Source organism: Botryllus schlosseri, chromosome 7 (assembly GCF_051294905.1).
Source record: "Botryllus schlosseri isolate E-star chromosome 7, Bs_hap1, whole genome shotgun sequence".
NCBI lineage: Eukaryota > Metazoa > Chordata > Ascidiacea > Stolidobranchia > Styelidae > Botryllus > Botryllus schlosseri.
This window is the reverse complement of record NC_137242.1, coordinates 16050985-16119557: the sequence shown is the minus strand read 5'-3', so window position 1 is coordinate 16119557 and position 68573 is coordinate 16050985. Positions and strand designations below refer to the sequence as shown.

The following is a 68573-nucleotide window of genomic DNA, read 5'->3' as shown; positions in this document are numbered from 1 at the left end:
AGTCAACTCGAGTCATTTTCAATTCATCACCGAGTCGAGTCCGAGTCCAAGTCACCGTTTAAAGGGTAAAGTGCGAGTCATAGTGTTATGACTCGAGTCCGAGTGCAATGTTTTCAATCCTGAATTAGCTTATAGCAGGTGTGGGCAACATACGGCCCGCGGGCCGGATCCGCCCCGCGAAGGGAATTTATCCGGCCCGCGGACAGTTTTCCGTCTTACATGATAATGTGGTCCGCGCCCCCAGTCAGCCGAGATTCCGCACTACTTGCTTGCTATGTCAAACTTCAGTGACTGTATGTTTTAATATACGTGTATGCGCAGCGTGCGAGGGTGGAGCTTACGCGCAAGTTCGTCGAGGCTAGAAGACTTGCAATATCGGCATTTACGATGTACTCAACCCTAATGTTGTCAGAGGTAATCATGGTGTTTGTCGACTGCAATGGTCGTTTACACCAGACTGCTATTGCTTATTTTTGATTCCGTAACCGCCGACTTGTAGCATGGCACACTTACAGGCTTTTGTAAGGCACCGCTTATGCCAGGGGTCGCCAACTCAAAATGGATCGCGGGTCACTTTTCAAATTTCGTATAGAGTACGCGGGCCACATAAATTCAATATCGAGATTAATTATAGGCCACACAGTTCAACAAGGACGCTATCTCGTCACCTACTCAGCCATAATGAATTGATATGTTGGTAAATTTGGGCTACCGGGCTTATCGAATGCCTTGAAATCTTAATCAAGGAGTGCACCGTAGTGTCCTATATGGTGTGGGCACAAGCAAATCTCACGGCTCAGTGAAATTGGTGTACGTCACATTTTCAATTTGGCCAAAGGCAATTTCACGGTAACTTTTGACCGGCTTACCGAGCACGAAATTTGATAAAACGGGTATCAATCGAAAGCTACCGCGGTACTGATTGCGGAAATGTAAATTTTAATCTGATCGTGGTCCTGGAACCCCCCAAAATCAGCCTGGAATGTTAAATTTTACTGGAGTTTGGTATTGTGACGCCTAGATAAACCTCCAACACTCAAGTAGTATTTCTGAAGTCGACCTCGGCCGGACTCGAACCCACACCCATTGGTGTTGAAGCTATGGGTTATACCACTACGCTATCTCGCCACTATTGCACCGTCCGTTGCTTGATCAGAGAGCAGCACACATGGCGGCGCCTGTATGACAATGCTATTCTCAAATCCACATTGTATTCGTCATTATCGGCGAGAAATGGCTTTGAAGTGACAATGCTGTCGTTAAAATACATTCATTAAATACGATTTATTCGTTGTATATGTGGATAAAATGGGCCAGTAATCCATCGATTCAGCAATCCGGCCCGCCGAGTACTTAATTTTCCTATATCCGGCCCGCCGACTGGAGAAGTTGCCCGCCCCTGGCTTATAGCTTATAGAGAATCAACGAATTCACGTCTACATAACTATCTGATATAGAACCAACGAATTCACGTCTAGATACCAGCTGATAGAGAATCAACAGATGCATGTTTATGTAGAGGTACAGTTTATCTATCACATTATCAGGTGGTTGACTAAAAAAAGGTCACCTTTCCTGCTCAGCTCCCGAAATAGCCACCGGAGCGTTACTACTGTGAGAGAAAATTTTGGATTAATTACAAATAGAGATTTTCGAATTTTACCGGCTACCTCATGATATTGTTATATTGTGTAAAAATATGATTCAGAGCAAAATTGGATCAATTCAAATTAGAAAAAGCGAATTTATTAGAGTAAAATATTTTGGATATGAAAAAATAGTCGGCTTACTACTAGTATGTAAATATATTATATGAAAGAATTTCTCACTAAAACACTCTATATATTTTCAAAAATAATATTTTCTTCTCTCATATCATTGATCCAACTTTTAAAAATTAAGCCAGATTCGGTGTTCTTTTTATGCAACATGACAATTTTATCAAGTAGCCACCCAGTAAAATAAAAAAGAAGTTATTTTTGAACAGCCCTATTGTACAAACATCACAAAACATTAGCCATTCGTTATTACTCACGTGCACAATTCACATACCTAACAAAACGTCAAATGGACGGAGGATATTGTGTGTTTTCACAGACAGCAGATCAAATCATTGAGTTACACTTCAAAAATACTAAAGTGGAAAGGAGATCCTCATATATGTTATAGCGGCATGGCCTTGGAATAAATCCACATCTACTGAATTCACGTTCCACTGGTGCACTAGATACAGGAATTAACAAGCATTTTTGAACCACATTGAAGAGCATCAGATACTCAGTTTTTCTAGTCGCCCAAAAATACAAAGAATTATCTCCGTGAAATCTACACATGAGCTTATCAATCTCTTGCAAGTACTTGGCCATCTGATTCATTCCATTTGCTCTAATTGAACTTTGCTTCGATTGTTTGTAGATATAATTGAAAAGTCTTGAGTACTTTGATTGCGGAGGATCTAATACCTCCTCATCATGCACAGGATGATTTTTAACAATGCATTGCTACTATATGTACCATTGTCTGTTGTTTTTACGGCGGCATATCTGATATCAGACGAGTGCAACGAAAGCAGTGGCGACAAATAGCGATGTCGGCAGAATTCGTCAAATGCGGTGATCTAGCCATTACGATTCGCAAATTTCTTGATCTTCAAGTCATATAAAATAAGCCGAGTCAATGACTTGGGTCGAGTCATGCGTAATGGCTCGAGTACAAGTCGAGTCAATCCAAATATTGACTCGAGTCGAGTCGAGTCATTTTCCCATTTCAAGAAAATGATTCGAGTCAAGTCGAGTCACAAAAAATCGTGACTCGAGTCTGACTCGAGTCGAGTCATGACTCGAGTCATTACAACCCTGCTGCAACTAGGGTTGCATCTGAAACAAAACTCAATTTAAAACATGTTTCTGTTTGTTTTTAGCCATTGACAATTGAAAATATTGGGTGAATATGACTCTTTTGATGAAAAATGCTTTCAACATCTGTCATAAACAAACCATATATATATTTAATTAGGACTACATCGTTATACAGCATTTTACGATCGACGGTAATCAACATCAGAACACCTATTCCGCACCAATGATCCAGGGTTGTAACCAAGTCAAAAGGTTCCAAGTCACAAGGGTCCGAGTCATAAGTCAATCTCATTTTACAGTTTTGACTCGAGTCTAGTCGAGTCATTTTCATTTCACCACTGAGTTAAGTGGAAGTCCAAGTCAGCTAGTAGAGGTTCGAGCCCGGGTCATTGTGTTTTGACTCGATTCCGAGTACAAGCCAATATGTGAAGTCGAGTCCACAAAAAACCGCGACTCGAGTCAAGTCATGACTCGACTCATTACAACGCTGCCATGATCTATAGCAGGGGTGGGCAACATACGGCCTGCGGGTCGGATCCGGCCGCGACAGGATTTTAAGCGGTCCGCAGACACTTTAATGTCTTTCTTCATAATGTGGCTCGTGGGTCTATAGGGATGGTGTGAACCTCTGAAAGGTTCAGGTTCGTGTGAACGCGAACCTTTTTGAAAGGTTCTGTGTGAACACGAACGTGAACCTCATGACGTCACGTGACGTCATATTGCTAATTCCAACCCTATCTTTCAATAAAGTGATAGCCTATATTAACGTACACGATACCTAGCGACGACTCGGGCCACATCATGTCACAATGCAGAAGTACATGTTGGCGTTTTAAACGTCACTAAATGTTTCAACTGAGGCAATCAAAGGATATAATACTCCTATAAAATCAATATCTTCCGTCGCTTTGCCAACAATTTCGTCGAGGACTTACCAGGGAATATAAGCTTACGCCTTAACGGTCCAGGCCAGACCGGACAATGTATTCGGCGTCTGAGTAGCCTATCGCTACATTGATATTGAGCAGAGTGTAAAACTGGTTTCTATACTTGCTACCGATATTACCCCATTAACAAGTTTTACAGCAGTAGACAACACCTCAATCACAAGGATTTGGTTCTCGTGATGCAGTAAACATATGAAGTCAAGATTGCCCCGTACCCCTGCTAGCTTTTTGGCATCAGAAAACGATATCAATCTCACTGATTGGTTGAATATAGGCATCATTCGCTGACTACGTATTTCGCTCGTGATGTTGTGTGATCGCAAGTCAAACTCACAGCAGAGAGACACTAAATATTCACAAACGGAAAGCTGAATATTTCGAGCAAACATTTGTTACAAAGCAAGTAAAACTTTTGAGATTGTCAAGGTGCATGCTCGTTTATAGTATTAATTTTTAATGCTGCCAGCGCCATGCATAGAGTGGCCCGCAGTTGTAATGCAATTAATATGAACCAAAGATGTTATAATGAAGTGAAAATTGTAATATATGAAAAAGGTTCACAGTGCAGAACCTACCAAGGTTCTGTTGTGAACGCGAACCTCTAAATTTCCGAGGTTCACACACAGAACGCGAACGTGAACCTCACGTTCACACCATCCCTAGATATATTTGCGAGCAAACAACCACGACCGTGAACATTAACAAGACAAAGCTGAGTTCCTATCTAACTGAGGCTCACATATAGCGTTTACAAAGGATCTATACGTCCGACATGCAGTCAGAGTTCGAAGAACTTGTCAAGGATGTATTGACTCGAGTCATTACTCGACTCGATTCAGACTCGAGTCGCGATTTTCTGGTGACTCGACTTGATTCGAGTCATTTTCTCAAATATGGAAAATGATCCAACTCGACTCGAGTAAATTTGTGTATTGACTCGACTTGTACTCGAGTCATTGCGCATGACTCGGACCAAGTCATATGACTCAGGACTGGGTCTACCAAGACAGATTATTATTATTTTTATAGGTAAAAACATTGGCATGAGTAGCGCTTATCACAACTGAAGGCTTTTTGCGCCACGGACAGAAACAAGTTAAACGCTACAGAAAGTTCATAATATATAACTGAGATAGGTACACATGTGCACATAAAAAGGTTTTACAATATTCCTCGAGTCGATCTAACATATTCAACAACATATCGCAGTACTTGTGGATCAGTTAGTAGGGTTCGCATGTCAAAATTGACATTCTTCGACTCTGCATGGCGTCGAAGAATAGTGAAGTTATTACTCTATAATTATTTCGTCTATCAGTACTGTCACTTGAAAATAATACCAGAAACTGTTAAAAGTGAGGAAAACTAATGAATGTGGAGCATTGAATGACACCAAGCAGAGTTGTAAAAAGTGGGTGTCACATGACATCAACTTGAAACTGAACAGTGAACACAATGACTTGGACTTGGTCAAACGCTATGACTCGGACTCGACACTATATTCCGTGACTTGGACTCGGACTTGACTTGGTGGTGAATTGAAAATGGCTCGACTCTTGACTTGACTCTATAGTCAAAACGATAAAAGAGAGATTGACTTGTGACTCGGAACCTTATGACTTGGATCAATTGTAATTTGTAATTGTAATTGAATGTAATTAAATACATTTTTCAATGTAATTGTAATGTAATTGTAATTGGAGCATTTTTATTTTGTGTAATTGTAATTGTAATTGTAATTTGACAAAAATTTTGCTCAATTACAATTTCAATTACATTAAATTGCTATTGAGACCTGACAAGCACATATAAAATAATTGACTTATAATGCATTCTCTTAAAATGTCGACAAGGAGTTTGGTGGATCCATTCGCGGAAGCCCTTGACTGCGCCCTTGCGGGCGAAGTTTTTTTCTATTTTTACCGCTATGCTGGCCTAGGCTGCCATTGTATACAATTTTTAGATTACTAACCAACGGATGGATTCGCATCACGTGACTCACGATTGAATACGCCGAGAAGCGAACTGCTGAGCCGGCTAAAAGCAGCAGAATTGATATTCCCATAGCTGGCGATCCAAGCGTCGAAATTTGATATGTATGGTCCTAATCGAAAGCTAGTGTCGCACTGATTCCGCAATAAAAGTATATTTCCAGGCAATGGTACCATCCCAAAATAGTCGTGAAAGTCTGGGAATCGGCATTGTTCCGAACAATTGCTAGGCGTAATTGGTAATTGTTGTGGTCATGCTGCTGCAGCGCTCTCACTTTTCAGAACAGTCGGCCTTAAACGGCTATTTTGGAGCAGTTACATTGCCCTGACGAGATTTTATTTTGTATTTTCGGAATTAGTACATCAATAGCTTACGATAAAGAACAGATGCATCAAATTTGGACGCATGGATCGCCAGCTCTAGGACCACAAAGTTTGCTGCTTCTAGCCGGCTCTGCAGTACGTTTGTCGGTGCATTCATCCGTGAGTCACATCTTGAGCATCTATCCGTGGGTTGGCAATCTACAATACGATTTCAGATCACGATGCTGCATCGTTATTTCGTCTGGCTAACTAACCAGACCACTGGATATTATATAACGTCTTATCTGACAAAGCACGGTTTTGTTTTCACTCCTCATCCTAATTCCTACGTCCCTCGATAAAAATAATATTATTTCTTTAATTATATACTATATACGCAAATCCAACACGTGCATATGTTATAATACTTTTTCAACGACATACTGCACCCTATCCTTAATCCTAACCCATAGGAAATTAGGTAAATAACATTTTACATTTCCAATTACGTGAGCCATAATTACCAAGCATACAAAACACGCTTATATTACGTCACAATGACATCTCACATAGCATACTATGTACGCACATAAACGCATTTATTACCACACAATCTGAACTAGACTTGAATTGTTGTTAAATACGACGCTACGGTTGTCAAGGAGCACGGTTGAATTTATGATTATTCAATTACATGTTCAACAGCAGCAATTGTAATTGTAATTGTAATGTAATTGAAGCATGCAAGGAGTAATTGTAATTGTAATTGTAATTTGATATTTTTAGCATGAAGTAATTGTAATTGTAATGTAATTGAAACATTCATGAAAGTAATTGTAATTGTAATTGTAATTGAACTAAAATAATGTAATTGATCCAACTCTGGCTGCAACCCTGGAACTTGTTAAAAACTTTGATCGACCTAGAAAAGTCCACAACGACAACCGACGACAGAACGAGTTTTGTCCAACATGATAGTTTAACTCTGAACGTCTTGGACTGTGATGATGCTTATAATGCAAACAAGCGTGAAACGATACACGAATGCGATGAACATTCAACAAAGACCACCAACGCCAGTCAGCGTAACAAATGGGCGGATCAGATAAAAGCACTTTGGGCCCCGGAAGAGATTTCTATGATTTAAACATTAAGTTTGTTTTAAAACGATTTATTCCTTATATAGGTGAATAAATCCGCGATTATGTATCGATTGAGGAAGCTGACCCGCCAAGTACTTCATTTTTCCATATCTGGCCCGCAGACTGCAGAAGTTGCCCACCCCTCATCTATAGGAACATGCCACAACTGATGAACCGACGACGATTTTGAGGGTTGCAACCATACTCCACATCGTATACGTCGACTATATCGGGTGCAAATCGTCCGTAGGCTCATACTATTTGATCCAAAAGTATACATCCAAATATGGTATTATATAGCATATATACAATTTTTAAAAGCACGCAGAATTTTCTGTCTTCTCATAAGCGAATGTATATAGCTCAGTTCATTTAAACTCGAGGAAGCTGCTTATATTTCCGTTTCCATTCAATACTTCCTTTGCAATGCGATGTCACGTTTCAATGAGTTTTATGCATACATCTTCCTTCCGTTTTAATCAGACGTAAACGAGCAACAGTAACAAATTACTGAGTTCGGTGTCATACATAGGCTGTACAACTTGGAACAATGCTACAAATACTTTGATATTTAGCAAAGTGCAAGATACACAAAGCACATTCACCCGCAGAGGAATTGGCGAACTAGCATACTCACTGTGAATGAGAAAGGTGCGGATCCATACCTCCAAAATTTGTAAAAGAAATCATTCTCTCTACAGCAGTGGTTATCCAACTTTTTGCACACCTTTATCATAGTGAAAAATTTAACGCCGCCTTTATCGTCATATCACAAACTGCACCAGAATGCTAGCAATCCTAACGGATAGTTTGATGGCATGGAAGGTTATGAATGTCGACGAGAGAATTTTCAAATATGAAATTAGGACTATACACAGAGCAATATCTATGAACTGGAGGTAAATCGCGTGAAGCGCGAAAAGAAGTTTCAGTTGACCGCAGCTTCACGCCCCCCTCAAATGCTCTCACGCTCCCCAAGGGCAGGCTCCCCGGTTTGAGAACCACTGCTCTACAGTCTACACGTCATGGAGGAGTTTCACTATGATTCACCCCCGCACTGAGCGGACTGTGATACCTTTGTACCCCAAGAACATGTGTGTATTTTAATCTGTCCCACAATTTCAATTTCAAGTCATGGAGTAATTAGTGTCGAATAAATCGTTGTATCTTGCACAGGTTTGGATTGTTAGCGATACGCTAATATGAATGATTCTAAATTGTTATAGCACAGATAAATTGACCGTAAACGAAGTGATCCGGAGCTACAGCTTACGTTGTAGTAAACCTGCACCAAAAATCCAATAGCAATGACTCTCTGTTCCATAGACTGCCCACAGGACTCAGAGACAACCTTAACCAACCCTCCTCAATGATTTAAAACATACCAATATAGTTTATACCAGTGCTTTTCAACCTGTTGTATGGTACGCAATACGCACTCGTGCGGATGAAAACAACTGCAATCCCGTGAAACTAGTCGCATTTCGGATAGGAGTTCTGGATAATTATGATGAACCCCTTGTCATCCAAGCATTAGATCAGTGGTTCTCAACATTCTTGTCTTCGCGGACCCATTTTCGACCGTCACGGACCACAGCGGAACCCCAGAAGTTTTACTTCAAATTTAGCTTAATTATCGTGCAACAGTCATTTTTCTTGTGCAAATATTAACGGTAGGCTAGTGATAAACCGCAAAAAAGTATTTTCTTGAAAATAGCGTTATGCTATATGTCACAATTCGGTATACTTTTATTATTTTAAAGCGAATTCTGTAGCTGCATTTCTTGAAATACGTGGTCTTGTCTTGACAATCCGCGCCTTTGATTTGATATGAACGACTGAGCAGATATCTCGAAAGTCTTGTTGGAAAAATTGCTTTTTATAATCAGCCCAATTTAATTTCTTTCAAAAAATTATAAATTACCCGTTTCCTAGTCCGCTTATATATCGTTTGCGACTTGTAAAAAAGTGTCCTCTTTTACAGATCTCAAAATATAGTTGGTAACCCTGCGTTACGTGGTCGATTTTTTCTCAAGTCTCTGAACTGAGCGTGTCGCACAATTGACTATAGGGAGGGACCACAGTGAAAACGAAACACTGCCATCGGGCAGTTAGAGTAATGTGGCATCTGACCATAGGTTCGGCGTTCTCCAGAAACTGTGCAGTGTGTACGACATTTTTGTTTGTCATATCAAATCGTCATCTTAGAATACTGACATTTAGCATTTTTAGCATGTTAGAATCGGTGGTGATGAAATCTTTTATCGTGCATCTGACAATCCGTTTTGGTGTACGCTGTATAATATGCTAACATGTTTGCCAATTTACGTACGCGCGTCAAAACGGTCTCGATGACATACATGCGTTACTCAGCACGCCCGGTGAAAACGGACGCAGACTCATGCATTGAGCTCATCAAATCGTGAAAAGTAATTCAAACGAATAATATTGAGTAGAAACGGGATCTGAATTATACATCGCATCCTTTTGTTTCAATTTAAAAGTCGGATGTCGCAAACTCGGGATCTCAGTTGGGCTATCCATGCGTGGCTGCGATCGTATCTACGAATAAACGAATTGTGCTTCAGTGACTAATACGGCGTTTTGATTTCGCGTCACATTTTTCGATAGAAGCGTGGTGATAAGTTCAATGAGGTGCCGTGAGGGTGAGGCACCCCTCACTTTCCTCTCATAACGCTACGTTACTGTATATGTTCTACTGCTGCAACACCTATGGTAATCAGGGGCGAGTTCGGCTAAGGTGGACTCCAGAATCCATTATTAGTTTTTGGAGGTTCAGCTGGGCTCCTTATGACCTTATCGCTACTACGACCGTATAAATCGTCACAGTGGAATCAAAGTGACTTGTGTCCAGTTTTCAAATTTTGAAGGTCCATTTTTAAAACTTGAAATAAATCAAGTTTTTGAAACATTTTCTATTTTTTTTTCGGTCATATCTTGGCCATGGTTATATCTGTTTCATTAATTCAAAGGTAATCAGGGCCAAAGTGTGGCTGAAAGAAGATGAAAACTTAACGTAAAGTCAATTTTCTCAAAATGTGTAAAATGGACCTACGTCACTTTGATTCCACTGCGACTATGAGTTATAGTTCAGATATCAATGATTTTAACTATCCGGATAATGGATATATCCGTATATTTGGAATTTAGCTAACCGGTTAACTGGATAATAACTGCTAAATGAGACAATCGATTTCACGAGGTCTGCATGAAAAATGGATCGCAAAATCATTACACATTGTTATTGTAGAGCTATACTTACACACGCAGTACGAGCGAATACGAGAAAAATCACGCAAAATTAATGTTCAATGCTTCTGCAACGCCCTCCTTATAAAGCACACTGCATCAATTGTGGCATCCTGTAGCCGGGGCCGTAGTTTTGTAACAAAGAGTCCTCATGTATTGAATGCTCTTTCTGCTACCACAAAATGGGCTGAATAGCGCTTCCTTTTTGCCCATTCTTCTGTTTAGGTGTCCGGTACTGGAAGGACGATAATAGCTGATACTGGAATTGATGCCGACATGATAGCTCGCTCTAATTCCTCCTTGATAAATTCACGTGATCAGGCGCGTAGCCAGCCGAAAAATAAGGTGGGGATGGGGGGGGGAAATAAAATGAGGGGTTTTCGATTTCTTTTCGAATAAAGTCTCAGCGGATATCAATTACCCTTGCACGCACGAACATTCGATGTCACTCAGTTTCGCGATGTCACTCATTAATCACAATCGCTGATCAGAATACTCCAAGCGGCATATTGTCTCCTAGCCACCAAGAAATAGGAGCCAACGCATGCCAGGCCCGGGACGCGATTGTTACGCCCGTGATGATATCTTTCGTGCCATGCCTATTGCAGATGCGATTGTGTAGGTCAGCGATAATATCGTGAGCAGAAAGTCACTGCAGATGCGATTGTGCAGACCAGTGATGGTACAGTGTCCACAGGGCCTATTGCAGTTAGGATTCTGCCAGCGAAGCTATCAGGCCACTAACGATAGCCGAGCACCAAACTTGGCGATCTTCATAACAGGAGATTGCTTCGCGTTACATTGTCCACATTGTGCATAGACGTATCTCGCTAATTGACAACACGCTTCTCGCTAATAGGCCGCGCGCAACACTGATAATACGACTTATTAAAGCTTACTAAAACGTGTAAAACGCATTATCAACGATACTATTTTATCTGGTTAACTGGCATAATTATATCCGGATACCAGCCTATAAAAACACCTGCGGTTAACCGGTTAACCGTTATCCGGATAATCCAACCCTAACTGCGACGATATGTGCTTGATAGTTTCAATAAAGCATATTACGAAAGTGGGCCACACTATATGTGCGCAGATCCAGGAGTCATATTAAAGTGTATCGCCCTGGTCTAGAGTGTCCATAGATATGTGAATATTGTGTAATACCGGTAAAATGCGATCACTGATCGTGCGCAACTGCCAGTAGCCACTGATGGCCAGGACGGGCGTTTCTTAACAAATCATGCGCATGAGTTGAGTGTGCCTTTGGGATCCGCAAACCCCGGGAACCGCTGGTCCGTCGGGTGATTTCCGTCGCAAGTGGATTATGATTAGAGGTGGTCAAAGTAATCAAAAAAGCTGCTCAAGTTGAAGTAGAAGTAGCGACGCGAAAATCTACTCAAGTACGGGTAGAGGTAGCCGTCCCTTTAAAAGCAGCCGGAAACTACTTGAAGTAGAAGTACAATTGACTGACTTTAAATCTACTCAAGTAAGTACGTAGTCGCGAAAACGATCCTAATTTATTCGCACAGACTGTCAAATGCTGAAAATTGAATTATCCGAAAGATGCAAAGCTTGATTCACATTGATGAATCCCATGCAGGCATAAATCCTCGACACCCAGGCATTCGTCCGCATCATGAGATGAACATGATAGCATCGTTATGGGATGCCATACTAATCTATACTGTTTACTCGAACACACCGATTTAAAAATATCATAGTATGGCACCCTTCCCCATATTATTAGCTCCATAGTTTGGTCGAAGAGCAGCACAGATAAGTGGTGTCGGATACGGTGTTAATACTTTGCGCGATTACTGAACGTTAATAAAAGAATATGGCTGATCGTAAAAATGTTATATAGTCTAGGTTTATTTTTGGAAAATAGAGGCATACTACACTTGCTTTTATACTTCAATATGTATGTTCTCAAGATAAAAGAACTGAAACTGATTAGAACGCAAAGTATGATACTGGGAATTGAAAGAGAAATATATATGCTACATCTAAAAAGCGAAAAATATGTTTCATGTCATTTGACCAGAAAGTTTCAACAGTGGTCTGCTAAAACAAATGTAAAGTTAAGAAAAAGTCAGCGTCACTTTTTCTAGATTAGCACACGCCATGGGCTGCTGGATTACGATATGACAGGTGAATGCTAGATTGCGAAATAGTAGTTTCATATGCTACGATGGGCCATATTTTCTATGATGAAATATTTTATATGGCGGACATTGCGGTGTGAACGGAATCACGCAACCCCATACCTATATTATTTCATCGATACGTTCGTGAAATCATATCAGTCTACTGTGCGCGAAGAGCGACGAAAATTCTGGACTTTACCCAACTTTTATGAAAATTATATATTGATACTCCGTGAAAACAGCCCCGAAATTCTTCAGGTTATCTTTCTGATTGGAGGATTAAACTACTTCTACCTGACATTATGAAAATAGCGAAAAGTAAGTATGTATATCACAAAATATTATGTAGAAGTAGCGGGAAATTAGATGTACTGAGTAAGTAGGCTATCCAAGTAGCAGAGAAATACTTGAGGACTTCAAAAAAAAGTCGAAATACTTCGTTACTGACCACCTCTGAGAATAAGGAAAACAAGTAGAGTCAAAATGCATGAAGGAACCTCGTGAAGAAATCAATTCAATGATCGGTGCTACACCCGTATTCAAGGAAGCTTCTTAAACAAAAAAATCCAGTAGTGCTTAATGGAGTAACTGAGTTTTAATACAATCGAGAGGGAGCTTGGTTTTGGATCGATACTTACTAGATTTGTATCAATGTGGGCTGCCTAGAATCGTCCTCTATCTGGCCAACATCAACACCTTGCACATCCATGCTTTGCGCAAGATAAATGTGCGACGGAATGACAAAACGAGACGGTATACCAACCGTATTCAGTACCGGTACTATTTTCGGCTCGTATTCCCATATACTCATGCGATGGACGATCTGGTGACTTATAGCTAGGGTTGCATTCAACACAAATGATGTCTTAAAACACTTTGTTTAAAACAAGTTTTAAACAGTGTTTTTATCCAATGCCTTAAAAAAGAAATATGTGTTTTTTATCTAATTTTGCTAAAATCGTTAAAATACCTTCGAAAATAGATTTAGTATGAGCCTGCCCACGATTTGCACCCAATACAGTCGACGTATATGGTGTGGGGTGGCTTGAAGCCTCGGAATCGGCGTCGGTGCAACAGTTTTGCGTGTATATATATAGATCATTGGTGCAGAATGAGTGTTTTGATGATGAACACCACAGATCGCGAAAATGCTGCATAACGATGTGGTCCTGGTTAAAGATAATTTTAATGTGTTTATGACAGTAGTCGGAAGCTGTTTTCGTCCAATGAGCCATATTTACCCTATATTGCAATTGTCAATGTCTATCCACTGCGACTTCACAATTAATGATTCATGACGTCATCGCTAAGAAAACGCAAAAAAAAAACAATAAAAATTGGTTTTAAACAAAGGCCATGTTTTAAACATGTTTGTTTCGTATTGATTTTGTTTTAAATACAATCCACTTATAGCACTGTCTATTACTGAGGCTTTTCACATTAGAAAGACGCGCGCATACAATGACTATGAGGAGCCTAGATTTTTGTCTGTAGTACTCATGACGATGTTTAACTGCAATGATCATTTAAATTCTTATGTCGATATTCTTTATTATGATTCCCTAGCTGCCGACATATAGCACGGCCCACTTCTAGAATTTTTCAGTACAATGCTTACGTGGATCAGATGACGAGGATAGGCCGAGATAAACCTCTAACACTTGCAAAGGGATTGGAGCCAAGATTATTTATTGTCGATGTTTTCAGATTGAGCACTATCAATATCGCCGTCGAAAATGAATTCCATATTGAAACTAGGAATTTTATTGGCTATGGCAGTTGCAGACGTTGCGACCGAGTGTGAGTATATGTGTTTTTATCGGTGTGACTTTGAGAATCAAACCGTAAGATTATTTTTGAAAACTTCCATCGTCATGTCTATCGTCAGATTCATATCGAACGAGAAAGTGTATTTGAAAGTTTCTATTCAGGTGCATGGGCGGAGCGCGATAAACATCTCCCTGTAAATAAGTACATTTTTCCGGAAATACCCAGTTGTAATATGCACTGTGCGTATTGATGTTTACGTCATTGTGAGTCTTTCCCTCTTATCATAGCCCACTTGAGCATCGTCAATTTCATTATCTTTGCCTCCAATCGTTCCTAATTCCGGACCACTGTGATCATGATAAAATATTATCCCCTCTTGTTTGTTATTGTTAGGAAGAAGTTAATTTTGTTCAAGAGCCGGTTCACTGTGAGACTTTGCAAGCTCGCCCCCTTCAATCTAATCAACGACCAGGGCGGCAGAAACAGCACTTCGTATGCCCCTCAAACGTTGGTCTTGAGCCCCCATAGGATGTTCAACTATAGTCCTCGGGGAATTATACCCACAGACCCCCGTTTCACGAGTACTAGCATTCAAGACACTGTAAGTATAGGGTAGAACGGCGTGTCCTGGTCACGCGACGAAATTTTATCATATACACGATTGAAATTTTCTAATTCGTCATTGAATTTTGTCAATAATATCAGCAATTACATGTCTTTTGGATACTTTTTCAGCTATAGAGTCAGAAAATACTGGCTGAATATTGCCAATTGACCAATTAACTAAAAGAAAATTCTCTTATGTGAGACGCACAGGTTGAAATTTCTTGTATAATCATTTTCTCACATAGCTATTTAGGCACTTAAGTGAACAATTGTCAACTGACAATTGGACATATATATCTATACATATATCCAGGTCCCGGGCAACATGATGCAGTAATTTTCGACCGAGCCTTTCTCACCGCGAATGCGGTGTCTCATGTTGGCCGAAATATTTTATATGTCATGGAGTGTCGTAATGACCGGCCCGAAGTGACTATTAATATACATTAAATTCAATTTTCTTTGGGGTGCTGTGGGGTATTCATATCAAAATGAAGCCATGTATAGCGACATTAACTCACGCGAAACGCGAAGAAGATTTGAACGGTCTAATAAGTTCACCAAAATAGGCTCTATAATTTACGAAATGATTTTGGGGTGAATGAAAGTATCTGAAAGGGGACGCGAAGCTCCGGTAAACTGATAAAATTTTGCACGCTTTACCTCCGATCTTTTGCTTTTTCTCTGTGTATGGTCCGAATTTCATATTCGAGAATTCTCTGATCAACCGTCATAACCTTACATGTCATCAAACTATCCATTGGGATTGCTAGCATTCTGGGTGCATTTTAAGATATGACGATAAGGGGGCCCGAAAATTTTCATTATCATAAAGAGGGACGTGTCTAAAAAAGTCTGAGAACCACTGGCCTAGACCGTTGTTGGCGGGTGAAGGAGTTATAAAAATACAGCTCCTGTTGCTCTTACTCCTTATGATTATAAAGCATCCCACTGAAAAACAAAGCTATCGATTTCAGGGTACCATTCCGACATCATTTGGTTCGACCGGTCTACAACCGATCGAAAGGTTTAAATCCAAACAGCTCCTCAAATTGCGTTTGACACCCCTAATTCACTTAATACAACAATAGCCATACCAATCTGAAGAGTAAGGGGTTCACATATTTGTACTAATGCAATTGTTTTTTCTTGAGGGTACGCGAAGACTCTAAATTAAATTTAGGGGTCCGTGCTAAAAATAGGTCAATATCCAATAATTTTTAAGGGTTTTGTAAACCAAATTGAAATATCACGTCAAATCGCGTTTCCTAACACTCAATTACGACAGTTTTTATATGACAGGTAATAATTTTTCAGGCTGTCACGTCGATAACGATTGTGTCCCTTGGCAACGTTGCGAGATATCACTTAGCTGTGACTTCGTCAGACACTTTGGAACCTGCGTTTGAATATGTTGCTGCCGTAAGTCGCTGTACAATTTTGAATTAACGAATCCTGATGAACAAACGCACGGACACGCGATTGCAATTGTACGCAACATGTTTAAATTGGTTGTATCATGCTTCATATCAGTTTGTATCAACTTTCCTAGCGTATCCTTCATATTGACGGAGGCTGGGCTATATACACGGTTAGACTACCTACCATTGTTGGAATGAGTCGAGTCAACTTTTTCGCATGACTTCAATTGATTCGAGTCACTTTGCAAAAAAAAGACTTCAGTTGAATCTTCAGAAATTTGTATTGACTCGTGACTCGAAGCAAAATTTACGAGTCAAGTCATTAAGTAATGGATGTCGAATAAATCGATGTTTCTCGAATAAGTGTGGATTGTTAGCTATACGCTGGTGTAACCTGTGAGAGCATCCAATCACCAAATGATTGGACGTTTTACGGAGACTCCGGTGTTATACCACACATAAATTGATCGCAAGCGCAGTGATCGGAGGTTACAGCTACGTTAAGTTGCCGAAAACTGCTAGTAAAGTAATCTAATAGCAATGTACCGCTTTAGTATAAATGGTCACATTGCCCTGTGCTCATATAACCAGCCCATTGGTCAGTGGTTCTAAGCCTTTTTTCCGGCGCCCCCTTTCAAAAATTGCTTTAGTCTGGCGCTCCCTGTTTTAAGGACTGTAGTAAAACCAATGGGTAAGTGGTCGAAGTCCGCTTTCAGGTTGGGAATTCACTATTAGACCACTCGACTAATTAACGGTATAATTGTATGTGCTATTTTCGGGATCTAATCCAGGTTGTTATAAAAACCACCGAGTAAAGCCTACTAGCTCATATCATTTGGTTCGAGATCGATGTACAGTACACATCCCGAATTTTCCTCTGCGATTGGCAATACTGGGAAGTTACTTGTATTGGGTTTTGTTTTATTGCTTTGTGTTACTACTAAATCAACTGAGAATGTGGTAGAGATATGCTCACATTAAATTTAGTCCTGCACCAATCTCTTAACTTTAACGTGAATGGGGGTAACAACACTAAGCATTATCATCCTTTATGATACGGTGAAGTAATATTCTGACGATTTCATTTTGTAGCTCTCAAATACAAGTATATTTTGTTGGTTATTTAGGCCAAAAAGCTTCAACACGTCTTTAATGTAAAAAGGGCATCGCTCTCAAAAGTTATACAATAGCTTACAGTGCCTTTTCGATTTCGACACGGAGCACGCTGCAGCATAAAATACCTAGTTTAAAACATTTCGTGGAAAATAACCCGAGCTATCAGTATAAGTATTAGGTTATTAATACTTTCATCATGTCAAAACAGCACAAAACTGCGATACAAAGAAAAGATGAGAAGGTATCGAAACGACTAGCTAACGTTGTTGTTGTTGTTGTTGTTGTTGTTTTGGGTATTCATGGTGTTTATCGACTACTATGGTCATTTACACCAGGCCGATATTCTTTGTATTTTCCGTAACTGCCGACTTATAGCACGGCCCACCTCTAGGCTTTTTTTTATAAGACACCGCTTACGCGGATGAGGTGGCGAGGAGGAGCCTAGGTAAACCTCCAACACTTAGATGTCGACTAGCTAACGTGACGGGAGTGTTATAACGGGGAATTGGCAATGCAAAAGTACACCAAATTCATTTTACATGAATTAAAATAAATAACAATATGACATCACGTGACGCCATGAGGTTCACGTTCGTGTTCACGCAGAACCTTTCAAAAAGGTTTGTGTTCACACGAACCTGATCCTTCCAGAGGTTCACACCACCCCTAGTAAGTTTTTATTAATTACACCATGTTGTAAGTAGAATAACATTTTGTTTTTCCAGGTTCCCGGCCTGGATATGAACGCTAACTGGTATATCCGTTAACTTCGGCTGCTTTAGGGTTTAAAATACATATCAATTGCGACGAACAGTATATTATCCTTATGAGTTGTGCCATAGCCAGAGACATATAGAAGGACGGATTTTTGTTTGAAGAGACCTGGTGCACTGATGTTGACTTGTTGAGCATGGATGAAGTAACCATATCATGCCCATGTCGAAGTTACAGTTGGGCAACTGCCCTTTTCGTTACTCTGGGATACGTCACTGACGTAGGGTAACAGCTTTGCGATCGTCTGCCAAATGAATTCATCTTTTTGGAATTACACCGGTCCCACGGTCATATTGATATTCTAGAATCTAGATCAGTGGTTCCCAACCTTTTTGGATGTCGGAGCCACATCTCTAACTTCAGAGTCGGCTACTCATGGAACCGCATGGAACGCTCGAGTCTAGGCTACTTCTAACCAAAATTTAAAGGTAGCTAGCTGAAATGAGCTCTGGATTTCACCATTCAGATAATTCAAAAGCATGTACATAGACTTCTGTAGGTTATTTAGCATTGATAGACGCAAATTAGCGAGTGCTATACCACCATAGAGATTAATTGGAATTGCTTATTTGATTTGATTCAAGATAAATGGCCTAATAGTCTGTCTTTCACACAGGTAGCAAGATGTAATGACTTTGAACCGACACAGATACTTCGAAAATTCAATTTGGCTTGATTTGTGACTTGACTCGTGAGTCGTGACTCGACTTGACTTGACTGGACTTTGATTCAGGTCACCTCCAATAAACGAGTGACTTGACTTGACTCGAGTCACCTGCGAAAATCGATTGATTCGAGTCAAAATGTGCAATGGCTCGAGATGACTCGTGACTCGAAGTTAGTGACTTGATCCCAACACTGCTATTAGCTCATAGTCGGCTTCTCGTATCCTTGTAACTTGCAATCATTTTCTCATCTCTGTGCTCACCTGTGTATTGGTAGAATGACGACGATATGAAAAAGCACCCATTCGAAAACGATGCAATATGGGCTTTATTTGTGCATACGTTTGTGTAAAAACCAGGCCGTAACCAAGGAAGGACCACGGGACACTTCTTTGCCCGATGCCGCAATACCGCGATGATCCTCTGGCAACCAACCCACAATATGGCACCTCAACCCTCTACTTACTGACTTCGACTCAAGTCAAAACTATAAAAGCCTAGTTGACTTGCGAATAGGAACCTTGTGAATTGGTTACAGTCCTGCGTAGAAATACTTGGTCAGATCGGTATCTGCCAGGCAAATAGATGATATAATATGAAAGTTGAAACAAATTAATATGATGCAATACACATTCTAACAACACATTCATACTATACAATTTGAGCCTGTACCGATTGTGGACGAGTAATTTAAATATATAACCTAAAATATCAGTCCGATTTAAATAATGTAAGAGGTTCATTAAGGTTAGCACTGAGCAGAAAGACACTGTTATTGATAGAATAATACAAATCTACGACATCGTAAGCTATAATCAGTATTTATGTGGTCAAACTCAGGCGACGGAGGCTAAGAAAACCAGTTTGCGCAATCGTCGAATGACTGCATGGCTACTCAAATGCACAATGCTCACACAGATGAATATTAGCCTGTCGAAAACATGTACATACACATACAGCGACTTAGGTGACACAGACGAGATGATGACGTGAAATTGACTCCTAAAATTTATTTCGAATCACGTGTCAATCCACATTTTTTAGACGACGAGTCAAGTCAAGTCATGTCATCTTTGCAAAGTGACTCTCGATTTAAGTCAAGACATCTGGAGAAGTTGACCCGAGTCGTCCCTACAGTGATTCATACGTTGACACATCGACAAGAGGTGTTAATCCCAAATGATGTGATACATATAACTAGTGATTTTATTACAGGTAAGCGTCCGACCATGCCTTTTCACGTGACTCAATGACGTAGTTTTGATGAGATTTGTGCACGATTCTTCCACATGGTACTCGCAAGGAATTTTTCAATACATATAGTTGAGCTCATTTCAACTAGAGCAGGGCCGGCCAACCCGTGGCCCGCGGGCCACATGTGGCCCCCAAGAACGTTTTGAGTGGCCCGCGTGGTAATTTCTGGAATTTCAAATATTATCAGATTGTGAACTTGCAAGGCCAATCAAAAATTATGATTAGTCTGGCCGCAACACTTGAGATGTGATGACTAAAATATCAGTTCCGACGCATTGGCAGATCAATGAGCCAGTCACATATTGGTAGATCTTCGTACACTACAATAAAGTAGAATAATTTGCGATAGATTTATCAAAAGTAAAAATTTTCTACACGCTTCGCGCATCATGTTGTCACTCGAATCCTTGCATTTAATATTGTTGCTCCTTTGTGAAAATTAAAAAAACGCCTAATTTATCAGATTGAATCCAACTATATTCGCGATTACGAGACAGAGTGTCGTTCAACGTATGCGACCTTGCGTTTGCGCTCGCCGAAAGACCGTCGACTATAAAACCTATAGGCACAAAATGATTGACGCATGTCGGTCGACGCTTTCGATATCGATATGTCCAGGCCCCGAATAGTCCAGTCCTTGCAAACTGAGCCCAGCGATATACAGCAGGCCCGCAATATAGTCAAGTGATAATATTATTGACCTATGAACTTCAAAAAAATTTCGCGCTTCGCGCGGCTAGTGGCTCGCGCAATAGTTCGTCATTCGAATGTGGCCCTTTGGCTGAAAAGGTTGGCCACCCCTGAACTAGAGGAAGCCGCTTATGTCTCAGTTTCCGCTCAATACTTCCCGTGCGATGAAATGTCGCGTCTTGATGAGTGTCATGCAATAAATATGCATATATTTCCCCCATTTAATCCGAAATAACTAAACACCAAAGCACATCACTGAGTTCGGTCTGAAGCATAGGCTGTATAACTTGGCAAAACGAAGAGCTTACTTAGGTAACTTATAGCAAAGTACATGATGCGTAAAACACATCATGCATGCATATAGTTTCGGTCGCGGTACGCTAATATGACTGAGCCTAAATTGTTATGACACAGATAAATCGACCGTAAATGAAGTTATCCAGAACTACCGCTTACGTTGTGGTAAACCTGTACCAAAATAATCTAATACCTATGACTCTCTGTTCTAGAGACTACGCAGATACCTCAGAGCCAACCTTCCCATATTATTATTATATTCTTTATTCTCAGCAAAACTGGTAAATACACACATAATCCGGGAAGCAACCTGCCCCCAAAGGTAAATGGCGAGATTGGAGTAATTTTTTGAAATTTCAGTAATACAGTCAAATTGTTATTCCTATGCGATATATGAAGAGGTCAGATTACAGAATTGCGGTAGATGAAGAATTGGCAGAGGTAGAGAATCTAGAGATGATTGAAAATGAAGAATCAAAATTACAGAAATTATGCTGTGATTCACGTGCACAGTGTAATTTTAGTCCTATGGTGTATTCAGAGCCGTTCGAGGAATATGCACAGTGCCCAATAACGTGATCTTTTGGATCATATCGAATCATGTTTTAAACAGTGTTTTAATCAAATGATTTTTTGAATTTTTTTTTCTTCTTACAAGCGTTGTATCATTATGCCATAATTGTTTAAACACTATCGAAAAACATGAAGTATGAGCCTACGGACGATTTGCACCCAATATTGTCGACGTATACGATATGGAGTGGCTGGAATCCTCGGAATTGTCGTTGGCTCAACAGTTATAACAAGTAGATATATTAATTAGTACGGAATGGGTGTTCTGATGACGATGACCACAGACCGTAAAATGCTGCATCACGGTTTAGTCCTTGTTAAATATATATTTTTGGTCTGTTTGTGACGGTGGTCGGAAGCCATGTCAGTTATTATTCACACAAAACATCTGTTCAAATATTTAAACTTGAGCTCGGACATGGGCCACGAATCAATGTGTGTGCAGTACACAGACACGCAGGTAATGGATATTCCAGCCCCAATAATACCAGAGCAAAATAATCTCTTTCCACGAAATAAACCGTTCAGGACTTAATCACGTGACCGTAAATGATGCCTCGAGCAGTATCAACATGTTGTATCGCGTGACTCTCATTTATAACACGCCAATACAGCACGCCTTTGCAACATGACCTTGCGCCATACCCCGTGTCACACATGCCAAGTAAAATGAAAGAGACAGTCATATGCTCCTTATATGCATACCACACATGACCAAAAACGTGATTACAGTTTTCTAACAAGGATTCTGCATCTTTGCAAGCAATGTTCATGGTAATAGCGCAATTTGACTACAATCACTTTCAGTTTGAGTGGATGATATGGATATTGCATCGTGTATTGCTGTAAGGAGCGGGCCTATTATCATACAAAATAAGTGAGGTCAATTGTTCAAAGTACGTAAAATATTGGTGACACCAGCTATAATTTACTATATTCCGTTTCGAATATTATGGAAGGCATATATAAGGTTTCAACAAGTGCTGTATGACCGACCATAACGGCGTTCTTGATCTTGGGATGGTTTTCCTGTATTGTGAGTTGTGGAATTACTATTACATCCTATTACTCACGCGAACTTAACTTCTACCATATTCACACTGCAGTTACGAATGACGATACCCTTTTCAGATTATAATGTTTAGTATTTCTCACCATACCGCTATGATACACCCGAGCGTAATCCGACTAAATATGATAGCGATGAATTAGGCAATTTCCTCATAATGACGCAATAGAAGGCGGCGCGGAAGACTTTTAAACGGGCCACAGCCATCAGACTGATCACACCCAGCGTCAGATTTACAGTCTGAACATATCGACTCAATATTAATGATGAAAATATTCGTGATCGGCGCACTATTCATCGGACTGAATTTATTGACTTCAGAAGCAGACGGAATGCCGGGCCAGTTACCCAGAAGAAACCAAAGATCAATCTCATATCACGGAGGGTAGGTCAATTACATTCAGGTTTTATCACTCTGTTACAGCCATGAGGTACAACCACGGTAAAATGATCATTTGTAACTCCTTCTTTGCACTTCACTTCACTTCACTTTGCAGTATAAAATCTGCCATTATTATTTCAACAGTACACAGCAGTTGCGTTCTAGATTTACATCGCTTTAATTTTATCTCTGGGCCCCTACCACCAATGCCCCCAATCGTCCACTGCATTGCAAGCGCCCTCTTCAAACTCGTCAACGCCCCCAGGAGGCACGGTGGGTCGATCTAATAATAATAGAGAAAAGCTTGACATGCTGAGGCTAGTATGACGATGCAGATTTCGAATCCACACTGTCTTCCTGGTCATCGACGAGAAATTAACATCCTTGCAATTGACACTCCCAGTCACAAACTCATATTACAAACATAGCCGTCCACATTCCCGATCGCTATGTAACTTGCTAGCACAGCCATTAAAATAGGGTGACCATATTTTGAAATCAGGAAAGTAGGACACTTTCACTTCAAAAATTTCCAGACTTAGAATTGTGGCGTAAAATCTGGAAATAATGGTAAATTTTTCCGACTTTGTGGTTGGTTTGAGTAAAATAAATAAAAAAAGTCGTCACTTTCGTCCGAACCACAAATTTTACATGTAGCGTCAGTTATGCTCATATTCACTCGAATACATCCACTATCTTAGCTCTAAAAGCTGTAAAGGCGAATGAATTGATTAAAAGGACATTTAGGCGTCATCGGAGGACATTTTCAAAAACCTGAAAAAAGAGGACAAATCCACCTAAAGGAAGACGTATGGTAACCCTCCATTAAAATGTAGTCTTGTCGCGACCACCGACAAATTTGGGATTGACTAGTAAAGTCGACCAAATTATATCAGTTAGTTACCAATATTCTCCGTCGCTGATGGTAATATTATGGTTTGGAAGGGCTGGATAAAACATGCGTGGCTGCCAGTAGGTCTACCGCAATTGTCGTGCTTCAACACTCACTTCAATACAATTAAAAAGATGTAACTTGCAGAAGATCTATGTAACCCACGTTTTCGCATGCTCACATAAGGTAAAGAGTATGATTAGCACCAGTTTTTTACCGGGGAAACACGGCGCAAACGACGAATCGAATGTTATAGTGAGTTCGAAATAGTGCTGCCATGACGTCACGAATATTCAATTGTGACGTACAAATTGATTGACATATATGGCTCTTTGGTAGTTAAGATGGAAAATATAGGGCCAATATGGCTCTTAGGACGAAGAAGGTTCCCGACCCCTGCCCTATATAGCAACACAAATGGATCGCGGGTTCGCGTCAGTGGCGTAGCAGCCACTTGGCGGCTATGGCTCTGCGCCAGGGGCGGCAGGCTCCAAGGGGGCAGCAAATGAGGCTGCACACTGCACATTGCACAGTGTACACAGCCGGCTAAAGCAGCGTAATTGGTAGTCCCGAGAGCTAATTCAATCAAACTGGTCTCAATCGAAGGCTAGCGTCGCACTGATTCCGAAAACACAAATTAAAAGGAGAGTATGACAATGGAACGACTTCGAAAAACCGTCAATGCCGATTGTTCCGAACAATCGGAGCGCCGCAACACGATGATAAATTGACCATGGTAATGGAATTTGTATCGAGCGACTATTCGGAACAATGCCAATTTTCAGACTTTGACGGCTATTTCGGGGTGGTTCCGTTGCCCTGACCAGTTTTAAAATTGTATTTCCGGAATCATGGCAACAATAGCTTTCGATTATAATCAGTATTGTTAGCTGCGGAAATTGACAGATGTAGGTGGCTGGTGCGGAGCAGCGAAACCACGTTTGATTGTAATGCAACAGCGTTTGATGTTCTACAGGGGTTAGGTAAATCACACCTACTTGATTCGACACCATATCTATGTTCGTGTCTGAAACTTTGCCCGTCCATTGGTGTTTAAATTTGTTAGCTGTGAGAGGGGCTTCTCATACATTCGTTCACCATATCTTGTCTTCATTATTTTGGGCCTTCTAAACGCTGAGACGGTGAGGCTTCTTTTTTAAGCAATATAGAACTGCTAAGACGCGGCATGTTATTTGAAATTATCTTTTGTTGAGAAGATTGCTTGAACGAAAGCCATGGGCGGCAGCACATGCTGCTACGGCACTGGTTCGACTCCGACCGATGTCGACTCCAGAATCCTTTCCTAAGTTTCGGCGGTTTATTGTGGCTCCATCTCGCCATCTGATCTGTATAAGCGTCGTCTTAAAAAATTCTGGAGTGAAAAGTCGGCTGTGCTATAGGTTGACAATGTAGGAATTATAATAAGCAATATCAGCCTGGTGTAAAATGACCATAGATGTCGAAGATTTGGCAAGATGATGACTAGACAAAGCAATAGAAAAAGCTAACAAACTTGCGTCATCTCACTGTCAAGCCGGGAGGAGGGACTAAAAATGGTCAACACCTTCGGTCAAACCTCAATGTCATTGTCCAACTGCCCTTTTGTTAATAGGTATCACTTGGTCTTGGCACAATGATTCGAGTCGAGTAGAGTAGTAAAAGACGATTTTTTCGAGTACTCAAATTATACGTTCCTCGCAACTGAAAGTTAGTTTACTACCGAGAATTATAGTTTTGATAGTATTTTCCGCTAAGGAAGCCTTGAAACCTTGATTGGACGTGTCGCACCACACGAGGCATAGTACAAAGCTACGAACATTACTGGAAATAACACATCTCCGAAGTCATGATCATCCCACAACATTGTCAAGGAGTGCAATGAAATCGGTATGGTTGAGAAATACCGACGTATCTTAAATGTCACGGATAACAGGAACTATATTCTTTGTTGTGGCATAAAAGTTACATACATATTTGAAATTTGACAAAGAATGAGGGTAAACTACAGCGTCGTCTACTAGCTCTAAAGAATCAGAAGGTTATCCCTAAAGAAGTCTATGAATTCATCAGACCGTGTGGATCACAAAGACCGCGTATGTATGGCCTGCCGAAAATACACAAAGCTAATACGCCACTGAGTCCGATTCTTTCTATGTCTGGTTCGGCACAACATAGTTTAGCAAAATGGCTCAACGCAATAATCGAACCCGTCCGGTCTGTTTATTCCAATAATTGTTTGAGTGACTCATTCACATTTGTTGAGAAAATTCGAAATTTCGGCCTTGATCCCAATGATGTATATATGAGCTCATTCGATATTGTTAGTTTATTTACCAATGTGCCATTGACTGAAACTTTTAATATTTGCGCTGACACTCTTTACAATGGTGAGCTTGAACCTCCTCCAATTCCGCGGGAAATATTCTTGGAGTTGCTTGAAATATCAGCGTCGTCGGTTGAATTCAGTTTCAACGACATGATGTATAAGCAATCTGACGGCATTGCCATGGGTTCACCATTGGGACCCACCCTCGCGAATATTTTTGTCGGGTTCCATGAGAATAAGTTATTTTCGGACTCTGATAAACCTCTTATGTATTATCGATACGTTGATGATACGTTCGTGGTTTTTCAAAGTGAGCGACAGTGTGATGCCTTTTTCTATACGTTAAATTCAATGCATCAATCCCTCAAATTCATAGTAGATGAAGAACAAAATAGTTCCCTACCGTTTCTTGATGTTTTGGTAGAAGAAACGGGTCATCAATTCACCACATCAGTTTATCGGAAGCCAACATTCGCCGGTCATTATGTTAGGTGGAACTCCTTTTGTCCGAAAAAGCGTAAATTAAATTTGATCTCTACCCTTGTGCATCGAGCACTTATGATTTGCTCTAAAGACAAATTGTCCGCAGAATTAAATTGGATTAGATCCATTTTGTCCAAAAATGGATATCCCGATAGCATCACTGACTCTGCCATTGCGGAGAAAATGCGCAAATTCAGACAACCTACAGTTTTCGGCCCTAACAAATGCCCGGTGTACATACACCTTCCTTCGCTTGGCTCTGTTTCCAATAGATTCACCAAATCAATCAGATCATGCGTCGAATCATGTTGCAACACTGTTAATGCGAGGATTGTATATACAACGAAACAAATTTTGCCCAACACGCGAAAGGATGTGCTGCCTGCTTTTCATCAAAGTATGGTCATATATGAATACAAATGCCACTGTGACAGTCGGTACGTGGGACGCACATCCCAACGCTTGCTAGAGCGTATCAAACAGCATGTTCCTAAGGGGATAAGATCGGCATCGCAGTCTCCTGATTCTGAGAATATCACTCAGCAATGTAAACAGAAACACGCATCAAAATCCCAATCGTACAGCCAAGAGTTGGCATGCAGTTCTTCAATTGGCCAGCATTTGATCGACAACCCGTCTTGCGCCTCAAACTATTCAGACGACATGTTTTCAGTTTTATCCAAGGGTAGAACCATATTTCGTTTAACAGCTTTGGAATCCACTTTCCTCAAACTCAACAACCCGGTCCTTTGTCGACAGAAAGAATTTTTGTGTAATCTTAAAATCTCACACTAGTTGTTGTTGCTTAGCTATTCGTCCGTATTTCTGTACAATTTTTATTCTGTGTTGCTGCATTGTCTCATTGCATTTGTATGTTATTCCTCACGGGCAGTACTTCTTGAAGTTGCTTGTTGCTATATACGCCGCATTGTTGCTATGGTTGAATTTCCATTCATGTTATTTATAAATTTTCATTATTGCGTCACAATTCGCCATTTGGTTTTGAATCCATCTCTGTTCTGCATCCTTTATCGTGCCGGTTGCTCTTGATAAGAGGCACGCGAAAAGTTCTTCGAGTCAATAAATATGAATTTACTGTTAAAAGCCGTGTTCAAATTTTGTACCATCAATCAGCTATTAAAGAACATTCTGTTGTAACGTCATAATGAGTGATACTCGAGTACTCGACTCGACTCGAAGCGTCGAAGCAAAATCGAGTACCCGAGTGATTTGATTCTGAATCACGTAATATTCTTCGAGGTGAGTCGAGTAGGGCTGGGCAAAATGATTCGAGTACTCGAAACTGAATCGAGTATTAATTTTAATGATTCGAGTCGAGTAGTGAAATACGATTTTTTCGAGTACTGAAATTATACGCTCCTCGCCACTGGAAGTTAATTTATCAACGAGAATTATAGTTTAAATACTCATTTTCACTGTTGAAGCCTTGAAACCTTGATTGGCGGTATCGTAGCATACGAAACATATAGTACAAAGCTACGAAAGTTACTGGACGTAGCACATTTCCAAAATCATGATTATGCCACAGAATTGTCACCAAGTGGAATGAAATCGGATGGACAAAATAATACCAAAGTATCATTTATGAGATGTATAAGAGGCATTATATTCTTTATGGTGGCATAAACGGTACATATTTGAACTTTGACTTATTACATTCAGTTATGACGTCATAATGAGTGATACTCGATTACTCGACTCGACTCGAAGCATATTACGTGATTCAGAATCGAATCACTCAGCTACTCGATTTTGCCCAGCCCTAGAGTCGAGTAATTGAGTATTACTCATTATGATGACATAACAGAACGTAATATGTGAAGGTTGAAACACGTATCTTTTATGCCCCCACAAAGAATATAAGGCCTGTTATCCATCACATTAAAGATACTTTGGTATTTCCCGGCTATAACGATTTTATTGCTCTTTGTGACAATGTTGTGGGACCATCGTGACTTCGGAAATGTGCTTATAGTTCGAGTGAAGTTCGTAGCTTTGTATTATGTGCTTCGTATACAGCCAATCAAGGTTTCAAGGCTTCAACAGTAAAAATTACAGCCCAAACTATTATTCTCGTTGATAAGTTAACTTCCAGTGACGAGGAGCGTATAATTTCAGTACTCGAAAAAATCGTACTTTACTATACTCGACTCGAATCATCACAATTATTTCTCGATTCAGATTCGAGTACTCGAATAATTGTGCCCAGCCCTAAGCGTAATACGTCATTCCGAATCGAATTAGTCAAGTACTCGGTTTTACCCAGCCCTAGTTATCACCTTCACAAATTCTACTATATGGGGGCGTACCACCACTCTTGAGGGTGGTGGCTGCGGTTTGATTCTCGGCAGCAGCAAGCCAGTCCTCAAGCCGCAGAAAGCACGGTACGGATTCCGAATTCTATCAGTCTCATGGTCTTATGTAAGCATCTCAAACCACTGATACTAAAAGCAATATTCTGATTTCAGCAACTAAATTTCTTGTATTCGGTAGAACGCATGTCAGATAGCTTCACCACATAGCCTACTAGCACGTCGCCGTTACCATAGGTCAGTGGTTCCCAACCTTTTTCATCTCGTGCCTCCCTTGGCCGAAATTTTAGCCAAAATTCCCCCCTTAGGATAAATCTGCCCGATGAATAAAAATGGTCATTTTTACCGCGCAAACACCTGTTGACTGAGAGAATAAGACGGGCGGTATCGAGTGTTTGTTTCTAGCAGTGCCGTAATAACACTTTGTAGAACTCCAAAAACCATGGCCTTGGTCCCAATCACACAAATTCTGGAAGGCTTGACTCAACAGACCCCCACACTTCCATTTGTGTTTTCGGCTTACCGTGCACCAATCGCTAATATAACTGCTGTGAAAAATCAGTATCCATAAATTTACTGGTCTCGCGATTTTTTTCTCAAGTTTGCGTATGCATTTGGCCAACAATAGTGGTACTTTCATATATAGAAGGGTTTACCAGACTCGAGTTTGACTCGAGTCACCATTTTCTGATACCTAGACTTGACTCGAGTCATTTTCTCAAAATACGGAAACGACTCGACTCGAGACAATCTGGGTATTGACTCGACTTGGACTCGAGTCATTGTGCATGACTCGAACCAAGCCATATGACTCAAGACTATAAAACGGCCAAGACCGACATTTCATTGTAATTTCGAAGAACAGTAAAGTGACCACCCTGTTGGAATTTTGTCTATTGATCCTGGTACTTGACAATGTGACAAGAAACTGCTCAAAGTGAGGAAAATTAGTATGTCATAAATCCAAATCATTCAATATCACCAAACAGTGTTGACTTGAGTGGGACTTGGACTCGTACTCGAGTCATAATACCATGACTCGGACTCGACCGTCTGCTCGGTGACTTGGACTCGGACTTGACTCAATGGTGAATTGAAAATGACTTGACTTGACTCGAGTCAAAACTATGAAAGTGAGATTGACTTGTGACTCGGAGCCTCATGACTGGGTTACAGCCCTGATATATAACATACACGTGATCAGATTCCCTGCTGGAGCGCATTGAAATTTAGGACACCCATTACGTTTCGGCATCATTGCACCAAGTTTACCATGTCTTTTTGCGATCGGGTAGCTGTTCACTAAAAATAAAGCAAGGCTAGCGATCTCTTTGACTTGAATTGATGACGTTGGAATATTTAGTCACTGTCTGAAAATGTTGACTTGAAAATATAAGATAAATACTTACACTAGAGGCCTTGTTGTGATAGATTCGGCACGACATTTACTCGCTTTGGATATATTTGATTGAGAAGCCGTCGCTGGCCTACAAAATTGTCTTGCGAACTGCAGCACATCTGAACTAGTTGGAAAGAAAAAAAAAAGGGTTGGGGGGATTTGTATATGAAAAAGAGATTTTAGATAGCATTTAAACATACTTTCAGCAAACAAAAAGCAGCCATAAGGAGCATACGTTCGGATATAGCTGGTTGACTACATGACAGTTCGAACATGAACAATTTGGGAAATCCGTTACAATTCTAAAGTGGATTTCCTCCCTAAAAATTGCAAAATTCCCCCCAAGGGGGGAATTCCTCCCCGGTTGGGAACCACTGCCATAGGTGCAAGCGAATTTATTCTTTGCAGTATCAACAATCCGCGACGTCGCAACATTGTGTATGTTATGCTAACCCTTCCAAATATCATTGTGGCTACACCGATGGACGCATTGTTCTATGTTAGATATCATTTGATGTACTGTTGGACCACATATCTACTTAAATTTTGCAGCAACTGCGTCTCCCTGTGCAGTTTGCATAGATTTGTATCTAACCCGCCAATAGTTGATAGCGGATTTAAACCGGTGGTGCTAATGTACAAGTTCAGTAAAGAACTGGAACAAATTGAAAGACTGATTGCGAGTTTAAAGTAAAATGTACATATATATACTTTCAGGGTCGTTGCTTCCATCTTCAGGAGATGCGGGTATTTCTTGCAAAAGTTCTGTATTCAACAGCGGCTTCTAAGCCGGTGCCACAGAAGCGTTTGGCGAGGCAAACGAAGCACGGAATCGCAAGGGAGGAGTCGAGGTATCTTTCAACATATTTCCGCTGTCTCAGGAATCTACTGTAGTGTCAGCTACAGCAGTAGTTCCCAACATTTTACTCCGTGCCTTCGTTGGTTCACTTTGGATCTCTTGATCAATATGACCGAATGCATAAAGATCGACGAAATTTACGCTTAAGAAATACCAATTGATTTTTATAATTCCCTGGAATACGCTTGAATAGGCGATTTAAGAGTGTGGGCGACACCAACCATAGACATATGCTATGATAGGGTGGTTACCGTATGTTCTAGTTTAGGAGGATTTAACGTTCTTCTTCATGTCCTCCTTTCGCACAAATGCCCTACTTTTTGGCAATTTGTTCTCATTTTTAGCCTAAAATTCTCCTAAAGATCACGAATTACGGAAAATGTTGTCCCACGCGATGGACGAGGGGTATTTCGGTAGTCGAGTTGGAACAAAGGGCGTATTATTTTAGTCAACCCAACGAAATTAGATTTATAAATGTAAAGAGTTCCCATTTTCTCGTCCACTATTGTAACTTTTGCAGACTGTTAAAACTGTCCCCCTTTCTGGATCTTAAAATATGGTAACCATTTGCTATCATCGAATGGTTTGCGCACAGAAAATCTAAGCTGCGCACAAAAAATCTGAAGTGATGACTTTTTTTTTAGTCGTTGCGCACTGTTCTCCAAGGTACCACGCAAACGCGCATACTCGTGAAAAATTAGAGGTAACATTGCCAAGGGCAGATAGTGTTCTCGCTGAAGTCTGAAACCGAGGTACAATTGCGCACTGTGAAGAAATGATAAAGAGCAATGACGTGGGCCTCACGAAAGAGATTTTTCATTTAGTATGGTCTCGTACGCGTCAGCGATACTGATATCATTTCAATAGCGCAGTCTTTTTCTAGGAATGGCGAAATAACATGGTTTAACAAAGTGATAAATAACAATGGACTAACTCGAAGTTAATCTACGAGAGACTAACGAATAGTATTCTGCGCGTGGTATGAACATTACATTAGATTTACTGTACAATTACATGCCGCGAATTGTCGAAGTCATCACTTCCATCATGCAGGCAAATCAGATCACGTGTGATGAGATAGAATAATATGCAGAATATGCAAGTGCAAGCACCAATATTGCTGAAAAAATCGATCCCCTTGCAAACGTTTATCGGGATATGCTTCAACTGCGCATTGTGGGGCGTTGAGTTAAATCAGCTTCTCAGAAGCACAAATTTAGATTTCATTCGATTCGTTTGAACGGGGATGTTCTGTCGATAAGGTCATACGCTGATAGTGTTCTTGCTTCAGTCAGACATGATAGTAATGAGTGCATTGCCGGTATTAATAAGACGTCACATCAGTGTGTATGTCTACTAGTAATCTGTATGTCACCATGTACGTACACGGATTTATTGTGACGTCACCTATGGTTGCACAAAATAACGTTTCGCCGTCTGTAGTAGCCTATTTGCGGTTACAAGCGTCCACCGTCCATTTGTGTCGCCACAAGTGTTTTGGCTAGCTGCTTGCCTGTGTGGCCAACGTTGAGTGAATACTCGCTAATTCTGCTTGTCACTGTTTATACTGATCGCTTTTAATGACTGACAAAACGAATGGGTGGGTACTTTCACATGCTCATCCCTTCACCAAGCCAAATTAACAATGAAGTGCGAGCCGTTTGACATGGAATGGTTGTCGGAGCATGTGAAAACGGAAGACATAAGTAGGTATACGCCCGAAGACCTTTAATTACTATTTAGAGGTCCTATACCTTTTCCAACACACCTGACTCAATCAAGTCAACAGGTAAATCTGATTACGCGAGCAGAGAGAGCATAAAAATTGATAGCAATATACCGACTCAATCATGAATGACATAATTTTTTCGCGCTTCGCGCGTTACGGCGTCACAACCACCAAACGGACTGCCAATCTAGTTTATAAGCAGCGGAAATAGACGGACAGCCTAAGGGGGGTCTGAGGGGCGAAGCCCCCAGAAGTGTTATGTATCACTCTATGGGGAGCCTGGTTGCGTACTGTTGTCTAAGGGCCTGCGCAGTGAGTTGGCGTGTTTGCGCAGACTCGTTAAAATTAGAGGGAACATTGACCACGAGTCGCCAACTCAAAACGGGCAGAAGCCGCTGATCGCATGACTTCAATAGCAATATGAAAATAGGCAACGCAGTTTAACAGCCACGTCAGACTCTATACGTCAGACTCCGTACAACGGTGTGCTCTCTAACATGGGTGACGGGCATAGTTTTCACAAAAGAAATACTATTTTATTGAAGAAATACAAATGCAACAAAATATATCATGATAGGCACTTTCAATATATTTTGTATTATGAACGGCGCACGATACCTGACAACTCTACTCATATCTGCTTACTATGTGCACAGAAATTGTGAGCAATAGTCATGCTATGAATATAGCCACAGGTTTCCGTTTACTAGTCGGGCCAAGCGCGGAAGATTTTTCAAATTCAAGAATGTATTTCGTTATTAATATTAATATAGTTTCACATATTATAAAATTGAACAGTATATTCATATTGAAATGAAACCGAATATTTTCGGCTGACACTCGTCAGGGGTAATCGTCAGCAACTAGTAGAAAATTGGTAAGAACATTGTATATCAACAATCGTATCACAAAATATGACGTCACCAGCATGAAATTTCAAATGAGAGAGCGTTCAATGTATTTTTTTTAGGTGGTACACGAACACCTTTTGTTGACAGAGTTTTGGTTGGTGTATTTCAGTGGTTCTTAACCTTTTTTCCTCCAGCGCCCCCTTACAAAAATTATCGTGCTCCAGCGCCCCCCAACCGCATATTGTGAGGAATGTAATAAAGACAACGAGTAAGAGGGAGGGCCGTAACAGCACTTCATCATCCCCCCGAAAAATGATTGCCTTGCGCACCCATAGCGTGATAAACCAAACTTCTGACGGTTTCGCCACCAAGAACCGCGTAGCGTGATTTCGATGGTCAGCAAAGTTTGTGTGGCATGGTCGCCCTAGGTAACAAAATTTTCTATAATGCATAAATGAATAGGTGGTAATTACATATATAAGTCGCTATAAACTTTTTATGCTCTCAGCCCACGTAATCAGATTTACCAGTAGCGCTGATTGAGCTGCTGTATGGGGAGATGGAGGGCACGTAATTAATAATTAAACATAATCGGGCGTGCCCGTAGGTACAATTAATTCGTTACCAGGGCCGTAACAGCACTTCGTCAGCCCCCCCAAAAACGTTGGTCTTAGCCCTCATCGGGTGATAAACCAAACTTCCGGGGGCTTCGCCCCCAGACCCCCTTTCGGCTATCCACTATTTGCTAATACTAGTCATCTACATTGGGTGTCCATTTACTGAACCAGGTATTCCCGCCTAGACGCGCGAAGCGCGAAAAATTTCAATAATTAATGATTGAATTGGTAAATATGATCGGGAATTGCATGTATATTGATATCAAATTTTATCCTCTCTCTGCTCACGTAAACAAATTTACCGGTAGAGCTGAGTGATGTGTGATTGAAAAGGTAGGACCCTTCAATAATAATTATACATCTTCGGGCGTATACCCGTTGGCAGGAACGAAACGGCACTTCGTCAGGCCCCCCGAAAGAACTTGGGTCTTGGGCTCCCATAGGGTGATAAACCGACCGCCCCCACCACGTTGTTCGTTTTGCCACGAAATCAGCTGTACTGTTTAGCGAGCCAGTGCGAAGTGCGAAAACTTTCGATAATTCATGATAAAATCGGTCAGTGAGATCGGGAATTGCATATATATTGCATTTAATTTCTTGTCCTCTCTGCTCAGGGTACCAGATTTACCGGTAGAGCTGAGTGAGGTGCAATGTTCCGTCTAAGCTGCTCACGTGCGCAGTGCTGACATGGTATCTGTGCACAGAAAATCTACGTTGCGCACAACTAATCCGAAGTTTTGACCCTTTTTTAGTCGTTACGCACTGTTGTCCAAGGGTCTGCGCAGTGAGTTTATTGAGTGTGCGCAGACTCATCAAAACGTGGAGCGAACAATGTGAGGTGTCTTGGAAACTGTAGGGCCCGTAACTAATAATTAAACATATTCGGGCGGGTGAACCCGTTTATATGACTTGGTTGCATGATGTTATTTCGTGACCTCCTGTCTGCTATATCAAAAATATAGAATCGCCCAACAGGGATATCGCCCAACAAGAATATCTAGTCTTAGATATCCCTGTCGCCCAATCGTACTAAACTAAAAGACGAACACGATTTCAAATTGGTATTTCTTCACTGGCATATAATTTTTCCCTGCCGGATGGAATTCGTCTTCTGGGGTTCAGATTGCCAACACAGGAATATTCGGTGCCAGTCATTTAGGCGCCCGTGGACGATTAAACCTATATGTACTTTGTAGGCTATATATAACGAAGTTTTCGGTGTTCATTTTCTCTGAATATTCATTAAGGATATGTCCTACCACCACATCATCTACTGCGAAGCCATTTTTCTCCAGCGCCCCCCATACCGCCCCCCTGAGCCCAGCGCCTCCCATATCGCCCCCTGAGCGTTTCCGCCCCCTTTCAAAATCGCCAGCGCCCCCCAGGGGCAAGGTTAAGAACCACTGGTGTATTTTGATATACTGTTCAATTGTGTATTGAAGTTCTGTACCTCCAAGAATCCCTTTCACATATTGCTATTAAATATTTATCCTTTCTCATCCCATGGGATCAGATTAACCGGTTGAGTACATGCAGGGGGTGTCTTCGAAAATTAAGGGAAGTTGTTCCTGCTGTTCTGCATCTTTGGGTGTGCCAATTGTTATTAGTCCCCTTTGTTGCATGCTGTTATGTTTTGACCTCACATCAGGATTGTGAGTATATAGTGGAAAGATACCGGATTCGTCCAAACGTAGGCATACCTACCGAAAACAAATTTCCTTCGTGATGAGGAGAACACGATTACAAATTGGTATTTCTTCATGGGGCCCATCATTTTCCAATGTGAAACATTAGTTCTTGTCAAGTCAAGGGTGACTTTCCGATCTAAAGTTCCACTAGGTTTATTCAAGATGTCATGTAGCGTCTCATTTCTTAGCTTGTGCATTTTGCACATGAAGTCTACTTAATTAAAAAATTGATATTGCTTACCACGAACAACATGTGTCTTTTCAGTGAGCCGCTGGAATTCCAATCGCCGGAGAAAACGAACTCGCATCCGCATCAGCTGTCAAATGTGTATGAACTGCTTCATATGAATGTTATTATATAATTTCAAAATAAATAAATTCAAGTATAGCACTTGTTTTAATCGTCGCTTTTTGTCTGTTATTAACATGCTAAAAATACTGCAAGCACCAGCGTTGGAGTGATTGAAATTTGTAATTGGCTGAATGTACTCTATTACATTTTTCGTGTATGCCTAATTGTAATTGTAATTGAGGCATTTTTATTTTGTTTAATTGTAATTGGAATTTGATAAAATCTTTGCCTAATTACAATTTCAATCACAGTACATTGTTATTGAGACCTGGCAAGCACATCATAAAATAATTGGCGCTTCTTCGTTTTACGATCAACAACCAACTAGTGTTCACCGTGACACCAATAACTGTTTCTCATTATCATGCAAAATTTTATATGCGTTAAAATAAATTGTTTTTCGCGTTGGGATTGGTTTTGTTGGTGCGGAATATTAGGGTTACGGTTGGGGGATATTAAGGCAGGGTTGGAATGACTCGAGTCATGACTCGACTCGAGTCGAACTCGAGTCACGATTTTTTTGTGACTCGACTTGACTCGAGTCATTTTCTTGAAATGGGAAAATGACTCGACTCAAGTCAATATTTGGATTGACTCGACTTGTACTCGAGTCATTACGCATGACTCGGCCCAAGTCATTGACTCGGATTATTTTTATATGACTTGAACAAGAAGAAATTTGCGAATCGTAATGGCTAGATCAACGCATCTGACGAATTCTGCTTCTATTTGTCACCACTGCTTTCGTTGCACTCGTCTGATATCAGATAAGCCGCCGCAAAAACAACAGGCAATAGTAATGTATGTAGTATGTATACATAGTAGCTAGCAATGCATCGTACAAAATTATCCAGTGATGAAGAAGTAATAAATCCTCCACAATCCAAGTATTCAAGACTTTTCAATTATACAAGCAAATCATCGAAGCAAAGTTAAATTAGAGCCAATGCAATGACTCAGATGGTCAAGTACTTGGAAGAGACTGATAAGCTCATGTGTAGATTTGAAGGCGATGATTCTCTGCATTTTAGGGCGACTAGAAAGAATGAGTATCCAGTGCTCTTCACTGAGGTTCAAAAATGCTTGTCAATTCCTACATCTATAGTGCACCAGTGCAACGTGTATTCAGTAGATGTGTATTTATTCTAAGGCAGTGGTTTCCAACCTGTGGTACGAGAAGGTCTTCCAGGTGGTATACGCGAGTAGATTCTGCTTTTTTCGACCGCAGGGAGTAATTAGTTCAGATGAGGCTGATTTTGAGTTTTTTGAAGCCGTCGTCTCACGCTATTCCCCAGCTACTAATTTTCCCTTATACGTGGGAATGCGAGCAAGGATTTTCATCCCTGATGACTATCAAGTCGAAGAAACGAAACCGACTTGCTGCGCCCATGCATGACTTTCGATGCGCTGTAAGCAAACGTATGCCACGCATCGACAAACTAGTGCAAAATGAACAAATGCAGCCATCGCATTAAATAAATTGACTTTTGTTGTGTGTTTTTATTTCGATATGTTGTTCTTCTTGTGACTGGTGGTGAAAAAAACAATTCCATATGCATCCCATCAACTCTGGCTGATAGTTCAGAGGTGGCAAACTCGTATTGCATCGCGGGTCGGATCGAAGTCATGAAATCGCTCGCTGGCCGGACCAGTCAACGGAATCCAAAATGTTGCCTCGTGCCATTGCTTCTCGCTGGAATACTTTATTAACAAGCATATATAGATAGTACACGGACCATAGGGGTTTCATTCTAGCGATTCGCAACACCATTATTTGCGAGCAATGAAATTGTCGAAAATACGATGTTTGTCCGGTTGAATACAATTAAGAACCGCTAAAACAATGGCATTACCGGCGAAACAAGTAGTCATATTTCTGTGTTCCCTTTGCTTTAGTCCAGGGGTGGCCAACCTGCGCCCGTCGACATGCAATTCGAATTCACGAATTGAATCCCGAATTCTTGAAAGATTTTAATTAATCTTGAAATTTTCTTCGCGCTGCGCGCGATTCAATTTCACTACGTTTTTCGATTTTAATATAGTAGCACCCTTTGCAATCAGAGCCCCACAATACACATGCAAACATCAGTGAAAATGATGCGCCTCACATGGAAATATCAGCTCGGAATCGAGTGCTCCTCACTATACTAACAATCCTGATGGGACGTCAAGAAATAACAGCATGCTACAAAGTGACTAATACCAATTGGCCCACCCGAAGATGCATCATAATTTATTGATTAACTTGCTTTAAATTTTCGGAAACACCTCTACATCAACTCTATACCAGTGAATCTGATCACACGGGATGAGAAAGGATAAATGTTTCATGGTAATATGTAAAACTACTAATATCAATGACGAAATTCATTGGGGATCTGAATTTTTTCCGCGCTTCGCGCGACTATGAACACTTCCTTTCTTAACATTACCAGTCACCACTCGCGGTTTTGGTGCGTATAGTAAGCCTATCAATAAATAGATTAATCCGGAGTTCACCAAAAATGGACATAGACACTTTAACCTGGTTATTTGGCGTCCGGCTCGTTCATTACGACTATGCCCTGGAATACGGCCGTAGGCCACACGAGTGGTCGAAGTGCGGCCGTGAATGGCAAAAAGGTTGGCCACCCCTGCGTTAGTAATAATCTGGCGTTATCCCTGTGTATGCGTTGTGATGTATACAAGATATTTAACCGTCAACACGGAATTTGTAATTTGGTTTATTAATGTGGATGTGATGGATAATATAATCTTTTGTCAATGTACTCAGAATTGCTATGCGGGCCGGATAAAATCGTCTGGCGGGCCGCATCCGGCCCGCGGGCCGTATGTTTGACATACCTGGCCTAGTTTAATAGAATTTGTTAATACACCTCGCATTGGCCAAATACGTGAGTATGACGTCATAAATGGTGGAAACGCGATTAACTTATATAGGTGGTACGCGAGCACTTCATAAAACCTCAAAATGGTAAGTGGATGGAAAAAGGTTGGGAACCACTGTTCTAAGGCTATGCCGATTTAATATATCTGAGGATCTTCTTTGCACTTCGGTATTTTTGAAGTGTAACTCATCATTGATTCGATCTGCCGTCTGTGAAAACACACAACACCTTCCGTCCATTTGACGTTTTCTTAGGTATGTGCATTGGGCACGTGAATAATAATGAATGGCTAATGTTGTGTGATGTTTCTACAATAGGGCTGTGGGGCTGCTCAAAAATAACTTCTGTTTCATTTTACTGGATGGCTACTTGATATCTGGTTAAATTTTAAAAAGTAGAATCAATGATATGCGAGGAGAAAATTTTGAATTTGAAAATTAATGGAGTATTTTAGTTAGAAATTCTTTCATTTAATATAATAACATACTAGTAGTAAGCCGACTATTTTTTCATATCCAAAATATCCTACTCTAATAACTTCGCTTCTTCCAATTGGAATCAAGCCAAATTTGCTATGAATCATATTTCTCACAATCTAACAATATCATGAGGTAGCCGGTAAAATTCGAAAATTTTTATTCGTAATTAATCCAAAATTTTCTCCCATAGCATTGCTTTCTGCCGGTTAGATTGTGCCAAATTTGAGTTTTTCAGGCAATCCAACAATTTTAAGAAGTAGCCGGAAAATTTGAAAAAATGTTCTTTAACAGCCCCGTTGTACAATTATTTCTCCAGTGCTGTAATTGCGATGTAGTCTGTAATGCAATTGGGAAAACATTTAGTAGTATCAAAAGGCATCTGTTCTTTTGTCACAGCACAGCGCACATAGCTGCATGCATGCTTTTACAGCATGCTGGCCCGGTCAAAATACCTCTACATGAACATACATCTGTTGATTCTCTTTCACCAGATATGTAGACGTGATTTCGTAGGTTCTGTATCTGATAGTATGTAGACTTGAATTCGTTGGTTCTCAATCAGCTATTTGTGAGCTGTCGTCGATGTGCTCGTAATAAAAACTGAATGCTTGTATTGGTGATGCATCGGATTGACAAGGCAGATATTTGATTTTAAGTTCTAAGATTAGTTAAGTTATGATATTGTCGGCCTGTCTCGTCTGTCTGTAGCATCGGCAGATGAGGCCAGGAACTGTCCGTAATCTGCCTAAATATCAGTGGCGGCTCGTCCTATAGGGCAACTGGGGCATTGCCCCACCTAAAATTCTGTTCAATAACAATTCTTTACCATTTATAGACGCACACCTATCTATATAAACCGAAATCACAGCGAAAATCGTATACTTCTTGTCCTTTCGCTTGTAAATGCCCATATATAGCGAAGTCTATGCGAAAATCGAATTCTCTTCTGTGTTTTCGCTTTGCGAATGCCTAGCCGGGGCTTGCCCCGGTAGCGCTCATAACAAGCTTTCACTGTCTATTCTCTCAAAACCGCGCACAATAAAGAAACGGTGATTTACTCTCTCCTATTCATAAAATTACCGAGCAACCGGGGCACGATAGCTCTGTGCCCTTAAGGTGTGATGTAACAATCGTATCTTTAGCTGAACTCTGTTACCGTCATATGCGTTTAGTCGACCTTTGCTGGTATAGGTCGATTTTAATGGGGTTTCACACCATGAAAACTCTTGAAACTTGTTATGTCATGTCGTGATGGTGGTATTTAACACTGCCCCAAGTTTCAGGGTTTCTACTTAAAGTTTAGGGTAGTAATTCCGTTTCCGAAGTTGAGTGTGTGCTGATCCGTCATGTATCGCAAACAGATTTTACTCAAAAGCCGGTATTGGTATCCATTGGTTTTGACGGTGTTCAATACTGAGATCGGTTATGACATTTGGCACGGTAAGTCTTGATGTTAGTATCGAACGCTGTACCAAGTTTTAAGTTTGTCACTGAACTGTGTTAGTGGTAATTTCGTTTCCTAATTCGAGTGAGAGCTGACTCGTCATTTATCGCTAACAGATTATACGCAAAGCCGGTATTGGTCTCTATTGATTTTAACGATGCTCCTTACCTAGATCCGTCATAAGCTTTTGCACGGTATGTCTTGATTTTAGTATCGAACGCTGTGCCAAGTCTCAAGGTTGACACTCAATGATTAGGGCAGTAATTTCGTTATCAAGGTCGAGTATGGTAAAGATGTGCTCCGATCTGACACTTTAGCCTACAACACATTGCGGATTTCACGCAAAAGCCGGTGTATCTGCGGTAACGTTAAGTGAGATGATGATATCATTCTCAGTTTGCATTCAAATATTTACTTTGATCGTATATTCTCCAATGTCAATTTCACCGTGAAATTGTGGCCTTCAAGCCATTTGCGTACAACCCCCCCGTCACTTGATCAGCCTATTCCTCAGTAAATTTTACGCAAAATTCGGTGTTGGTCTGTTCGCATTAATTTTGACAGTGTACCATACCGAAAAGGGCCATGAGGCCACTTCCCGATAATGTCATGTAACAGTGTACCAAGTTTAGGGCTTTCATCCACGTATTTATTCGGTAATATATTTTTCAAAGGCGATTTCGCAGCAGACCTATAAGACAGTAATAAAAACGTATGTGTCGTGTTACAGTCTCCAGTTTCAAGGCCAAAATCTCTTATGCTGTACCGAGACCAAATTTCCGAGGCTGCTATTCTTAGTCCTTTACAATGATGTTTTGGATTCAATAGGACAGGCCCAATCTATGAGATAACAATTGCGTATCTGTCCGAATTCGTTGACCTTTCCAATTAGGCTTACGCTATCTCTCGAGTTATAGTCATTTCCATTTCTGCAGATAATTAGTCAGGTCTAATGCGAACATGAACCGTGTTGAATCTTTGTTCCGTACGCCGTTTACGCAGTTACCACACTTCAAGTCACAGCTCACCAGCGGACCTCTCGTGGCACATACGTTAAAATCACTGTTGCCGGGAAATTCATGTTACCGTACCATCATTAAGTTACTTGTTTACGTTGGAAAACGCCATTGTGACGTCATCTTGATAAAAAGTCGCTTGTAGCCCTTGCCCCACCACCCGATATTGTCACGAGCCGCCACTGCTAAATATACATGTGCCAAGACTCTGATAGGGACAAAATAAGCATGGAAGTCGAGCAAGGGATTCGATATCACCCAAGCAGGATTGAAAACATGGGTTGAACATGACTTCAATGCTGTGACTTGGACGCGGACTCGAGTCATAACACTATGACTCGGACTTGACCCTTTAAACAGTGACTTGGACTCGGACTCGACTCGGTGATGAAGTGAGAATGACTCGACTTGAGTCAAAACCACAAAAGTAAGATTGACTCGTGACTCGGAACCATGTGACTTGGTTACAACCCTGTATTAAGGTTACGGTAAGGGGATATTAGGTTAACGTTTACAAACGAATCTTGATTTCATATGTTCATTGCATCATAAAAACCAAATCCGTTCGATTGCGGCGTTGGCTACTGCTGTATAACTTGTTAATGAGGTAATATCGGTAGCAAGTATTGAAACCCGCAATACGCTCTGATCAATATCAACGTAGCAACATTCGGACGCCGATGACATTGTCCGGTCTGACCAAGAGCGTAAGGCGTAAGCTTATGTTCCCTTGCAAGTTCTCGTCCCACAAGGCTCAGTCCTTGGGCCGACTTTTTTCCTCATTTACATTAACGACATTGTTAATGCATCTTTATTCCGCACAACCCTATTTGCTGATGATACTCACCTCTTCATAACCTCCAACACTGTCAATGATTTGCATGCATCCGTGAATAGGGAACTCCCAAAAGTGTCGAGATGGCTGCAAGCAAACAAACTAAGCTTGAATGCTGATAAGACCGAGATACTCCTTTTAAATAATGTCAATCATAGTTTCACTGTGAACTTCAATCATAAAGAAATCTCCATAGGTGACTCAGAAAAATATCTCGGTGTCACCATTGATGCTAAAATGTCTTGGAAGCAGCATATTGAATGCACAATATCAAAACTAGCTCGGTGTGTGGGAATAATGACCCGTCTGCAATCTTTGGTTTCCAGATCAATACTGCGAGTAGTTAGTATGATCGCTGATGACCTGGCAGGGGCTCTTATGGACCCTCTGGTGATGTGCCTGGAAACTCGTCTTGGTGATGGTACCCTTTAGAACAGAGGTGTCAAACATACGGCCCGCGGGCCGCATCCGGCCCGCCAGATCATTTCATCCGGCCCGCGAAGCTATTTTGAAAAATAGCTGTATTATCCAGCACATTTCTTACAAATGTTGAGATTGTTTGTACTAAATATTATCATCAAATTACCCCTCAAGATAGCAAAATGCCGAGTATGTTCAATTGTTCACAGGCCACATTATATCCATCCGACAGTGGTGTTGTGGTTTCACTCAAGTCACCATCAGCAAGGAAGAGCCGTCATTTACGCCTAATTCCAAGAAGGCAAAAAATGCATACTCAATTCCGAGTTTTACGGAAAATGGATAAAAAGTAGTTATTCACAGAAGTGAAACCGCCATAGTGAGAAACCGGTATATGCAAGTTACATGGAGAATATTATTGTTACACAAAAATATAATTTAAATATCAGTGGACGCACTCCCAATTTCGCTTATGACTTAACAGCACCTCTGCATATGGAAAAACCCGATCGCGATATAATAGTAATGAACCAGCATTAATATATCTCTCGTATTACTCATAACGCGTACACATGAGGTATATCGTCCTTGAAGCTACTATTTAACAGTTTGTATTACCGTGTTTAGCGAGCCATAATCTTAATTTTGCAAATTCCTTTGTTCGCTAATAAAGGTGTTGATAGAGTAGAACCCTGTGATCCGTTATAATGTAATGTATTATTGTATAGGCTTAATAATTGAGTATTCAAGCAATAAGCAGGGGTATGGAATCTCACTCATTTGAATGGTCCGGCCCGCGAGCGATCAGATGGTTTGAATCCGGCCCGCGACGTAATTTGAGTTTGACACCCCTGCTTTAGAACCCCCTTCCGCTCGTGATGTGCCATTGTTTCTTATGGGATCTCTGGTGATGGTACCCTTTCAGGTATAGGCTGTGGCGATGATGTGCCCGCGGATTCTACCGTTATAGGTATAGTGATCTCTGATGAAGTGGTGTTGAATATCAAGTATAGTAAACAGTGACGCCATTACCTAAATTTTATATCGCACATTATTATATATGACCGATTCAAGGTAATCCTAACGTTTACGGTGAGTGCGACAATGATATATCGTTATTCTTAAGGACGCGGCGGTGATTCGTACTTTAAGGTATAGGCTGCGACGACATGTCGTACTTTCAGCAAAAAAGGTGTGAAATAGTTTGATAAATCTAGGAATCACATGCAAGGTAATATTTTGGTAATTAGTTAACCACAGACCCGGCGTAGACGGCGATTCGAATATCAACAATAACCACGCTCACAAACTAACACTTCAAATAGGTGTGAAATATATTATAAACCTCGGGATTGCTGACATGATAATGTCTCGGACGTAACCATCTTTCGCGACTTGGTGTTACAGGCATGCCGATCGCTCACGCGGTGAAATTTTGGTAATCAGTTTGTCACAGAACTTGATTTCGCTGGTAAGATTTAATAAGTAACGAATAGCAAAACCGTCGCAGACGGTGATTCGAATACCGACAAATTCTCACTTATTTCTGCTCTAACCCTAATCCTTTGCGAAGTTAACTCTTATTCAAAAAGGTGTGAAATAATTTTAAAATCCTACGACCACTCACAGGGTAATGCTGCAGACATAGCTATCCCTCATGATTTGGTGTTACAGACATACCGATCGCTCACAACGTAATATTTCGGTAATTAGTAGGGATGGTGTGAACCTCTGAAAGGTTCAGGTTCGTGTGAACGCGAACCTTTTGGAAAGGTTCTGTGTGAACACGAACGTGAACCTCATGACGTCACGTGACGTCATATTGGTAATTCCAACCCTACATTTCAGTGAAGTGATATATTAATGTACAATATGATATCTAGTGACGACTCGGGCCTCATTATGCTACAATGGTGAAGTAGCCAACATACTGACTTTTCAAAGGTCGCCAAATATATCAACTGGAGCAATCAAATGATATAATTATCCCATAAAATCAACATCTTCCGACGAAGAGTTGCAATAGAATATAAGCTTACGCCTTAAACGGTCTATATAGGCCAGACCGGAATATATATTCGTCGTCTTAGTACTGCTACATTGATATTGAATAGTATGTAAAAAGGGTGTCGATACTTGCTACCTATATCATCCCATTAAGAAGTTATACAGGAGTGTCCAAGACCCCAATCACACCGATTTGTTTTTATGATACAATACACATATCAAATCAAGATGGTCTCCGTATACGCCTGCTAGATTTTTACATTTGACAACGATGTATTCTGATATGAATTTCATTGATTGGTTGAATAAGCATCATTCGCTGACTATACCTACACGTAGCGTATTTCGCTCTTGATATTGTGTGATTGCGGGTCAAGCTCAAAGCAGAGAGTCACTAAATATTTAAAAAACGGAAAACTGGATGTTTCGAGCAAACTTTTGTAACAAATCAACTCAAATTTTTGAGATGGTCAATGTTGCATGCTCGTTTAGTGTTGATTTTTATGCTGTCAGTGCCATGCATAGAGTGGCCCGCAGTTGAAATGCAATGAATTTTAACCAAAAATTTTAACCAATAACGTGGAAAATTGCAATATATGAAAAAGGTTCACAGTGCAGAACCTACCAAGGTTCGTTTGTGAACGCGAACCTCTAAATTTCTGAGGTTCACACACAGAACGCGAACGTGAACCTCGCGTTCACACCATCCCTAGTAATTAGTCTGTCCCAGAGCGGTCGCAGTCGGTGATTCGAAAACCAACAATTTGACACTTCCTGGTGGTCGCTATATGTTTTGACACTTCGGAACAATGGTTGACTTTAGTTGCATGATAAGAATCACGAGAATATTCAAGCAATTTGTCAGTTTGTCAACTTGAAATGAAACTTACTACACAGCTCAAGTTGATTCGTATCTGAATGTGTTAATTCGGTACAACTCTATATCTTTTGAGAAATCTTTTTTAACGTGATCTGTTGAATCGAGCGTAACCTGAATATTACTGACGCCAACATTCGGCCGCATCGGATTATTCACACATTCCGCGCCGCTGTTTTCACACCTATAGAATCAATACCAACTAGCTCAATGAGAATCAAGAATCACAAGTATACACATACAATAATTATATTTAATACTGAGAAATCAAACGCTTAACAAAAACACGCAACTAATCATTTGCCAACTCTATCATTACCAAAAAATTCAGGCATTGCTGATTGAAAATCCTTGAGTCCTTACTATCAAAAATGTTATAGTGCGGTGTCGGAATCCATTCGCGGGATGTACTAAAAGTAAATTCAGATAATCCTAAATGAAACATTTGGACTTTGACTTAGTCTGAATTGAAATAGATTGACAAACATGACTACCAACTTTCAACCCAGTCATATTTAGAGATTATACGAATATTGATTTGCAACAAGTAATGAAACCTTACAACTCTATTCACGACTGAGTTTTCCGTTTGTCAAATAGAGTTGCAGTAATTAATTTCACTATGCTATCGCGATGTTTTAATGTATTACTATTCACAATCAAGTCAATCAATGACATAGCACCTGTTGTAAATATTTCTAACTTGACGAGCACTTGTGCATACCGCGATCGAGTTGCGACACGATGAGTTAAATCGGAATATTTCAATCTATTTGTCGAAACCTTGAACAAATTATCTGGTTATTTTTTGTTGCAATTGAGTTAACGGAAATAGTACTACGTCTCGACATCTTACCATCTTACCATACTCCAAAGAGTCAACAAGGAAAAACCTTGTCAAGTAAATCCGTTTGTAACTCACCCAATCAACTCAAACAGTATCAATATGAAAAACAGCCGAGCATACACGAGTCCATACAATCTCTAAAACCTAAAATCCATAACAGTTCGGTTGTATTCATATCCCTACGACGCGTCTTTTTTATTCAACTTTAAAAGTCGTTACTATTCTATAAGATAGAGGAATTACTACGCGGTATATTCTGCAAGACAAAGTAATTATTACTCGATATATTTTGTAGGAAAAAAGTAATTACTCTTCGGTACAGGCGACTTGAGATTAACATGATATGTTTGAGTATACGATGTTTGAAAGTCTGACCAACGTAGTTGAGAATTCATTTCTTACAATCGAACGCTGGTGTTATATCGAAAGTTATCATACTGTAAACATAAGAATTGATACATTGATTTGACATATGTAATAGTTGATCACGACATGATTATTAAATTATTCGCGTTAATTAGACCCGACGTTGTGGTAAAGGTTATTATGATAGCAACAAACTTTTCAGTACCATGGTTATTAACATATTGAGTTGCAAAACTGTGCGTGTCTGAAATGTTCTTGATTGGAAAATTATTCCGCGTTGGTACAAATCACTCTGCGTATCGCAGATATCAGAAAATATTTTGCAAATGTAACTGTTTCCGGTAACCAAGACTAAAGATGAAACAACAATCTCATTTGTTGAATAACAACCGGCGCACGACTTTATTGTCAGTATCTGTGACAGTGAATTGAAACATACGAACCTTACACAGTACGAAAAAATCACTTTGGACTCCGGGTGGCGTCATTTAAACTCTTTTCACACTATCTGTCGAATGCGTGAAATGTAAAACATTACGAGGTCACACTCTAAGACTTTGATCAGCAGACAAGTAAATAGAGGTATGCTTGTTGGATACATCCTATTCAACAGACTTGGTTAATACTAAACTCATATCAATAATAAAATCAGTAAAATCACAGTATGTGCTACACTGAAATCTACAAAAATGTGTTTGTATTGCTGTTCATAATAGTTATATCGATTTGAACCTCCAGAATAATTGTCATCATCTAACCCAAACTACTGAAAGTCGTCGTCAATTTATATGATGTTCAGTGATTGCATACTAGAACTATTTGTGCAACGCGCACGATCAGAGAAATTGGAAATTTTCCCATTGTCATTCGCTAAAGTAAATGTCGTCACAATACTCAGTCACTAAAAGACCATATACTTGTATGTGATTGAATCACCGTCAATTAACTAGCTAAATCAAACCCCCTAAGAAATTTCACTCCATCATTGGATATTAAACAGCGTCGCCTAATCGGTGTGGGTCGTTTTTTCTAAATACAAATCATATCTGTCCAGCAGAAAACAATTTTCACTCACTTTGGTATTGAAACCAGTGTGCAATATCAATACAATATATTTTCGTCTCACAAAAAATAATCAACTTCACTCGATATTCTCGTAAAACGAAACTGTACAATGGTTTCATGTTTTTTGTATGACATGGAATTAATACCGATCGAAGTAACCGTATTGGAAATGACTTTCAAACAAACACACTCTACGTGGTTAACATTCTCATCGATTCTATTGTGATCAATGTATACTTCATGTGTTCTGGATTCCTTTCGATATGGTTAAACATTCAACCTCGACAAATACGAATTGTCACATACTCAACTAATATCATACCAAATAGTTATTTACAACAACCAAGAAAAAGCAAATTTGTTTTGGACGTTTCGATTTTATTACTGGAGGTACTCATCACTTCGCTTAATACAATCTAGATTTAAAATCCATCGAACCTTTGGTGTCTATCGTTTTGCTGGATACGAATTATGTTAGTCTAACAGTAAACAATTTTCACTATCTTGGGTTATGAACTCAGTGTGTTAGCGGTCATTCAATATTTCGTAGTATCAACTAGTTACTTTGCAGGATACGAATGATCATCCTCACAACTCTTACAAAAGTACGAAGGATATTTAAATCACACAAAGTAATCGACTTTACTCGATATCCTCACACTACGAAACTAAATGGATGGTTAGACTCTACAAACTGTTTTTGATGTCACAAGAACTTTTATTACACGAATGGTCACGCATCTAAATATTCAAATATTCCAACACACAGCTATAGTACTTACAGAAATATCATAGTTCTTGTAACAAAGTTGTATAAGTATAATGTTTATCGTAAGTCCTACACAGTCATGATATCCGTCCGAGTTTGACTTTTAGAAAACATTATACCGACATCGCGACATCTTTCAAAATTAAAACCACGGTGACTGCTTGAGAGACCTACCAATGATATCACAGTAATACAGTTACTTCCACAAAAGAGTATGTATTCGACTTACTTTCCACAAATCTAACGCGCAAAACAATTTACTTTGCTAACGAAAAGTGCTGAGTCATCATATGATTGTCCTCACAACAATACAACTAAAACATACTATCATACAAAATGGTCGTTATAGTTTGCACACCAACGGTTAATCGTACAAGTAACAAGTCTCAAGGATCGAGTTATTGAAAAAACGTTAAAGTGTTTCGTCTGCGCCAAGTCGTTATGTTGACGAAAGCGTATATTGTAATATCATGATCAATTTGCATTCGTTGGTCACAAACTGTCACTACTCTAAATAATTATTTTTCACTCAAACACAAAAGCATACTTGTCACCATTCGTTTTCATCAAGCACGAGGTCAAGAAACTTACGACATGAATTGTTATTTTTTATGTTGTGTAAATAGGTAATAATTAATTTTAGTAACACTATATCAACGTCATCGAGTTGTGCGAATAGATTTACATGTGGTCTTGTGGTTTTAATCGAAGCACACAGCGTGGTCTAATGTAGAGTCATCTCTATTTTACAGCAACTCGGTAATCGAAATGCATGCATTAACATTTAAACAACGATCTTGGTTCGTCACGCGAAAAACATCTTTACTGTCGCGACACTCTGATACTCTGCACAAGATGTAAAAATCATTTTCACACTCATAATAATACACTAACGCAGTGATTCCCAACCTTTTTCCACCCACGTACCACTTCGAGGCTTTATGCAGTGCTTGCGTACCACCTATATGTTACGCGCGCCGTAAAAGATGGTCAGTTTCCATCATTTATGGCGTCATAATCACGTATTTGACTTGCGTGGGGTGTAATAACTATATGGCGTTTTATTTGCGTAAAAACGGAAAGATTTTGACCTGAAAAATCAAAATTTTGACATTTTTTGACCTAAAAACCTAATTTTGATCAAACTTTGACCTCACGTATGCAAATTAGGTGTATTCGCCCATAATGTTAAAATTGTGCTACTTATATTCATTTCTGGTTGGGGGTCTTTAAGAAGTAGTTTGACCTGAAAAAGCGTTTTTGACTTAAAAACTTGACTTACTTGAAAAAAAAACTATATTTCAACGATATCTGGCCCTATGAAAAATTACAGGAGTTACACCACGTATTATGGTAGAATTAATTAAAATTTGTTGTACTACAACAACGAAAGATACTGTCCTTACTAAGTAGCCTGCCAAGAATCGAGAAAGAACGTTCAACAGCACCAGTTGTTCGCTGAAAACAATGGAGTTGTGCGTACAGTGCAGGTGACACACCGTATTCCTTCATTCGGACAATGTTGTCTACATCATAACCTTTTATCATGCGCTTCTTGATATAAAACCACGCAATGCCGAAGCAGTCTTGCTTTAGTTAGGATATTGTGGTACGTTGGCCATAACACCATGTCCATTGTCAACCTATTTGTTTCCTTTGGCCGTTTATAATTCACGATGAGCAGGCAATGGGCCGTCTACAACGGCAGGCCTATAAAGCAGGCTACAAGCTGTAAAATATCCAATGATAAGTTCACCGACAGTGCAAAATCTACGATAGAAACGAGGGGGGGAAATGTTTGATTTTGTAAACAATTTTGACAATTTTTTGACTCATTTTGACATGTCAAAAAAAATCACCCTAATGATAACAAATTCTATCGAACTAGGCGTTATCAGCCAGGGTTGATGGGATGCATGGAATTCTTGTCACCACTAGTCACAATATTGCAAAAACTTCAAAATCAACCTCACCCGAACTAATAACTCACTTCGGTCAACAACAAAAAGTATCTTCTCGCGTACCACCTGGAAGACCTTCGCGTACCACTAGTGGTACGCGTACCACAGGTTGGGAACCACTGCTCTAACGGGATACCAACGTCAAAGCGACAACGTTTAACAACATCACTGACACTGAACATACGATACCTACCCAAGTAAAATTACCATTTTCACTTGGAGGTCAGCCGTTACCTGAGTAAAAATACCATTGTCCTTTGGAGATTTATCGTTTACTCAGAGTAACAATACATTTTCACTTTGGGTTCTATCCTTTCCTAGAGTAACAAAACCTTTTCGTTTGCAAATCTATATTTTTCGTACAGCAAAAAACCATTTTCACTTGGAAAAATACTTTTACCTAGAGCAGAGGTCTCAAACACGCGGCCCGCAAGAGCATTTTGTGCGGCCCGCGACGACATTTTGAAATTTCAAGTATTATATTCAAGTGCCATATATCTTTTTTAGATATAAAAACTTAAAGTTCACGCTAAAGATATGCTATATAAATCACTGAAATCTCAACAAACTTCACCATCACAACACTTTAAAAAGCTACCAGGCGGTAGATCAGGGATTAAGTCACACTTATAGTTTATGATGATAAAACAGGACCCGTTGATGATTCGTTACTGAAAATTGTGATTTAGTTTGGTGTGATCTTCTCGTAAAATTACTCGATTTCAGATTGACTGGGTGATTAAATAAAAATGACTCGAGTTGAGTCGGGTCAAACGTTAAAATCAGAGAAGGACTTGCGAATCGGAACGGTGACTTGGTAATCCTACGGACGCAACAAGCTATGAAACTGTCATGAGGAATAGTAATATATCAAAAGATAGTAGATTGCGTTGCGTAATGTATATAGTTATCTAATCAGGTCAGTGTGACAACCATTGGTATTCTGTGATCCCCGTGACGTATAGGCCTAGTTGGTTACATGCAGGGTGTTGTTTGTTCTCTTTATCCATGTTTTTAGCTGTGGCGAGTAAGGTATAGTAGTACACTCTACAGCTGTGACACCTATGAATTCTTCGTCAATTGGACATTTCTATTACAACGATTCTTAATCATGGTCCGTAGACCCCACCGGGGTACGAAAGCACCACATCAGAGTTTACGATATGCATTGCGGAAGTGGAATTGTATACAGCCTATAGGCTGTGGAATATTTTCTTGACCAATTTATTCAACTGGGAAACAGTCTTCGCGCTACGCGCGATTTTATGTGAACGGGCTTTCTGATTTAATATAGGTACCATCAGAAATTGTGTTGAAAATGGACATGGGCTCCGAGAAAGCTTATTGGAAGCACAAAGGGTGCGATCGCTAAACAGATAAAGAAGCAATGTTATTACTATGGCTCAATAATGATTATATTTAAGTTGTTATTGGTATGTTCCAATATTGGAAGGGAAGGACATTAACAAAAGCCGATACTTCAGGAGGCTACACCGCTCAAATGCTCTGATAACAGCTCAATCTTCAGTAGATTGTAAAATAATCTACATAACATTGTGGCACGTCAAAGGTCCACTAGATGCAATATTATAACTCGGCAGTTTTGCGATTTCATGATGCATCCTCTCGCATGATGTTTATAACTCATTAATTAAAAAAATTAAGGCCGGCACAAAATCAATTTTATTCAGATGTTTGAAAATGTGATTTGTTTCCGTATCAAGCGGAAATAGTACAATAGTGAATTACATTTCCACGATGTTTATGGAATGCCTGTCCGCAAGATCCCGTCAAATAAGGCCTACTTAGGGTTTATACATTGAATATCCCTATTATTGATGCTGCGGCCCGCGACGTCATCAAAACTAGGAAATTGGCCCGCGAGCACATTTGAGTTTGAGACCTCTGACCTAGAGTAACTAATCATTTTCTTTTGAAAATATATTTTCTCCCTGGGTAACAAACCCTTTTCGTTTGGAAGACTATCATTTACCTGAGTACCAATACCGTTTTCACTAGGAAATCTATCTTTTCCCCTGGTAACAATACCATTTTCGTTTTGAAAACTGACAACCACACTTGACAATTTGATATTTTTGTATATTGTTACAACGGGCAGTGACAAAATATACACCAACAACGACTCCGATACATTTGTGTAATCGCATATTCACTTGTGCTGGTGCATCCCATCAAAATCATCGGTTACCCACATGCAATTTGCTCTTGTATATCGAAATGCATGTTTTGGAAATTGGACAATAGGTTTCGATAGGTCTGTGATGTCCGGGTTCGTGCTTTGGATTGTCCAGTGTCAAAATGTCTGAATAAAACACCTCCTCGACTTTGGTAACTGGTTGGTACGTCGATAACGGTGTTCGGAAAACGGTTGGATTTATGTCACCCATCACGATAACAATTCCGGGTCGAGTTTTCTCCCGCACGTTTACTATATTGTGTCTTTATTGGTCAATGTATGTCTCAACATTCAGAGTTTGAAATCGGAAACCCTGATAAAGTATGTAACCGGATCCGGATATCAACTCTGAATCGATAAACCAATGAACAATATTCAAGTAAACATGTTATACTCTGTGTTTCCACGAAAAAATACCATCCACACCTACGTCGCGATTGTTTGCCCACACAAGTATACGCGTAAATGGAGGTGTGTGACATTGCATGCAATGCGTTGGTATACAGACATCGGGGAGTAAGCATTCGATCCACAGACATTATCATAGCCGGTAATTTTGATGCGGATCGAATGTCATCAAGCACACCCGGTAACAATGTCATACCAATAAGACGCATTGCAATGACTCTGAGTCTGCGCTATTACATCGATATTTCGGCACCGTTCACTGATTTACTCGATGGTGTTATCGTGTTGTAACATTACAAGATAGTCATAACCCTATCTGCAGACAGACCACCCAGACCACTGGTGACTGGATACATCGGTCGATATCCATCGTCTTGTCGACACCCTGCGAAGTTCTCTGCTGAGACTACAGCGTTTGACCAAGGTGAACTATCGAATCACGGGTGCTCGAAATTATTGCGAAAACTATCAGTCTTTCACTAAATCACGATGAATGGATGTCGCTACTCCCACATAACGACCACGGATAAATATCGTGAACAGTGATTCTGCAAATCTCGGACTGATACTGTGCTCCAATAAGGTGTGTTTCTGTGGAATGAAGACTGCAATCGTACACCACAATAGAACACTACCTCGTGATTTCACACGCAATCATAAAACACACCTTCGTATGGGTTTGTCCAGTCTCGAAACGGTCATCGCCACAAGAGATCGGGGTTGCTCTCGTCACATCGAAGAAAATTTTGAAACGACATCGCCACAAGGTTATTGACGTCGGTTTCAGTTGGTCATATCAATGATATATATACAATGATTGGAAACTCCAGTGAGCACTGCGTTTGAGCCACTGAGCTATATAAACACTGGAGTGCGCTACTCGCGATATTTACGTTGTCACTAGAAACAGTTGCATTGTGGGGAATAGGCTGGACGATTTAGTACAGGAGCTTATGGAAAAACGTCCAGTTTTAAAATATATTTGATTCGTATTGGGTTTGTAGTATTTTATACGAATGAGCTTTGAATGAATAATCATCGTAACATTCAGGATTTGTTTCAGCCCAATATCTCGTGTTTATATCTGTGTTATCTGTGTATTTCGACTTGTCGAAGATATAAGTGGTTTCGATTGTTCGTGGTAAAATAAGGTTGTCTATGTGTCATCGTATGTATTTTTTTTGTGGTTCTATTCCTGATGTAGATTGCTTTACTCGTTGTATCCAGCATATTTTACGTGTGCAGAAATAACCAAGCTGTCAAAAGATGTATAATGCCAGTTCAGTTATCTTTCAGATATATGTATCTATAGGAAGTAAAAGCATCTACGATTGCCAGCTTGAAGTTATTATCGGAGCGTGCCTCAGAATTACCTATCCTGGATTCAAAATCTTCATACTGCAATGGAGCTGATGTGAATGCTGTAACTGCCAGCTACGTGGTGGCTTTAAATATTGCTGATGAAGAAAATTCAGCATCATGGGACATATCAAAAGGCACTGCTGAAATCAATTGAATGCCATTGTGGTTATTCTACGTATTTATTGGTTCAGCGTATTTAAATAAATCCAAAAAAGAGAAAGTAAAGATATGTCTGCTATGTGTAGCGATGGGGTAATAATTTCTGTAGAAATGACTGAATGAGTTCATTGAATGAGAGAAACAAGAAATGCATGGGTCCTTATTCAGATGTAGCTAGAATTGCCCAATTCACAGTGAAATTGAGGCTATGTTGGTTACAGCAATCTGTGCACTGTGGGAGTTCATAATAAATATTAATTTTATCGAATCAATACGGCACAAGATACAATCTAAATGGCGTGCATGTATTTGATCATAATCACACCTATAGCTACCCATATACGTGTGTACATGAAGCTTGGCTCGTTTTGCACTTTCATGAAACCAGAAATTAGATTAGATTCAAAACTACCTGGAGATGTGAACATATCAACTCAGTTTTTCTGCCCACGATACTTGCCTACCCTACTAGATGAAGCACTCGAACCTGGCTTTAGATCAACCATTTCTGTGGTCACACGCGCTGTACTGCCTCGTCACACGAAATACCGCGCTGTACTGTCTCGTACCAAAATGCTGAACTTTCGTTTTCAGAAACACCAGCTTCGGTTATGAGAAACGAATTTTTCTATTAAAATAACAACATAAAAAAATAAAAACAGAAATAAATTAATTAATTGTGATCGACTTTACGTCGCCTTTGGCGTAATTAACGGTGATCTGAAAGTCAAATGTGGGATAAGTTAGGGCTTAATATCTGCGAACGAGGTATAATAAACGAACCGATTCTAATCTTAGTTCCGATTTAATGGAATTTCTTTTCTTCTTACGCAGCACAGGCACAGTCACATTGAAGGCCACCCCACTGCGGGGCCTACGACGACGACGTCGTTTTGGGGCACTGTTCAAGATAAATGAACTAACATATGAGAAATTGTTCACTTGAAGACACATTGATCGACATACCTTGATGTCACGACAACGTTTTTATACCAAAATGCGTATAAAATAGTAAAGAACGTGTGTTAGCCGGTGTCTTCTACGGGTTTGAAGTATGTGTTGGCTAGACTTGCTCGTCCTTGCTCCCTTCTTTGTTTTCTTATTATCTGTAAAGATACCAAAAACGGTTAGTACAGAATTACAATAATGAAAATTCTACGGCATACGAAGAAAGTGACCTCACCTCATTCAGTGGGTTAGCCGGTGTCTTCCGTGGGTTTGAAGTAAGAGTTGGGTATGTAAATATTCTCTCTGGCGACGCAGGGTTGGCTTTACAGCTCAACGATGGTCGATTCCAGAACCTTTGAATGGAAAAGAAAACAGCCACGAGCAAGTATGGAATAAAGCGATAGTTACATCTGTGTACAAGAGCACATATCATATAAATTATATATTCACAGTTTACCGCTAAAGGTATTGGACACTGAATGCAGCCTAATGATAAAAGGATGACAGATGTAACAAAATTGTTATCCATCTTCTCAACGACAACATCGGAAAGCGGTAACGAATTGTCATTTTCTTTTTCAACGGAAGGGTGAAGGTAATTCAACAAATGAATCACCTTGAGCCTCAGTGTGCCTTAGTGGAATAATACTGAAGCGTCATTGCAAATGATTGCAGTTCCTTAGAGTATTTGACTTCTCTTCCACCAGCTTGTAGCTTCATACGTTGCAAGAGCTCACTTGGTAGACCACTGAATTTTTGTGACATTACCTTTACACACGAATCGCTTATCAAATTGTTCTTCTTAAGAGATGCAATGACCTCATCCAGAGTTTTCACTTTTTTTGCAGATGGTATGTTCTCATTCTGGCTGCAACCAACCTCTTTTTAATTTCTGCCACCCTACGGCGTTGCTGTTGAACGACTTTTCGAGGAGACGTGTGCGCACAGTAGCTGTGGTCGTAAAGAACTACTCAGTGTTCAGCGGTTTGTGCTTCATAATGCCGTTTCTTATCTGGAACTGCAGAATGTCTCACTCGTCGGTTGTTCGAAGCCTGAAATTTGTGAATTTTACGTTAACTAGGGCTAAAATAAAGGTATAGTAATTGGAACTCAAACTTCATAAATTTATAGTCACTGTCTAGTGTCTACCGTACCTTTGGCCTCATATATTTTGGAAAATTCAGAAATCTTGTCGGCACCACATTCGTCCTTAAACGAATTCTCCCGCCAACACGGTAAATATCACTTTCTGAAAAATGATCAGAGCAGATGACCGACGATCTTGCTGGCTCCCAGTCTTTTCTTCTAATACATTCTATCCATCTTTCTTTCAGGGAATCATTGGTAGGAAAGCTGCGTTGTAGAGAACATTGTATCAGTTCACAAGTAATACGATGATAAAAGTAGCAGGAACATATGTGAAATTATCTTGTTTGATTTAGATATATCTGTTACTTTCTACCCCAGAAGGATAAACTATTAGGTAACCTTTTAAATCTAAAGACAAAGGTAAACCTAAAAAAAACGTCTTACGAGACAAATCGAACGTCTCGCACGCACAAAGCTATAATGAACTCGACCACGGAATTAGCAATTTGAACTTTAGTGTGAGCATCTGGCACCAGAAATATAGAATTATTACTCAACTATGGTGGACAAAACCGTGTGGCCCTCAATTATAATTTTCCTTCTGGTCCTACCTCCAACCTTCACGACAATTTTAAGCAAGGATTGAGTACTAAGCTAGTTATTGGCTGAACTGCCCATACAGAATACAAACAGTGACCTGGCTGGTCATGCTATTACAGGTATACTGGTGAACTGACATGGTGCTGAGACTGCTGATATAGTCTGCTCTGATCATACCAACATCCATATACTTGTGACAAAATGTTCTGGTATAATGACACTTTAACATGGCCTATTCATTAATGCTGTGGCTTATCTGGACATTGATTGACTGTGATGGTCAGGAGATATTAAAAATAGAAACTGATTCTTCAAAGATAGTCTTGCTGCCCTGCATATTCTGCCATTCACTCACCGGTGAAATGTTCTTGGATGCCGACGCTTTACCAAAGACTCTTCATCGCTACTACCATCGCTATTACTTCTCATATATGACTCCGTGGATATCTTTTTCTGCCTTTTACTGCACCCATAGGCGCTACAAACACTACCACCAAAACGAGATGTCTTCGGCATGTCGAAATACACAGATAACACAGATATAAACACGAGATATTGGGCTGAAACAAATCCTGAATGTTACGATGATTATGCATTCAAAGCTCCATTCGTATAAAATACTACAAACCCAATACGAATCAAATATATTTTAAAACTGGACGTTTTTCCATAAGCGCCTGTACTAAGTCGTCCAGCCTATTCCCCACAATGCAACTGTAACATGGTGACAACGCAAATTTGCTCAGCCGAAGATGGCAGTAGTTCGGGGCTTGGTTTGAGCGCGTCGCGAGTCATGCTTCACTACAGGTATGAAATCGATGTAAACAAACGGTTCGCCAGCAATCTTTCTTCAGGAACTGGCGTTAACGTAGTGAAATGTTTTTTATCGAGACCTCTTTTGCACGTGAAACGTGTGCATACTGTACAGGTTTTGGCCAATACCAGTAGCATGGCTTAATATTCAGACGAAACTGATGTACCAGTGTGCCTACGTGATGAACATTGTGATCGGAGGTGATCTCGCAGTATCAAATAAAGGTGGATACTTCATAGTACGAGCTAGAGTTGGGATCAGGTCACTATCTTCAAGTCATTGCAAATTGTTAATCAAGTCACGAAGTCATTTCTAAATTTTTCAAGTCAATTCAGGCAGGTTCTAAAACTGACTCTGAAGTCAGGCCTTCTAAAGTTGTGAAAGTATAGGCAAAACCTACTTGAGGATATCGCAAAAAGGATCACGTTTTTGAAGTGATAATAGTCATTATTCCTTTGTTACGGAGATTGATCTTGTGATCCCAATGCTCATATATACAATTGAATAAAAATAAAAATATTTTTGTTTGATACATATCAGGAGTAATCGTCAGCAGCTTGTAGATACAGTATACAATTGACTAACAGATGTATACAAAGTAAAGTCTAACTCATTTCTTCATACTACTCGAGTACTTTTCAGACCGTTCATTTTCTGCTTCAACAAGTAGATTTCAATATCCAATTGACTAAGAAACGTCTGCAAAACCTGGTCTTAACCTACTTTTTCAAACTACGGTACTTCATGAGTACAATTTACCATGATATGATGGCATGTCTTGTAAGTGTATGTGTGCGCAAGAGCGACCCACAATAGGCAAAACGTTCCTGCCACTGTCCATGTCAGGTTTGATAGACTTGTGCACAGCCAACGATCTATAAATGATTGTTCACGGCATATACTTTGTATGGTCATTAAATTGTAATGTTGTCCATGTCCAGTCCAGTTTGTCAACTCTTACAATCATAGTTGACTTGCAAGATGGTGACTTCGAAGAATGGGACGGAATAGAGACTATCCAACAATCCCCTTCACTCAACAAATCTCCGAACTTACACATCACCATCTATTCCCTCAACGGTCGAGGTGATCATGGAAGAAGTTGATCGAATCCGAGCATCATAACAATGTGTCATCGCATGGGTATTACAGAAGCAGGATTTTGAACAGCTTAAATACCTCACCTCTTCATGGACTCCTAAATGCTCTGGTACTAGTCGTGTCTAAATTTCAATGAGGATACCAACACCATAATATCATTGAGAATTTTATACAGGGTATGGATATTTCATTTACTATAACACTTGAAAACTGCATAAACAACTTTTGTTGTCATGTCAGACTTGTTGTCATCTAAATTCAGAATAACAAGAACCAAAATCCTAGTCAACGGAAAGCATTTAAGTCAAGTGAATATGTAGCAAAAGGGGATTTTCATGTTCATGCAAATTACAATATCAGATATACATATGTTTAAGCCATTCGATAAATGTACTGTCTGCATCTATTTTTGTTGTAATTTATGAAATTGTGCTGTGCTATTATGAACAATCGAATAACTGTGCCTAGTAGTTGATAACGTCAATGTTTCTTGTCACTTAACAAAAGTATAAATTCTCAAATGTTATTTTTTCGAGCTTTCTTATCCTCTCTTAATGACAATAACAGGACAGCAGTTGGATGGTAGAGCAGCGATCTCACATGACGTTGAACATCGGAGAGCATTCAAGCATCAAGTACCATGGCATTTGAACACTAGTATGTTTCAAGCCTCTTTAGAAATCAATTATTCTTTGAAAATTACCATATCGCAGGTGCGGCCAGATTTCCTGATCAGGATAAAAATGACTCCAATAACGGATCAAGACTCAATCTCTTGGTGATAATGAGGTAGTCTGCTCGATGGATTGGCAAAAATGTCCGTATCAAATTTATCATTGATGTTGTTTTCTTGTCTCTTTGATAAGCTTCCCTGCTCACGAATTTCGTTGCTGTATCTGCGGCATAAGAATATCTCCAGTTTTGCAGTAGCGGCATATCTTTTTCCAGCTAGTACAAGTGAAGCTATATTATCTGGAATGCAATATGGCTTTGAATAGCAGTTGTAGCTGAACTTGGTTGTCATATTCACAAGGCACACGAAATTATCCACAGGTTGCATTGTAGTGTCCATCTCTTCACCTCTCGTACTCGAATAATATGCATAGTCTTTCAGCAAGACTATTTTTCTCTGCATCAATCGATCCAATGCATATCAATCCAATCCGGCACCATTCGTCAAAGTATTATTCATTTTGACTCTAATCTTTGGAAATATCTCAATGTCTGAAGCAAAGTGGAACATGACATGGTTGCTTCTCATGGACGGCCTGGCGTGCCGAAATCCCATAAGATAATGATTTGCACTTTTATTAAGATCCCCGAATCCTTTTCAATTTCCTCGCGGCTGTGGGTTGCTTTGCGGCTGTTTCAATACACGAACAATCTTTTCTTGAAAGTTAGAATGGACTATAATTCATAAAAAATGTTAACGATCCTGTAAAAAATTTATGCATTAGACATTTACAGAATGAGAATTTGTTATGTCACAGTTTTGCCAGTCAACTACAACTGAAATCAAGTTATTTATTCAATCCGTCAAGTATTTTCCGTACTGCCGCATATGCAGTGGTGGCCTTACGATTGGGTGGGCCCTAGGCGAAACTTCCGGGGGGGCCCTCCTTATCTATATTATCGCAACTTCTGGGGGGCTGCGCCCCCCAGACCCCCCCTTACTAACGCTTAACGATACTTTTATTGTTCTACTAAACGTATACACTGTTCCGGTAGTGCTTTGTCTGTACATCATGATAAAACTTTCAGCATATAAAATAATTACAATGTCATGCCACAGTACAATAAACGACTTGGCATATTCGAAAACAAGTGACTCAAGTGAGCTATAGCGCGTGTCGAGACCCACCTATTTAGAAGAATTATGGGATGTAGCATGACATCATAGTATAACAAGGCAACTGCACGCCAAATATACCACATAAATCCAGAAAGCTATAGGCTGACATTAGTAATAAGCCAGCACACCACGTCAAGGTTTCAGCCTGGTGCTGGATTGGGCCTAACTTTTTGCTACAAAGAAGATTTTGTTGCATGATAAGGCATAAAAGCAAAATGTGTGGCAATGTGATACAACACCAGTAATACCACAGGAACACATCAGTACTGGTATCACCTGTGAAGAGCTAGTTCCACGATCTGTAAGAATATAGCTTTCAATACAACATCCATTGTAATATAATATTTATTGAACTCGGATAATTTTTGGGTGCCTCTTTTCAAGAGTTAACTGCACACCTAAGGGATTTAAATAGATTTTTTCCGTGACATCACATTAAATTATCAACCTCACAACAAATTGAATATATGTAGCCTTTCGTACACCTTTCTCAATGATAGCCATTCAAACCTTTCAAGTATCGACATAGATTTTTGAGACATAAAATATCAAGCATCAGGCCGCTAGAAACTTTCCTGCATGCAAGATCTATTGCATATCTATCTTTAGTACACCACCAATTAAAAGACATCCCCCTGTGATAAAAAACACTTTCTGACAACACCATAAACACTTTCTGACTGACTGTACCAGGTGCACATTCAGCATGGTAAAGCTTTGAAAATACGCTGCCAATCCGCAGACAAGAAATGAACAAATTTACCATCATGACAACCCTGAGAATGGATTTCCATTCAGAAAAGGCCCAATTCACAACTAATATGTTGAGTCATGAGAATGGCTCAGTAGACAACAATATATAGGCTATAATAGCCTACATGCTTTCATTGGCTTTCAAATGACTATTTCCTTTGATATTTTGGATATTCAGGCTCAGTGTGGACACGGTTCATTATAAATTGACATACGGTATCATATGAAAGCTGGCATCAAGAGCTAGCAAGTAGAATCGCACAAACTTATACTGGAAAATTTTGATGCACTGAAATATACACTGCTGCCACTAGGAAGTATATATTCTTTTAACAAGCACAGAAATTCAATTATCGAACACCGTTTACAGTACAATATTCTATATGGGTAGGCCTAAATGTATTTTCACGGTTATTCGCAAAATGATAAACTAAAATTGGCATAAATGTAGGAGGGGGGGGCTCATAAAATCAAAGTAAGGTCTTAGCGGGTGCAGAAATTTAATGATCGACTACTGTTTACGGTACCATATTCTACATGGGTACATATATTTTCACGTTTACTCGTGAAATGACAACTAAAATTCGCATAAATGTAAGGGGGGGGGGGCTCATAAAATCAAAGTAAGCTCTTTTAGCAGATGCAGAAATTTAATGATCGACTGTTTACGGTACCATATTTTACATTGGTACATATATTTTCACGGTTATTCGCAAAATAATAACTAAAATTCGCATAAATGTAGGGGGAGGGGCTCATAAAATCAAAGTAAGCTCTTTTAGCGGATGCAGAAATTCAATGATCGACTACTGTTTACGGTACCATATGCTACATGGGTACATATCTTTTCACGGTTATTCGTAAAATGATAACCAAACATCACGTAAATGAAGAAGGGGGCCCCCCTCATAAAATCAAAGTAAGCTTTCAGCGGGTGCAGTAATTTAATGATTGACTTCTGTGTGCGGTATTACATTCTACATGGGTACATGTATTTTCACAGTTATTTGCAAAATGATAACATTCGCGTAAATGTAGGAGGGGGGGGCCTTTAGCTAATGGCAAAATAGATAGAGATCATCAAATCAAAGTGAGCTCTTGCAACTAGTGCAGAAATTTAATGATCGACTACTGCTTACGGTACCATATTCTACATTGGTGCATGGATTTTTGGGGTTATTCGTAAAATGATTACTAAAAAATGAGAATTGATGATTGACCTGTTTTACGGTACAATACCATATTCTTTATGGATACAAGGATTCCGCGGTTATTCATAAAATGGTAATACTTGAAAAAAGCGCGTAAACCAGAGAAATAGTTGGAAAAAGCGCGTAAACCGAAGCGGGGGGGGGGGCTCGAAAGCGCGTAAATCAACCAGGGGGGGCCCTAGGCGACCGCCTACCTCGCCTACCCCAAAAGCCACCACTGCGCATATGCAATATATATCAGCAATATGCATATTCAAGAGAGAGATTTTGCATTGGATGATTGTGGAGTTACATTGCTGGAAAAATAACCTGGGTATTTGTGGCAGCAGCACATGCAATGCAAGTTGATGCTCATGCTCAGGTCATAAAGCGTGATGCAAATGGCGAAAAGTTATGAAGGTTATACATAAAAAACCATAGACGTACACACTATACAATGACGAAGGTTACAAAATCATTTCCTAACCTTTCAATGAATAAGACACCATAGAATGTTGCTCGCAAATGCATAAATCATCTATTTTGTACAATCCTTCCAGCTATCAATCTTAACGAGTACTCCATGTTAATTTTCAAGATTTACAGGCAATTCATGGGGAACACTTCACAACGGGTAGTTCATATCAAAGAAGTGCCAAAACGTTTACCAGGTATATTTTGAATAAATGGGCATTGGTAGACGCATTCGGACACCCCGGTGTGAAAGATTCAACTATTGAGAGTAGTACGACATATCACGCCAGGTCGATGTGCACAATACCAACTATGGAGTGATTATCCTCAATGTCATTCTAGTGCATTGTTTTGCCGATGGATTATTGTTTGGAACAATGCCGATTCTCATCATTGATGTGGAATGTGGATTGAACGGCCTGATCCGGTAAAAAGTTATATCTGTTAGCATTTTACCAATCAGTACAAAGTTAGTTTCCGGTTAGTTCCGATTTTATATTATATTATGAAGGTACAATCGCTATACTGATACTATGGTTTCCAGTGAGCTCGGCCCTACGATATTACAACATATACTATATAAAACAACTTAGTTGCTCACACAATTATCGTAATCATCCCTTCTCTTTTAAAAAATCAGGTGACATAAATGCTGCCAGAATATTTTAAAATCCTCTTTTAACAATCCTTCTAGGTTCTGCACATCTATATTGACGCTCACCCACAGTATCTAATAATTTTTTTGGCTGTGTCGTACATGCATGGTTGCAACCGAGGCTAAAATGCCTCACAGCTAGTCGGTACTTTGATAAATGTGCATTGCTAAAAGTTATATTAGATCCTAGTATGCAGCACTGCCTCACTATGCTCAAGAATTCAACAAAAACTAAACCAATTGGGGAAAATCAGTGAATTAGTACGCCAGAAAGGTCGATTGCAGCACTCCCCCACAGTCGACATACGCAATTCCGTACCTCTACTCAAGCATATCCCGCGACGGACTGATTTCGCTGGGAATCTATCTTATAGCGTTAAGGGGCGTGGCAGTTTCGAATCATTGTATATATATCATTGGTCATATCGAAGAACATGTCAATCCGTTTTACAATGCACCGTTTTCCAAGTCCCCACACCATAGTGTTACGACACAGGCAAGATGCATCGGTTGAAATAATAAAACACGGAAGGCACACTTTGGTGTTATTTGACACGGATTTTACACCCGACGAACCTCACATTCGAGCGATGCATTGGAATGACGCTTGTATTAATGACGTCGAAGGGAAAGAAATGTATCGATTTATCGGATTTGTACATATCCAACAAAAATCTGGGTATATGACTGTACACGGTTCGCATATTTGACTGGGAACGCTCTATTGGGGAATGTTGTACAGTTCTTTCCCTGTCGATGGTAGCCGTGCGAATAACCATGTTACGATTCTATGTTTGTGTGTCTGTATGTCATGCTTCAGATTGAATTTACAGACGCAGAGTCATTGTAATGCGTCTTATTGGTATGACATTGTTATCGGGTGTGCTTGATGACATTCGATCCGCATCAAAATTACCGGCTATGATAATATCTGTGGATCGAAGGCTTACTCCCCGAAGTTTGTATACCAACACATTGCATGCAATGTCACACACCATTTACGCGTATACTTGTGTGGGCAAACAATCGCGACGTATGTGTGGATGGTATTTTTTCGTGGAAACACAGGGTGAAACATGTTTACTTGAATATTGTTCATTGGTTTATCGATTCAGAGTTGATATCAGGATCCGGTTACATACTTTATCAGGGTTTCCGATTTCAAACTGAATGTTGAGACATACATTGACCAATAAAAACACAATATAGTAAACATGCGGGAGAAAACTCGACCCGGAATTGTTATCGCGATGGGTGACATAAATCCAACCGTTTTCCGAACACCGTTATCGACGTACCAACCAGTTACCAAAGTCGAGGAGGTGTTTTATTCGGACATTTTGACACTGGACAATCCAAAGCACGAACCCGGACATCACAGACCTATCGAAACCTATTGTCCAATTTCCAAAACATGCATTTCGATATACAAGAGCACATTGCACGTGGGTAACCGATGATTTTGATGGGATGCACCAGCACAAGTGAATATGCGATTACACAAATGTATCGGAGTCGTTGTTGGTGTATATTTTGTCACTGCCCGTTGTAACAATAGACAAAAATATCAAATTGTCGGGTGTGGTTGTCAGTTTTCAAAACGAAAATGGTATTGTTACCAGGGAAAAAGATAGATTTCCTAGTGAAAACGGTATTGGTACTCAGGTAAATGATAGTTTTCCAAACGAAAAGGGTTTGTTACCCAGGGAAAAAATATATTTTCAAAAGAAAATGATTAGTTACTCTAGGTAAAAGTATTTTTCCAAGTGAAAATGTTTTTTTTACTGTACGAAAAATATAGATTTGCAAACGAAAAGGGTTTGTTACTCTAGGAAAGGATAGAACCCAAAGTGAAAATGTATTGTTACTCTGAATAAACGATAAATCTCCAAAGGACAATGGTATTTTTACTCAGGTAACGGCTGACCTCCAAGTGAAAATGGTAATTTTACTTGGGTAGGTATCGTATGTTCAGTGTCAGTGATGTTGTTAAACGTTGTCGCTTTGACGTTGGTATCCCGTTAGTGTATTATTATGAGTGTGAAAATGATTTTCACATCTTGTGCAGAGTATCAGAGTGTCGCGACAGTAAAGATGTTTTTCGCGTGACGAACCAAGATCGTTGTTTAAATGTTAATGCATGCATTTCGATTACCGAGTTGCTGTACAATAGAGATGACTCTACATTAGACCACGCTGTGTGCTGCGATTAAAACCACAAGACCACATGTAAATCTATTCACACAACTCGATGACGATGATATAGTGTTACTAAAATTAATTATTACTTATTTACGCAACATAAAAAATAACAATTCATGTCGTAAGTTTCTTGACCTCGTGCTTGATGAAAACGAATGGTGACAAGTATGCTTTTGTGTTCGAGTGAAAAATAATTAATTATAGTGACAGTTTGTGACCAACGAATGCAAATTGATCATGATATTACAATATGCGCTTTCGTCAACATAACGACTTGGCGCAGACGAAACACTTTAACGTTTTTTCAATAACTCGATCCTTGAGACTTGTTACTTGTACGATTAACCGTTGGTGTGCAAACTATAACGACCATTTTGTATGATAGTATGCTTTAGTTGTATTGTTGTGAGGACAATCATATGATGACTCAGCACTTTTCGTTAGCAAAGTAAATTGTTTTGCGCGTTAGATTTGTGGAAAGTAAGTCGAATACATACTCTTTTGTGTAAGTAACTGTATTACTGTGATATCATTGGTAGGTCTCTCAAGCAGTCAACGTGGTTTTAATTTTGAAAGGTGTCGCGATGTCGGTAGAATGTTTTCTAAAAGTCAAACTCGGACGGATATCATGACTGTGTAGGACTTACGATAAACATTATACTTATACAACTTTGTTACAAGAACTATGATATTTCTGTAAGTACTATAGCTGTGTGTTGGAATATTTGAATATTCAGATGCGTGACCATTCGTGTAATAAAAGTTCTTGTGACATCAAAAACAGTTTGTAGAGTCTAACCATCCATTTAGTTTCGTAGTGTGAGGATATCGAGTAAAGCCGATTACTTTGTGTGATTTAAATATCCTTCGTACTTTTGTAAGAGTTGTGAGGATGATCATTCGTATCCTACAAAGTAATTAGTTGATACTACGAAATATTGAATGACCGCTAACACACTGAGTTCATAACCCAAGATAGTGAAAA

The 68573-nt window shown here is 39.8% G+C and overlaps 1 protein-coding gene and 2 long non-coding RNA genes across 3 annotated transcripts; 2 read left to right on the top strand and 1 right to left on the bottom strand.

Annotated features, from left to right (window-relative positions):
* The first annotated feature begins 11387 nt into the window (after positions 1–11387).
* On the top strand, positions 11388–18388 carry LOC145443146 (uncharacterized). Its single transcript, XR_013916307.1, has 3 exons — positions 11388–14464; positions 16358–16462; positions 18303–18388. It is a non-coding gene; the product is annotated as an uncharacterized LOC145443146 (long non-coding RNA).
* Positions 18389–22551: 4163 nt separating this feature from the next.
* On the top strand, positions 22552–37221 carry LOC145443145 (uncharacterized). The gene is made up of 3 exons (XM_080321140.1): positions 22552–23284; positions 31432–31565; positions 36724–37221. The coding sequence occupies exons 1-3, from the start codon at positions 23163–23165 to the stop codon at positions 36804–36806; spliced, it is 339 nt and encodes a 112-aa protein (XP_080177266.1). The 5' UTR covers positions 22552–23162; the 3' UTR covers positions 36807–37221.
* A 19462-nt stretch (positions 37222–56683) lies between these two features.
* On the bottom strand, positions 56684–57882 carry LOC145442329 (uncharacterized). The gene is made up of 3 exons (XR_013916028.1): positions 57094–57882; positions 56877–57016; positions 56684–56811 (listed from the first exon to the last, which is right to left on the bottom strand). It is a non-coding gene; the product is annotated as an uncharacterized LOC145442329 (long non-coding RNA).
* Between the last annotated feature and the right edge of the window lie 10691 nt (positions 57883–68573).

Excerpts from the sequence above, each read along its gene's own strand:
- LOC145443145 (XM_080321140.1), top strand. The coding sequence starts at position 23,163 with ATGATGAAAATATTCGTGATCGGCGCACTATTCATCGGACTGAATTTA. Across the intron at positions 23,285-31,431 it reads TCAATCTCATATCACGGAGG|GGTCGTTGCTTCCATCTTCA; the intron begins GTAGGTCAATTA and ends ATATACTTTCAG. Across the intron at positions 31,566-36,723 it reads ATCGCAAGGGAGGAGTCGAG|TGAGCCGCTGGAATTCCAAT; the intron begins GTATCTTTCAAC and ends GTGTCTTTTCAG.